The sequence below is a fragment of the Lactuca virosa genome, chromosome 6, assembly GCF_052849685.1.
Source record: "Lactuca virosa cultivar CGN04683 chromosome 6, Lactuca_virosa_CGN04683_v6, whole genome shotgun sequence".
Classification (NCBI taxonomy): Eukaryota; Viridiplantae; Streptophyta; class Magnoliopsida; order Asterales; family Asteraceae; genus Lactuca; species Lactuca virosa.
Genome location: NC_136431.1, coordinates 56,328,175 through 56,400,263, shown reverse-complemented (window position 1 = coordinate 56,400,263; position 72,089 = coordinate 56,328,175). Strand labels below are relative to the sequence as shown.

The 72,089-nt window shown below is 37.7% G+C and overlaps 4 protein-coding genes across 8 annotated transcripts; 1 reads left to right on the top strand and 3 right to left on the bottom strand.

Annotated features, from left to right (window-relative positions):
- Window positions 1-24,764: 24,764 nt before the first annotated feature.
- Window positions 24,765-27,927, bottom strand: LOC145120121 (RING/U-box superfamily protein). 5 transcript variants are annotated; one of them, XM_079055912.1, is made up of 7 exons: window positions 27,625-27,927; window positions 26,848-27,024; window positions 26,100-26,753; window positions 25,557-26,041; window positions 25,381-25,479; window positions 25,169-25,306; window positions 24,765-25,092 (listed from the first exon to the last, which is right to left on the bottom strand). In XM_079055912.1, the coding sequence occupies exons 2-7, from the start codon at window positions 26,939-26,941 to the stop codon at window positions 24,955-24,957; spliced, it is 1,608 nt and encodes a 535-aa protein (XP_078912038.1). In that variant the 5' UTR covers window positions 26,942-27,024; window positions 27,625-27,927; the 3' UTR covers window positions 24,765-24,954. The 5 variants fall into 5 exon arrangements, with proteins under 5 accessions (XP_078912038.1, XP_078912036.1, XP_078912041.1 ...); XM_079055910.1 differs by having other exon boundaries at window positions 26,848-26,969; XM_079055915.1 differs by having other exon boundaries at window positions 25,557-26,023; window positions 26,848-26,969.
- Window positions 27,928-41,933: 14,006 nt separating this feature from the next.
- Window positions 41,934-43,933, top strand: SYP71 (syntaxin of plants 71). The gene is made up of 9 exons (XM_079056871.1): window positions 41,934-42,211; window positions 42,325-42,450; window positions 42,718-42,889; window positions 42,972-43,057; window positions 43,135-43,203; window positions 43,298-43,342; window positions 43,405-43,467; window positions 43,559-43,635; window positions 43,729-43,933. Exons 1-9 carry the CDS (start codon window positions 42,056-42,058, stop codon window positions 43,739-43,741), a joined length of 807 nt encoding a protein of 268 aa, XP_078912997.1. The 5' UTR covers window positions 41,934-42,055; the 3' UTR covers window positions 43,742-43,933.
- Window positions 43,934-46,133: 2,200 nt separating this feature from the next.
- LOC145121550 (NAC transcription factor 32-like) lies at window positions 46,134-51,149 on the bottom strand. The gene is made up of 4 exons (XM_079057277.1): window positions 51,129-51,149; window positions 47,027-47,178; window positions 46,654-46,939; window positions 46,134-46,568 (listed from the first exon to the last, which is right to left on the bottom strand). The coding sequence occupies exons 1-4, from the start codon at window positions 51,147-51,149 to the stop codon at window positions 46,134-46,136; spliced, it is 894 nt and encodes a 297-aa protein (XP_078913403.1).
- Window positions 51,150-62,496: 11,347 nt separating this feature from the next.
- LOC145120134 (putative E3 ubiquitin-protein ligase LUL2) lies at window positions 62,497-64,505 on the bottom strand. Its single transcript, XM_079055927.1, has 2 exons — window positions 63,101-64,505; window positions 62,497-63,009 (listed from the first exon to the last, which is right to left on the bottom strand). Exons 1-2 carry the CDS (start codon window positions 64,091-64,093, stop codon window positions 62,893-62,895), a joined length of 1,110 nt encoding a protein of 369 aa, XP_078912053.1. The 5' UTR covers window positions 64,094-64,505; the 3' UTR covers window positions 62,497-62,892.
- Between the last annotated feature and the right edge of the window lie 7,584 nt (window positions 64,506-72,089).

Here is a 72,089-nt window from a genome sequence, read left to right as displayed (position 1 = left end):
ATAAGAGTTTTAGGCATGGGGTGGCCCTAATTTATGAGTTTTTGGGAACCTGGTGGTCGGACCAGGGGCGAGACCGGGGTCTCCTCAATGATTGGGAGTCATTATGTTCTGAGTAAGGTGTGGTCATCGCAATCCGAAAGAATGGGATAAGTGAGGTACGCATGGGTTGCGGGAAATGAGTTTTGAGTTGAGTGCTTCGTTGGGACGAGTGGTTCCAACTCTGGGTCGGACCAAACTCTGGAGTTTTAGTTTGGCTCTGGTGGTGCGTTGGATAGGCGAGATGAGATTCTGGATTCTGAGGTGGGTTCCATGTTGAGGAGTATTGTTTTTCATCTGATGTCTTAGACCTGTGTGGGTCAGTACTCGGGTAAGGGAGGTACCGCAAGTTGCATGGAACGATGAGTAACAGATGACAGAGGTCGGGGTTGAGTCGATATCCAGTTGGGAAGGTAGCATTCGCTTAGGGTTAAGCGAACTTCGTTACTTGTGTGTCACATTGGGCCGATGTGGTTATAGTAAGAAGGAAACCATGGAGACGGTTGGGATAATGCAACGGATGACCCTAGAGGTTCAACTGTTGGGTCGAGATCAGACCTGGTACTCAGTGTTAAAAAGGGATACGAGGGATGCAGCTGAGGCTTATGATTTTAGATGTCTGAGGACTTCTGATCGAGCATGATTCTTTTGTGTCAGAGAACAGGATGTTGAAATTTTATTGTTCGGATGGATTCTGATAGTAGTTCAGTGGATGAGCCCTGGTGGGATGTAAACCCTTTCATTCTTTGGGGCGTGATTCAGACTGTTTTGGTACGTTGGTATGAGTGATCGGTAGCCGATTGTCGGATTTTGTCTTGTGAGAATTAGAGGAGTTGTGAGTTATCAGGGTTTGATGTTCAAAGAGCGAATATCATGGTGATAGCGTGAGTGGGCGGTCTGGCGGTGGGCCAGGCCACTAGAGTTTCCCGATTCTGGGAAGGTCAGAAAGGGGTATTTTAGCGACAGAGGGGCCGGTTTTGTTCCAAATTTGGAGTTCCTGGTCGGATCCAGGTATTGATGGAGAAAGATATCGTTTTGGTGTGAGAACCTATCAGTGGTGCTTTTCGAGTGTTGGTTTCTATCTATGTGGTTGAGGAGCGATTTCGAGGGCGAAATCTATTTCAAGTGGGGAAGAATTGTAACATCCGGATTTCCAGGCATGACAATTTGAGTATTTCTTTTTGAGCTATGAGGAGGAACTCGACGAGTTGACGCCTAGACTCGTCGAGTAGGATCGCGATTTGCTGACTGGATTAATGAAGGGACTCGACGAGTCGATTGGTGGACTCGACGAGTCCGCGTTGTGGACAGAAACCCTAAATCCTCGGGCCTATGCCCTATTTAAGGGTCCTTATAGCCCTCATTTGCGACTAACAGTCCAGAGAGAGAAACCCTAGAGAGCTTGGGCGAGTTGTGTGTGAGAGCAAGCCATTTTAATCCTTTTTGGTGTTGTTTTGCAAAGAAGAAGGTGTTTCCAGCTAGAGGAGGTCAAGAGGATTGCTAATCCGTGGTTTTCAAGTTTGGATCTGCAGTATTAAGGTAGCAAATCGAACTCTCCTTCTGTTTTGGTTAAGATCTATGAATCTAGGGTTTTTTATACTCTTTTTATGGCTTGAATTGATGAGTTTATGGTCCCTTTATGTGTTAGACTTCAGATCTGGACCCATAGAGGTCCAGAGAGCATTATCCATCTTGCTTTATGAAGTGTTATGGAAGGAATGAACTTAGGTTGCCATTTTTGAGGCTATTTCTTCAAAAGGAACCATATATGTGTTGCATAAGTGTAAAGGTTTCACCTTTATGTGATTAGTGGGTATGGAAAGGTCAGATCTATAGGTTAGAGAAGCGGATCTGACCTCAGAAGGTCATTTGAGTGTTTCCATGGACCCTACTCGCCGAGTTCATTAGTGGACTCGACGAGTCGAGTCGGGGTTGCCCCGCGATTCGTGACAGGAATAACCCGTCGAGTGAAGGGATGACTCGACATGCCAAGTGAGGCTAGAAGGATTCAGAGGACCCGCATGGACTCACGGAGTCGCCCATGTGCACTCGACGAGTCGGGTCAAAGTTTGACCGTTGACTTCAGTTGACCTTAGGGTTTTGGTCAAGCCGATTCAGGAGAGTTCAGGGAGGGGTAGAATGGCCTTCTACCCAATCTTTAGAGATGAGACTATGAGAGGGTATTGATCAGGAATGTTATTCGGATGATAGGAGGAGGCTAGGTCGGGACGTCAAGCACGAGAGTTTATCCGACTTCGTACGAGGTGAGTCTTCTCACTATACTGTACCTAGGATGGTACCTATGTGTGACCGGAAGGTCTTATATGTTATGAGATGTATGTGTTGTATGTTGTTATATGATATGTATGGGTTATGTATGTTATGAATGAGAAGGACCGGAAGGTCATTATGATGTGGACCGGAAGGTCATGATGATATGGACCGGCAGGTCATTACGGGTAGGACCGGAAGGTCTACCAGGGTTGTGGGACGGAAGTCCTCTGAGACACATTGACCGAAAGGTCTTATAGCCTTGAGTGGCGTATGTGCGTATGTGGTATTTTGGGGAACTCACTAAGTATTTATGCTTACAGTTGTTGTGTTATGTGTTTCAGGTACTAGCGAGGATCGCGGGAAGGCGCTGACATGATCCGTACACACTCATGGAGTTTATGTCTTGAGATTCTGGGATATGTTTTTTTATGATAACATTGGATACATTATGTTTTGATATTACCTTATGAATAAAAGTATGTTTTAAAAACGAAAAAATTGTTTCGGAAATTTTACGTTGTTACATTAGGGCTAAGGGAGATGCCTTTATATGTTGCATGAGCTGGTAGACTTGCATGCTAGTGCTGAGTAGTCAGCAATAGATTGGCCTTATATGTGATGCTTGTAGCCTTAGGAATATTTGATGCCATGCTAGAATGAGAATGATTATTGGTATTGGTAACTGCTACGTGTATGCTTTTAAAATTGTACACGGTTAGGATCTTATAGCCTTAGAATAATAGATTTGGCCTTATTTCTTGTTCCTTGTTTGGTTGTGGTCCTAGGGTAGAGTCTATTATTCGACAGTTTATTAGATCCTGTTATGTGTATAATTTGCATGCATAAGGCAGCCGACAGTGAGGATGGATAGATGTGGACAGCGCGAGTCGCGACATGTGGGCGGAATGTTCTATGATAGTTCTTTGGATCGGAGTGCTACTGCACGAATTCTACTTGCTTTGTGCTTTGAGGAACTCTTGAGTGATGGGAGTCAGCTACTAAGTGGATATGATAATATCCAGGAGGTGGATGGCTGGCATCATGGGGAGTTCTTCAGCAGCTGATGGCATGGCAAGGTCGGGAACCTAGGAAAGCCTAGGATATGATTCATCAGGTTAGTAGTGAGGATTAGTGAGACTTGGGTGAAGTGACTTGGAGGATTCGGGAGGATTGCCGAGGAAAGTATGGATAGGTGTGGAAGGTAGTATTGGGCCCGTACTACTGAAAGCACAGGATCCATACTCGAATCGGTGAGAGTCTTGGAGAATCTGAGAAGCTTTGGGGAGAAGTTTGTGACCCGGTTTGGGGACAGAGGATGTTCCAGTTGTTGCCGCTTAGCCATTGGCAAGTGAGTTAGTGAGCGTGGCAGGGAGTCAGGCCCTGAAGGATATGATTTCCAAGAGGTTGCAGATGCGAGATCGAGTTGAAGCACCTTGAGAAGAGAGGTTCGCTAGGTGCGTATAGTAGAGGGTCCCGGGAAGAGACCCATGAATTCTGATCATCGGGTGAAAGGCCAGCAGGGTCGGAGTCAGTGCAGCACTTACGGGAAAGTGCACAAGGGAGTTTGTCGCTCCAAGGGTTTAGGCTGCTACAGAGTAGCGGGGTTGATCATGTCAGCAGAAGGTGATCAGGATTCCTCCAGATTGTTGACAGTGGACTATTAGAAAGTAAGAAGAATTGGGAACCTGAATCGCTTTAGAATTATGAGTGAGCGGGGATAAGTTAGATCTCGGGTCGGTTCTCTGATATTACTTGGGTTATCAAGGATTGTAATATGCCATTCTGGATGTCGAAAAGTCCTTGATGAACCTACAGAGGGATGTATTTTGCGAAGTGGGTTCCGCGTGTACTGTTATCATTCCGGATTTTGTCAGGATCTATGCAGGAGTAGTGTTCGGAGGATATCAAGTTAGAGTTAAAGCGATAGTTCTCCAGGGAAGTTAGAGTTCAGTAGTTCTGTCATTGTTCGGGTATGGTCGTCAGCTGTCTATGGAAGAACTTTGGAGTTCAAGGCACTACCATTGCTAGGAAAGGACTGGTAGCATGACGATAGTGGAGTCAGTTGCGGGTGTCAGATGTATAAGTGTTCGGACATTGGATGTTCAAGAGAAATGTACTTTCGCATGGGTTGTGTTCGGTCAGAGTTCAGTGGTGCTGCAAGATTTAAAGTAAGAACGAGGATTCGTTAGCTAGGGTGAAGATTAAGGCCTCCAGTTATTAGCATGGTAGATGGATTGAAGTGTCACACTGGACCAGATTTAAAGAGTACTCTTCAAGATTTCAGAGGATGGGCGATCGCAGGGTTTAACTGGTGATTGATCACCGCATTGGTAAGCACAGATTGTCATCAGCGGATTACTGGAAAGCAAGAAGGACTGGGGATCCTTCAATTCTCACGAGCCGTGAAGACTTAGCCGAAGCTAAGTGGGGGAGAATCGACCAGGTACTCAAGAGCGGAAATAGGTGTGAGACTAGGATGAGTTTCGCATCCCCGTCAGGGAGGAAGATGGTCGAGTAGCCGTCTAGATTGAGGATTGGGTGAGTTGGGAGTTCAGAAAAACGTTCCAACGTTTGGGTCACACTTTTCCTTGGCATCAGATAGCATGTTTCGGAAACCAGGTTAGAGTTCCAGATAGGACTCAAGTCTAGTTGAGTGTTAGGTCGAGTGCGTGTTCGACCGGTATGGAAAGTGTTGTAAGACTGCGGGGGTAGCCGTAGCATTCACTAGCAGCAAATAGTGTTGGAAGTGTTGTAAGTCTACGGGTGCAGCCGTAGCATTCACAAGGTTAGTAGATAGTGTTAGAGTGATGTAAGTCTGTGGGTGTAGCCGCAGCCTTCACTTGGTTAGTAGATAGCATGAGTGCGTTGATAGGACGCGGAAGAAACAGTAGTACCTACCAGTTCGGGTGTAGCAGTGAGGATATGGAAATCCACGGGTTGGATTTCGGAATTTCCCAGATGGATTAGACCTGATTGAGCCAGTGCTGAGGCTGTAGGAACGCCACTACGGTTATGAGGTCAGGGAAGCAATGGACTGCGTAAGGTCAATGGGATATTAGGCTACCATTGTTCGGGTAGCAATCACTTTTAGCCTTGGATTTAGTGACGTCAGGTTTCGACTAATGGACTCGATCGGTTGGATCGGGAGGTTGTTAGAGCCACAGTGGCATGATAATTAGTGGCAACTAGTTCCATAGGATGATTTCGCACAGAAGTCGCATGGAGCAACTGTGTGTGAGCCTTTTGGCTCCATAATCGGGTTGGAACCCGGTATTTCAGATGATTGTCGAACGAATTGAGACCAGGAAGGCCTCAGCCGATTTTGGAAAGCAGTCTAACAGCATGTTGTTTCAGACAATTTCAAAGACTGAGCAGTATTAGTAGTGGTGTTTTAGGTTACATATACGAACGGAATAGATGGTTGACTAGGAAGTGACGAGTCACTCACAGCGGGATTAGCTGAGCCTTGGCCAAGTATGAGGGATCTGCAAGGATGATTGGGTCTGTGACCCTGTTTTGTAGTGGGGACCTTGCGTTATCAGAAGTTGAGTAGTCAGTTGAAGGATAAGCGGGTCGGGTTCAACGATATTGATACAGTATGAACGGTTTGTCAGGGAGTCTGACCACCTCGAGACTGCAGATTTCAGATAAAGTAGACGTGATTTCGTTGCAAGAAATTCGTTCATATGTTGATTTTAGGGCTTTGCGAAGATTGGGCACGGCTACCCTGGGAAGACTAGGGTGTGCCCAGGATGGTGACCATGTTACTAGAATGGTTGAGCGTGTAAGTAATGGTAAGGAATGATTTCGAGGACGAAATCTAATTTAAGTAGGGGAGAGTTGTAACACCCCGTTTATTTAATAAATAAATAAATAAATAAATGATTTTATAATAGCCCTAAAATCAATAATTATGTAGCCAGGTGTTGGTTTTCGGGAGCCAAAGGTTACAATTTTAGAAGTCGGGGGTTAAAAGTGTCAGTTCCGGATTAGTTTTGTAAATATTTATGAAGGCAGGGGCTATATGGTAACTTCTGTGACTTAATTTGAAAAGATTTTGGAAAACTAAGGGCTGAAGGGTAAATTATGGACTTTATTTGAAAATAAATTGTAGAGGGGGGGCTATTTGGTAACTGTTGGATTGATTATGAAAAGAGTTACAAGAATAGGGGTGTATTGGGTAAATATGAGATCTGTTTTGAAAAGATTTGTATGGAGAGGGACCATTTGTGACATTATGGTAAATTAGCTTAGGGTGTCGGGTATTTAGTCGTTGCATAACCCTAACCCTAGAGGGTATCACCAGCCGCCACCCTCCTTATACCTTCCCTTTCCCAGCCGCCGCCTTCCCTTCTCCTATGTTTCGGAGTCGCCACCACCGTATCGAGGTCGCTAACCGCCGAGCCAAGTGCCGCCGTTGCCTTTTTCGTTGCGAATGAATATGAAGACCAGCGGAGGCGTTGTGCAGTCGGTCGTGGAGAGGGCCGAGTCACAGCCGCTATGTCGTTGTGGTTGCTGCTGCTGGATTACGCGCTCACCGTCGGTCACCGTTACCTTCCTTGCCGGGGAAACGAGCCATGGAGGAGCCGCTGCCCTCGGTTGAAGCCGATGCCACCATTCCTTCTTCTTCGTTCTTTTCTGTCGTTCACAGCCACACCCGGCTGTTGCCGGTGCCGTTCCAACCACCGCCGTTAATAGTTGCCGCTGCCGTGTTCGTCGACGACAACCACCGTCTGCCGCCCTCCGGAATTCCGCCATCAAGCTGCCGCCAACCACCGCTGTTAGGTGACGCATGGTGTGTGCAATACATGTGTGTCTTAGCTTTAGGCAATCGTTTGGTGTTAAGATGTGTTGTGGGTGTTTTGTCTAGCCGGAAAAGCCACCGCCACCACCGTGAGGTGGTGGCTGCCGCCATGTGCTACCGCCAGCCACCACTAGGTGGCTGTGTGTGTGTGTGTGTTTATATTAGTGTGTGTGTGTTATCGAGTTGTATATTGTAAATGGTGCCAAACAATAGTAGAAATCTCAAACCACCACCGTAGGGTGGTGGCTGCTGTTGGGGTACAAAGTTTTCCTTGAATGACTTTGTAATGTTTGACTTTTGTAAAACCCACTTGCATGTGGAGTATTAGCCTTTTGACTAATGAGTATTAGAGAGTGAGAGAGAGACATGTAAACACCTCTATATAAGGTGGGTTTAGTCCGCTTGTAGAGGTGTGCTTGAGAGATGTAAAAGTGAGTGTGTAAGTGTGTGTTATTTATGTAGTCTAGATCTAGATCCTTTTTGTGTAACACCATATACAATCAATACATCTCTTGAACACCCAAATCACCATGTTGATTGTGCAATCTTTAATTCCGCATGCCAAACCATGTTCTTATGTCACTACAATTGGTATCAGAGCGGGTCTTCAAGATCAAAGTGATTTTTCAAGAACGATTCTCGGTTTGGCAACTGTTGTCGCAATGGAAGCAATTTTGGTGAGTCTCTCTCTATGATCTCTCTTAATTTCATTGAATCGTGCATTGCGTTTTTGATTTTTGATCGTTTTGACTCATTGGATCAAATTTTTCTTGAAAAACCCATTTGTTGTGATCCAATAATTTTTTGTTGATCAAGGTCCTATCCAATCTCATATTTTGTTGTTCGATATGATTCTCAATTGAAATTGTTTGTTTAAATCAAGATTTTATCCAAAAATCATTTTGATTCACTTTTGGAATTTGATATTGATCATATTCGAAGTCAGCCAAATTTTTTTATTCAAACTGATCCTCATCGTGAGCCCAAATTCGAAGTCCATTACTGTTCGTGATTAATTCAGCCCAATCCATACAATTTGTTCTATTATTTCTCATTACTCAATTCAGCAGCCCAAGATCAAATCATTCGATTTTCATTCCACGCATATAAGGGTTGTACATCTGATATTCCAAGCAGATTCATCGTTTGCGTTATTGTTCTTGATCTTTTGTTTCATATCGTAAATTTTTCTTTCTTATCGATTGCATTATTCTTCTTCTCGATTGTTGGAAAACAAGTTTATATGATTCGTTTTATGATGATATCGGTTTTAGAATCAGAAATCGGTAAATGATTCATTGATTTTGATAAAATTGATCAAGAAATTTGAAATTGTTGTGAAGAACACTCAAGAACAATTGAAGAACAGATGAAAATTGTTTCATATTCAGTGTTTGATTTGTAAATTGAGTTGAGAAAATTGTGTTTGGTGTTTGTCGGCAATTGAAATCGAAAAGTTAAACTCAAAAAGTCAACATTCGTGTTCTTGGATGTTGAATGATCGATGCTTGGAGAATCAAAGGAGTGAAATCAATGTGGGTTTAATTTCGAATGTTTGGAGTCGATTGTTGCGTTTATTTGGTTTCCACAGTCGAAATTGATAGTTTTGGAACGAACTATGAAAGGTCTACCCAAAGGATTGAATTGGGTTCTTGAATGAAAAGCAAAGTTAATGTTGGAGTCGATCGATCGGAGTCTTTGGTGTGATGATCGATAATTTTGATTTAGGAAGGCTAATGATTTTGTTTTTGGAGTCGATTTGATGAACATGTGTCTGACGAAGGCTTGATTGAAGAAATCGTTGATGTACGAAGGGTTCCTGTATGGTTGTTGTTTGGATTGTGATAACGATTTTGAGTTATTGCTTGAAGAAACGAAGTCTGATTTTGGGGTTGATCGATTCGAAGGGTATTTGCTTTGGGTTTGGGAAGAACAAACGAAAATTTGGGTTTAATGACTAACGAAAGAAATTTTGATTATGAACAAATGATCGACTGGGTTGGAAATCTAAACTTAACTGAGTATGAATCAATTAACGAAAATGGGTGTTTGATTTCGTACGAACCCTTGATGTTGAGCTGTTGTTGAATGAACGAAGTGTGTTGTTCTTTCAAACGAAAAACTGTAAGAACGAAGTTATGATTCAGAGGTTGGATGATTAAGAGGTTACTGTTCATTAAGAGGCTTCGTTATGCTTCGATTTCGTGTGAAAATTTTCGTGTGTTTGGATGAAGTTTCGTACGAAGTGAAGCATGGATGATTTCGTACGAAGTGAACAATGGCTGGAAAAGTTTCGTTCATATGAACAACTGGATTCGTACGAATTGTGAAGATTTCGTACGGATTGGAAAGAAGAAAGAAATGTTTCGAAAATGGTCCTTGAAGATTTGCATGTTTGTCACATGACAATTTCGTACGAATGGCAAAATTTTCGTATGTTTGGACGCAAAGTTTCGTATGTTTGGAATAGAAAAGCAAAATTTTCGAATGTAGTCCCTCAAGTTTCGAATGGTTGACAAATGGAAAAATCCTTCGTATGAATGATCAAAGTTTCGTATGTTTTGATCAAAAAGTAAAAATTTTCGAATTCAGTCCTTGAACCTTCGAATATTTGGCAACCTCAACAATTAATTGAAGTTTCGAATGTTTGACACTTTTCACCCAAATTCGAAAATTTTCTGAAGCTTCGAATGTTTGGGACAACTCTTTGTATGTTTGGTGCACAAAGACAGAATTTTCAAAAATAGTCCCTGAGGCTTCGAATGTTTGGCAGTTCATACCCAAATTCGAAAAATGACTGTTTTTTCTGAAAATTGAAGAAAATACATTTCAGGCCCCTGCAGTTTGTGCAAATTGACGCTTTCTACCCAGCTTTGGAAAAGGGGGAGAGTTTTGCATATTTTGTTGTTTTAGGCGCACCGGGTCATTGCAGAATTTTGATATTGACAATTTCTACCCAATTTTGAGAAATTTTGTCAAAGGCCGTCCGTGAACGAAGCTAAAAATTGAATATTTTGGGTTTTCCGGATTAAAGCACAAAGTTTATGCCACATGTTAAGGGGGAGTTTTGACACGAAAAATTCCGAATAGAGCACGTTCTCTTTCCTTGAAGGTTTTATAATCAAGTTTCGATTATAAAAAGGGGGGGAAATTTATATGGAAATTCGAACTTGAATTTTTCATATTACGCGGATTTGAAGACCGAAGTGACCTTGATTTTTGAAGTATACGAAATGATGAAATTGGAAGTTCGGAAGTGATGTATTCGAAATGGGGTTGGTTTTATTGAAGATTTTTGGGGTGTGCTTTATGCTCAACTTTTGGTGATCAATTTGGAGTTTGAGAAGCTCGTGATCATTCGTTGATGCTCGGTTTGTATGGTCTCACATCCTAGAGCCCAAATTGAAAAATCATGGAAGAATTGAAGATTGAAGTTCGTTTCGACATGTGTCACCCTTGAGGCTCGGATCGCGTAGTTGCTCGATTTTAGAAGATTTGAAGTGGGTCATTCATTCCTAACTTTGAGGGGGGGAATGTTGGGGTACAAAGTTTTCCTTGAATGACTTTGTAATGTTTGACTTTTGTAAAACCCACTTGCATGTGGAGTATTAGCCTTTTGACTAATGAGTATTAGAGATTGAGAGAGAGACATGTAAACACCTCTATATAAGGTGGGTTTAGTCCGCTTGTAGAGGTGTGCTTGAGAGATGTAAAAGTGAGTGTGTAAGTGTGTGTTATTTATGTAGTCTAGATCTAGATCCTTTTTGTGTAACACCATATACAATCAATACATCTCTTGAACACCCAAATCACCATGTTCATTGTGCAATCTTTAATTTCGCATGCCAAACCATGTTCTTATGTCACTACAGCTGCCGCCACCGGCCGCCGTGTCGGGTGGCGGTGTGCTTTGCCTTGTCATGTTTGATTCGATTAGGATGCTTGAAACCCTAAATGGTCAAAGGACCTAGCTATTGGTCCTATTAGGCTAAGATGGGTTCGAAACCCTAATTAGGGTTTGGAAAACCCTAATGCCATGAAACCCTAATTTGGGACTTATCGGGACCGCATCGGAATTATTTAATGAACTTAAAATATTAATTAATAATCATTGCAAATTAACCTAAGGTCATGTGGGACTTAATGGATTAAGTCCTTAATGGGTTAAGTAGGAAAACTTAACCCTAATCATCATTTTATGTGAAAACCCTAATTTCACTTGGGCCTTGAGTTGGGCCTTTCCATTGGGCTTTGGTAATTGGATTATTAATGGGCCATCCAAGAATAATTATATGAACTAGAATATGTTGATCGGCTTAGGGCAAGGCCCATATGAGGGTTTGGGCCCAATTTGGAAAATTAGGTCATAGATGGGCCATAGTTTGGGCCTTAATGATTATATGATATTGGGCCATTAGAATGTCAAATGTTGGATTGAAATAAATGGTTGGGCCTTAGAGTGAGACCATGTAAAGGTTTGGGCCCAATTTAGAAAATTAGGCCATATGTTGGGCTTTGGTCCATGGTTTGACTTTTGGGCCTTTGGATTGGGCCTTGGACTGAATAAAGCTAAGTTAGGGTAAAGTAGTCTTTTACCCCAAGTATGGAGTTGTGGTTATGCATTGGGACCCAAATATTAATTGGGTATTGTTTGATGTTGGCAGTTCGGGAATCTGTCAACCAGCAGCTGGAGTTGCATCCACGGGACTTCAGCGTGCCAGGTGAGTCTTCTCACCATACCAATGGGTCGAAGGCACCAAGGCCGGCCCATTTTATGATATGTGGTACACTAGATGAAGTTGTATTATGTGGCATGTTAGCTGGTTATGTGCTAGGAAGTATGTTAGTGGTATATGTGGTATGCTTGTATGGAAGACCATGGGAGAGCCCATGGCACCTGGATGTAAGACCATGTGGAGAGCCCATGGCTTTCCTACTATGTTGTTGTGTTTATTGTAGATTCACTACTGGTATGTCTCGTATGCGTATATATATATATATATATATATATATATATATATATATATATATATATATATATATATATATATATATATATATAATATATATATATATATATATATATATATGGTATGCTAGTGATTACGTGGTATGCTAGTTGTATTTATGATATTTTCATGGAAGACCATGGGCGAGCCCATGGCACTCGGATGTAAGACCATGTGGAGAGCCCATGGCTTTCGTATCAAAGACCATGGGAGAGCCATGGCACTTAGGTGTAAGACCATGTGGGGAGCCCATGGCATCCTGGAGTAAGACCCTGGGGACGAGCCCACGGCATCCATATATGTTGATATGTATAGATATGTGATTGATATGGTTTATGTAGCTTTTATAGCTAATATGGATTATGTGATTATGTGGACTGTGTGGGGTATGCTCTGGGGAACGCACTAAGCTTCGTGCTTACAGTTTTGTTTATTGGTTTCAGGTATCATCGATTTGGAAAGAAGGGCTCGGATTGATCGCAATGCACACACCTATGTTTTCCGCATTGAATGATTTTGGGATGGACTCTGATAAATGTTTTTAATTAACGACGTTTTGGATGTTTGGAATAAATGATATCTATGTTCTGACTATATTAAAAATGAGATTTTTACCCTTGATTTTTAGGGTCGTTACATTTTCTGTTTTGATACAATACGAATAATTACATAAAGTATAATTATTTTTACACTATGTAAATACTATGGAGATGTGATATTTACACTTACAAGGGTTTTCATTACACTATACGTAAACTTGTTGAAACAATTATATGAGACACAGTCTTCACCGTACTTACCAGATTACACACTAAAGTCCTGAATTATAACCAGAATCTCGATAAGAGAGCATGGCACTTGTGTATAGATCTATATGGGACTGACAATCTCGCACCTAAACTGCTAGCTACAGCTAGACCGGCAGGTCTGGGGTGACAAATATCTAACATTCTGACGCCTGAAGAACGTCGTAGCAGGCCAACTTCGGTTTTAGCATGGTTGTAATAACTCACATGGGGAATCAACAATACATTTAGCTTACGGGGTAACATGCGTTCAAATGGTTTGAAATAAGAATAAAACTACATAATACTATTTTAAGTATAGAAATACTTATACATTTTTGGTTTTTAGGGTTTTTAAGACTACAGCTCATTTTTAAGAAAATATTGGATTTTCTGGGAACATACACTATCATTTTACAAGGAAAAAGTTATAGATTCTTCACATACAAAGTTCTTATGAACTCATCAACTTAATTGTTGACACTTTTCAAAACTACTTGTATTCTCAAGAAACCGTTAAACAAGTAACCACAAGGCTTTTGAGGATGGGACGTTACGGCGTCATATTATTCATTTTTGTCATCATAATGTAATTTGTTTGAAACATACAATACATTGTAACAATGTAACGATTTTAATTATATTTATGATGGTTGTGTTTGCTTTGATCACTATTGTACATTATGTTGTGATACTGTTCATGAAAGTCATCCACCCCCAGACGTTTCCGCCATCCTGGTTTGGGGGTGTGACAGGTAGCCATGTCTGGGTCATCAACCAGAGTAGATGACAACACTTGACTATTCTAGGCGGTTTTGTGAATTTCGTTTCTAGTGTGAACTTATAACCCACAGACGTAGATAAAATATTTATCAATAACTTTGAACATTGGTTGCCTTTATATGACTTACACTAGCCATGGACTCCCCCAGTTGTGTAGTCAACCAAATACTCAATGTAACATTCATAAAATTCTTGAAACTTTTAAACTTTTTAAATAAACCCAAAACCATCATTGTTTACAAATTGTTTCCAAAATATGTTTCAACATCAGATAAATCCCAAGATCATAAATAAAACATGAGGAGGTGCACGATCACGTCTTCGCCTTCCCGCGATCCTCTGAGGTACCTGAAACATAATCCACAAATTGAAGCCCAAAGCTTAGTGAGTTTCCCCCAAAATACCGATACATAACAAATAGCACAAAATATAATAACAGCATATTATGGGCCCAATCAACCATCGGGTTGGAATACCCCATGCCCCTGAACCATCGGGTTGGAATGCCAATATACTATGGGTCCAATCATCCTCAGGATGGAATACCCCAGTCCCCTGAACCATCGGGTTGGAATGCCAACATATTATGGGTCCAATCATCCTCGGGATGGAATACCCCAGGCCCTCAACCATCGGGTTGGAATGCCAACATATTATGGGTCCGGTCATCCTCGGTATGGAATACCCTAGGCCCTCAACCATCGGGTTGGAATGCCTTGGCCTGTTGTCTTAAGCACAAAGCAGTGAAGCCTCAGCCACCAACCAATCATGTGCACATAATACAGATAAACATACTATTAACCAGTCAGCAAACAGACAGACATATCTCACAGATCACTAAGCATAGTAACATCCCAAATACCAGGATACCGAATTAGCATATTACTACAATACTATAGCATGCATAGCAGGATATCAAACCCAAACGGCCGGCCTTGGTGCCTTCGACCCGAAAGTACAGTGAGGAAGACTCACCTCTCAAATGTCAAGCTGTACTGAAATCCTTGACTGCTGACTCACGGAAAATCCTGAGCTATCATAGCAAACAAACACCCAATTAACAATTAGAAGACTACTATTGACTAAGGATCCAAACTTAGGGTAAATGCCCATTTACCCTTTTCCCTAGTTAGGTCAAGGCCCAAGTCCACATCTTTGATCCAAAAGGCCCAAAATATTCCAAAGCCCATAATTGGCCCAATTTTCCAAATTGAGCCTAACTCCTTATTGGGCCTTATCCTAAAGTCCAACTTCTCCAATCAGCCCAATAACACTCATATCTAGAAGCCCAACGAGAGTCCAAGTATCTAAGCCCAAAAAGGCAGCCCACTCGAAAAGCCCAAAACCGCAAGCCCACAGACTGAGTACGCAGGGCGTACCCAGCTGTACGCTTGTCGTACACACAATGAGGCTTGTACGCTTGTCGTACACGCAATGAGGCTTGTACGTTGTGCGTACCGGCTGGTACGCCCAACGTACTCCCCTGCTAATCCCATTCTCCCATTAAGCTCTTAATACCTTAAGATAACACCCCAAAACGGAGATCTGACCTTATTAAGTTGAGAAAACACGTAAAGTTGCTAACTTTACATTTATGCAAGGCCACACAAGGCTCTTTAGCTCAAAAAGGGCTTAACACATGACTTAATGCTTGCATGAGACTCTTAACTTCATAAAGATAGCACCTTTTATGCATGAAGGGGCCATTGAAAGCCTAGATCTAAAAGGAAAGGTCTTTTGGGACGTCCTAGACAAAAATCCACTCAACCAAGGCTTAAAACATAACAAATTGACCCCAAAAGATATCTAAGCTACTATCATTCAAGATAAGAACTTGATACCTCAAAATCCTTGCAAAATAGGTAGAGGTTCTGGATCTCCAATATCTCACCAAGCTATGGACTTCACTTCCTTCTAGGGTTCTTCAAAGATGGACCAAAAACACACCAACTTTTACTTCAAAAGCTCAAGATGAAAGATGAAAGGCTAAAAGGGACGTTTAGGGTTTTCCAAGAGGGTGAGGGACATGAAATGAGGCTAACTCTAAAAGTTAAGGATGAATTTATAGGGTGAAACAACCCACATTAGGGTTTTTCTGAATCCACGTGTACGCCCAGCGTACCATGGTGTACGCCCAGCATACGCTTCTGAAGTCCCAATCCGCTCTCTAGCCAGTACACTAAGCGTACCATATGGGTACGCCCCGCATACTAGCTTTAAGGCCAAAATGCACAATTTAAAAGTTTAAGGGGAAAAAAGGAAACTTACAAAAAATCTCTATACACCAGGCTATATCCCGCTTCATGCAAGGCCACCAGTAATCAGGACGAAGATCTCTATACATCTTCGTCGCCCCGGGATGGATGGAAAATATGGATTTGTACGCCTCCTCCATCAGGATTTGGTACACGCCGCCTGAGTACGGAACCTACACTCTACGATGGAGTGTCAATAACCCGCGGCTATTATAATCGAAGGAGCAAATCTGACCCACAATGCGCTCACTCTTCCGGTGCTCCTCCTTCATAGCCTCCAACTGATCCTCCCGAATCCGCTCCAGAAGCGGAGTCACCACTGTCATTCTCAAACAGATATCCCTGATCGGAGCCACGACTGCCTTTCGACTAAGAGCAATGGCCACCACATTGGCCTTCCCTGGGTGGTAAAGGATCTCGCAATCATAGTCATTCACCACATCCAACCACCGACGCTGCCTCATGTTTAGGTTTGGCTGATCCATCAGGTACCTCAGACTCTTGTGATCTGTGTAAATAGTACACAGGGACCCCATAAAGGTGGTGTCGCCAAATCTTGAGGACGAAAACTACTGCCCCCAACTCTAAATCACGCGTCGGGTAATTTGCATCGAGGCGTACGCGATGACATGCCCCCTCTGCATCAAGATCGCGCCCAATCTTGAAATAGACGCGTCACAATAGAATATGAAGTCCTCGACACCCTCAAGCAGATTCAAAATCGGCGCCTCGCATAACTTCTGCCTCAAAATCTCAAATGTTGCCTGTTGCTCAGGCCCCCAGCGGAAAACAGCAGTCTTCTTCGTCAATCAGGTCAGGGGTACTGCTATCTTGGAGAAGTCCTGGATAAATCTCCGATAATATCCAGCTAGCCCAAGGAAGCTCCGAATCTCAGATGGAGACTTCGGGACCTCCCATCTCATCATGGCCTCCACTTTGGCCGGATCAACCAGAATATCGTCGTGGTTGACAAGGTGCCCCAGAAACTGCACCTCGCACAACCAGAACTCGCACTTGGAGAACTTCGCGTACAACCTCTCCCTCCTAAGGGTATCCAACACCTCTCACAGATGCTCCTCATGCTACTCCTGGGTCTTGGAATAGACCAGGATATCATCAATAAATACTATCACCGACCGATCCAACATCAGTCTGCACACGCGGTTCATGAGGTCCATGAATGCGGATGGGGCATTGGTGAGCCCAAAAGGAATCACCACGAACTCGTAATGGCCATATCAAGTCTGAAAGGTTGTCTTCTGCACATCATCCTCCCTGACCCTCATCTGGTGGTATCCCGAGCGCAGATCAATCTTGGAAAACCAAGACATCCCCCTGAAGCTGGTCAAACAAATCGTCGATCCTCGGGAGTGGATAACAGTTCTTCACCGTTAGCTTGTTCAACTCCCGGTAGTCAATACACATCCGGTGCAACCTATCCTTCTTCTCCACAAATAGGATCGGTGCACCTGGTGTTGCAAAACTCGGCCTACTCGGCCGAGTACTCGGAATCGGCCCTCCACCGAGGCGAGTTATGTGAACTCGGCAAAAAAACTCGGATTAAGTCAAACTCGGTCAAAATCTCTCTAACTCAGGCCTACTCGGTCAACAAAGTCAAACTCGGCCTACTCGGTCAAAGGGTCAAAATTGTCATAAAAAGAGAAAAAAATAAAGAATTTCAAGATTAATATGTATAATACACTTAATGATTTATTATTTAACACACATATGATTATTACTATATATATATATATATATATATATCTTAAATTTTCAGTAATTATTCATGAAGTGAGACAATTGTGTATATTTCAGTTTTTATGTATGACCTTGTTCCCGCGTAGAGGGATGGGAACCAAGTCGATAGCGTAACGCTTGCCGCACATCCTCAAAACACAATCCTGATGGACCCTCGATGCTCGAACGGACTGCTCGTCTGCAATCTCAACATCTAACGGGTAGTCTAGCACACTCGGAGATCTAGCAAACCTCTTGTTGAGCGCAAGAGATACGAAAGATCGGGTGGCCCCCAAGTCGAACAATACCAAAACAGGAATATCGTTCACATGGAACGATCCTAGAACAAAACACATAAAATATTTGTATCGAAATTGACATAAAATAAAAGTTAAAGGAAAGAAACATACCCATCACCACATCTGGTGCGGCCCGCGCCTCCTCGGCGGTCAACTAAAAAGCTCGGCTCCTCACCACTGGAGCATCCGTCTTGGCCTGACGGCCATATGTGATCCGCAGGGTCGCTGGTGCTGGCGCCACCACTTGTGCTCCTGATGCTAGACTCAGGCAATGGGCCTTCTAGTGGCCCCTCGGATTGCAATAAAAGCAAATCAGGTCTGATGTCTGAAGGGTGGGAGTAGGGGCAGTACAATCCCTGCTAAAGTGTCCCGTCTTGCCGCACTTATAGAATCCTGAGCCCCCTGACCTACAAGCTCCCTCATGTGGTTTTCCGCATTTCCCACAGCGGCTCCGACACTGCTGGCCCTTCAAACTCGGGTCGAATCCCTTGGGTTTCTTCGCTGAAACCCCAAGAGTTTGACCAAGTTCTGCCTTCCTCTTACCAATGTGCTCCATATCAATCTCTCATTCTCATGCCCTGGCGATCATATCGTCCAGAGTCAGGCACGCCGAATAGCTAACAAACTCTCTGATATCTGCTCTCAACATATCGTGATACCGGGTTTTCTTCAGCTCCTCATCTGCTGCATACTGGGGCACCAACAAACCCTCTCCTTGAACTTGGCGGTAATCTACGCCACAGTCTCTATCGTCTGTCTCATGTCCAAAAACTCCCTAGCCAGCTGTTGAATCTCCACTGCTGGCGCGAACTCTTCCCGGAACCTGGTCACAAAATTCGGCTAGGTCATGGCCTCAATGGTCGGACCTCCCAAAGCATAACCAATCTCCTCCCATCAGTCCCTGGCCCGCTCCCTCAAACAACCCGCATCAAATCTAACCTTCGACCCCTCAGGGCAGAAGATGGTCAGTTGAGTAGACTAGATGTCTGCTATCCACCGTCTAGCTGCAATGGGGTCTTTCACCCCGAAGAAGTCTGGTGCTCCACACCCCCTAAAATCCTTGAAGGAGAGTGTGCGAGGCCCGGACTAGCTAGGTGACATATCACTCCCAAAAGCCCTAAGGTGATCCTCCATCAGCTCGATAATACCCTCCTTGATCGACCCGAAAATCATCAGGGTCGCGTCAAGGATGCCTCTAGTAATCTCAGATGCGATGAACTCCCGCAGACCATCATCAAACGGCTCGGAACCCGTACCCGAACCAGACCCAGATCCAGAACCACCTGCTCCCTGACGTGTCGTCACCATTCTTAAACAAACCATACAATTATCAGGATCATGAATACAAATTGCGAGGTCTCACATTCTACAAGTTCTCCTGGCTTCCTTGTGACACTCCCCAAATCGAGTACGGATCCTCTTCTTTCAGTAGTACCTTCCACATTTATCCATACTTTCCTCGAGGATTGCTTTGAATCTTCCATGTCACTTCCTATCCAACATACAATTGAAACCAGATGAGACTCCTGCCACTAATCTCTTCCTAGACACCCTCTAGGACACAACTTCTCTCCACACACTGTCGTCAGCTGCCGAAGGGATTTCCCACAGACTTCCTCTAACTAGCGCGCAAATACAGTTACATATTACTAAAACCAGATAATTCTTCAAATGAGAGGTCTTACTTTACAACGGTTGGACTCAAACAAGAGTTGCGCAGTAGAGCCAAACCTAACCTTCTGAAATTATTTGGTTCGCATAACATGTAACTTGGCGCATTCGCCCACTAGTAAGCTGACGTTAGTTGGAATTCCTAGAAGCACGAAGCAAGCAACATTCGGGTTTCGGGTAACAAGAAGCAACCATACCCTAATCAAGCCATTCTATCATAAAGGAATCAGTACTAGCATGCAAGCCTACAAGCTCCTATAGCAGGCATCTAAGGCATCTCTCCTAGCATCTTATCATGCAAAATTTGAGCAGATCCCTAGTCCTAACTAGCATGCAGTTCACATATTCATAATCAATTCATAGCAGATAATAGGTATAGGTATCTTGGGGAAAACTTACTTGAGCCCGGCCGATTGCACGCATCACACATTTTGTCTTTTGTTAAAGTCTTTAATTTTTAGAAATATATTTTTCTTATGAAAATCTCTCAAACCCTTGGTTTGAGTTCAAACACACCCAAGAGTATGTTCGAATCCCTCAAACCAAGGCTCTGATACCAACTTATAACATCCCCAAAAATACGACTCGAAAATTTCATTTTTAAGTTTACCAAATCACAAACATAAAACATCATTGATTCCAAGATCACGAAAACATAAAATAGTTATAGTGTATAATCAAGACAATTCGTGGAAAAACATTATCAGAGCATAAGTCCCAAAATCCCTACTGCGGAAAATCATAGTGCGATGCGTCGCGATCAAGCCGGCCCCTTCCCCTTTGAGCTGGAAGTACCTGAAACACAAACTAAAACAGTAAGCACAAAGCTTAGTGATTTTCCCCAACCATACCACATATAACACAACCATACTGTTTTGGGTGCCCGACCTACCCTGTCGAGCATATATGGGTGCTCGACCTACCTTGCCAGGCATATATGGGTGCCTGACCTACCCTGCCAGGCATATCTGGGTGCCCGACCTACCCTTCGGTTTATTTCAACCGGTTACGGGGTCTATTTCGCCCCTACCACTACCACATAATAACATACATAAATCACATAATCATCGAGCAATACGTGAACCATGATAATTATCACACAGACAACCATCATACAATACAATAAATAAAGGGTCGGCCTTGGTGCCTTCGACCCGTAACATTCACAAAGGGAGACTCACCTCAACAGCGAATGTCAAATCATACTCCTTGGACGACTCGGAACTCCTCTCCCTATAGCACAACAAACCTCTTAATTTAGACATTGGATCTAAACTTGTCCCCAAGGCCCAAACCCTGATTCATGACATAAGGCAAAGGTTCCCTAATCCTTGCCCTATTGGGCCTCTTCCTTCCAAGGCCCAAATTTCAAATTAAAATGCCCAAGTCCATTCAACTAAGCTTTAAGGCCCAATAAGGCCCAATACCATAAATACTAGGCCTAGGCCCAGAGGCCTTAATCTGCAAGTGGGCTTGAGGCCCAACAAATCCAGGCCCAAAAACCACATTTGACCCACTGCATGCGTACGCGCGGTGTACTTGGCACGTACGCCCAGCGTACGCTGGCCTTGACCAGTTACGGGAAGTTGACCTAGTACACGCAGCATACCAGGGGTACGCCTAGCGTATTGGTCATCCACCTTAGAAACTTCATTGTGACTTAATCAGTTAAGTCATCACGTCCATAACATAGATCCAGGCCCTAAAAGACGTCCTAAGCCATAAAGTTATAAACTTTATGCTATTGCATGCATGAATGGGGATTAAGACATGATTTAAGTCCATAAACACACTTTGTGGCCATCTAACACTTGCATGGTTGAGGCCAAACCATCAAGGCGCGATTTTTATGGCTCTAAACACTTCCAAGAGCCTAAAAGGATAGCTCATATGGACTGGAACTTCTAAAACTCAAGAAACCCTAACTATTGAGCCAAAATGCAACATAAAACGCCCCAAAACTAGATCTAAGCATGCAATGGTCAAGGTTAAAGCTTTATACCTCAAATGAGTCAGAAATGATGCCAAACTTCTGGATCTACAAGTCCTCTTCACATTCTTACTCCTTCTTCAAACTCCTTCTTCTTCAAAATCAACAAATATCACCCAAAAAGGCTCAAGATTAGCTCAAGATGCATGCAAGAGGCTTAGGGTTCGAGTTTAGCACTTTAGGGACAGTGGAGGCTGAGGGAATGAAGGTTGGGACGAACTTAAGATGTTTATATAAGGTGCAAAACCTAAAATTTAGGGTTTGCATCTGGTCAGCTTATGCCCAGCATACGCATGGGTAATCCCAGCATACGCATGGGCTTCCCCCGCTTCGCGCCTTACCTTTGTACGTCGTGCGTACGCTATGTACGCCGGCCCTCCTCCCAAAAACATGATATTATTACTCAAATAAGCAACAAAAGGAAGTACCTGGCAACTTGGGCATTACATTATTTGCCAATGACAACAATACCATGCCAAGAGCCTCACGAACCAATAGCACCTAATCCTAATGTTTTATACGCTAAGAATATTTTGCGTAATTTTTTCTAGTAGAGATAGTCTTAGATTTCATCTTCTAAAAGTCAGAATCGTGGACGTCAAACTTGTCTATATTAACCTTGCCATCTTCAGCCATAACTCTTATACCAGTTTTTAGGTATTCGAACGACAATCACATAGTTAAAAGATTCGAAGAAAAAAAACTAAAAAATTAATGTGGTTCACACGATTAGGATAATCGTGCTACCTTCACGGGCTAACTAGAAGATTTATTATTGATATTGGTATGAAGTTTACAATTACATATGAGACTGAGGTCTCATATGTAGATCTGCAACCTTGTATAAAATACGTGAGACACTATCAAATATTTAATCATTCACCAAAACCATTTCCGATATTGGACATCTTTTACCCGCCTGAAACACTTAAACTCCAAAACTCAACATGATCCTCATGAGTCCCGTTTTAGCATACTGAAGTGCATCCCTATGTACCAGGTAACTACATGACATTCTACATCCAATGTACCACATATATGTAGGTGTTAACTTCTATCTCAAACCTCAAAGCCTAGCCATCTAAACAAGAGTATTATTTCTTAGTCCAATGATGAGGTTGAGTATAGAGATGTAGCCAACATTGTTGAAGAACCTTGTTGGTTTTACATTCTTCTCTACGAGTGATATGCCTCATCTACCAAAACCATAGTTGTGTATTGCGATGATTTTAGTGTTGATACATGGCTACCAATCATGTTTAGCATGAATGTACCAAACAGATCGCATATCACAGTAAACATCTATTTTCCCCTTAAGTTGTTTTGGGTCGGGATGAGTTATTCATGTTTTGTCCAATTATCATTATGCAATATCTTCATCTAGGGACTTCCATCATCTTTATCTCACGGGCTTAGGAAGAGTTTGAACTTTCATGCTATTACTCTCAATAACACTATTTATCGGGGGTGTTAGTGTATATAGATGTTATGTAATCGATCTCATGTTAGTCCCATTTTGTGTAGTATCACTTCTCTTATAATCATTTTATATCTATAAATGAGAAGATATTCCCCGAGAAAACACATTGTATCAAAGATTAACACTTATTTTAACCTATGATCCTCAAGAATGGTTTAATTACATATTTGATCCTTCTACATGCTTTACACAAAACTCTTATACACGCCCTCTTCTTGTTCCTAAGTTCAAATTAACGAGGAAAAGGAAAGAAAAATGAGTAGAAATGAAAAGAAAGTAAAAGAAAATGGTGTTCATGAGTTTCATTAAAGGAAGGATGTGGAATAATCATTTTCTCTCCTAACTTTCCTTCAGATTTGGAAGGATTAGGAGAGAAAAAACAAAACATTTAGGATGCGTTTAGTTGCGGAAAAATGGACCGTTTTCCGGAAAAAATTTCCAAGAAAAATGAGAATTTTGAAAACGCGTTTAGTTCGTCTATTTTTCTAAATTTTTCACGGAAAATGAAAATTTTCCGTTTTCTAAAATTACAAAGAAGTTTGAAATTTTTGGAAAACCGATAATCATTGTTTTCCACATTTTTCTAATTCCAAAATTTTTCTAATTCCAAAATTTTTCTAAAATATAAACACTCACTCCCACCCCATCCACCTCTACCTACCCTCACCCTTAATACCCCCAACCCACCACACCCCTACCTACCTACACTCACTCCCAAGCCCACCCCCCCCCCCACACACACACACACACCAACCCCCACAAACACACACACACCACCACCGTCACCATCATCGACACCACCACTGCCCCCCGCCGCTGCCCCCACCACAGCCACCGTCCCCACGCCCACCCTACCACCGCTACCGTTTTCTAAAAATGAAATCCGATAGAAAAATACACATCTAAACGCGTTTTCTAATTTTCTAAAACTGAAAATGAAAAATGAATAAGTTTTAACTAAACGCGTTTTCTAAATTTTCCAATGAAAACCGAAAACGAAAAACGAAAATTGGAAAGGGAAAACGAAAAACGGAAAATAAAAACTGTTTTTCCGTAACTAAACGCAACCTTAATTTTCCTATCACTTCTCTCTAACTCGGAACACAAAATAAAAATGTATTTTCCTTTCCTTTCTCTTTTTTTCTCTCCTTACTTTCATTTCCTTTCTTTTCGTAACTAAAACTCACCTTTCTTTTCGTTACTAAAACTCATTTTTTCTCTCCTTTCTTTTTGTAACTAAAACTCACCTTTCTTTTCGTTACTAAAACTCTGGAACCAATGTACTAATTCAAGACATATACTAAAAGTCAAATAAATATTATCTACACAAACCTTTATTTTCCAAAAATATCTCTTAATCTAAACCTCCCAAAGATTAATTCTTAATGGCAACTTATCTTTAGCTTTACTTTCTATCCAACTAACTTCACAATATACCATTCACATTGTGCTAAAAGGTTTTATTCTTTCATATTTTGTCAAACTACACCAACTTTAAATTTTATTAAGCATCATACCTAAATTTCCACCTTTTCCTTGGGACTTTGTAGTACTCCCACATCCCTTTGACTTCTGTGTCTCACCAAACACAATACAACATCTTCTCTCGTATCCTGTTATACATAACAATTAAGAATCCCATTCGAAATTCGATATAACTTGGATTACGATTTAAAATATAAATATATATGCATACAAATTAACCAGGGACACAAACAGCATCATGATTGTCATAAATGCAGAATGTAGACCACATTATTAAGATTTAAGAATCAGAATCCCGCCATTTTACAAATCTATTTACAATAAAATTCTTTTAATAATTTTATTTTCATTTCTGTTTCACAGGTTCCCCTTTGCAAATGGGACACACGTTCTTCATGGACAACCATTTCTTGATACACCCAACATGAAAATCATGCCCACAAGCTTTTAACATCCCAATATCATCCATATTCGCATACTCTTCCTGAAAATTTTAAACCAAAAAAAATATTATTTCATTATCTTTTTTAAAACTTTTTAGTGTTAAACCGAAATCTTACAAGGCAAATAACACAGGTGGCTTCATCTTGTATTTGATCTGAAGAACAGTAAATTGATTCTTGAATGCATTTTGAAATAAGATGATCAGGGAGACCAGTGGCTACACTTCCGATTCTTTCCCCAAGTGCAAGAAGCTCCTGTTTGGACCAAATTTGTAAAAAAAAATTAAAACTTGGGCCAAAAATGTAAAATTATATAAAAACTTACTAACCTCATAGCTCATGTCATCTATGTCAAGTCTCATATCCCGATGTTGATCAAATGGATTTCTTGATCCATAAAAACCCGATCGATCCACAATCACAAGACCCTGTAAATTGATCAAATGAAGGGCAAAATGGTAAAGTTGTCAACTTTGCATATAATGGCATAAATCATAATGAATACCTCGGGTTGTGGTCGATCATGGAAATTGACCCCGGAAAAAGACCGATATCTTTCATTTGACAATCTTGCCCTTCCACTCCTATCGTTATTACTACTATGCCACCCAATGGTGGAAGAAGAAGAAGAAGTAGAAGAAGAAAAGGAAGAAGAAGAAGAAGGTCTTAAATTTCTTGAAGAATAATTATTTGTTGCTAATTGTAACCCTTCATCTGTATTGTGACCTAATCGCAAGTTACTTGAAGTTGAAGACACCCTGAAAGTTGACCCAGGCCTTTGACTATAGTTGCTTCGAATTCCTCTTACAGATGATGTGCTCTGAAAATTTTCAAGAACATGATTGTTTCTTGTAACAACATTATTGTTTTGTTGTTGTTGTTGTTGTTGTTGTTGTCCAATGTCTAATGAAGAATTAGGGTTACTGTTTCCTTCAAGAAAAGGGTTCAATTCACAATTGAGAGAACTACTTTCTGCAATTTGTAGAATAACTTTTGTTATATTATAGGGTTAATCACATATTCACATATATTAGCAATAAAACCTTACCATGAATAGTTGGATTCCAATCCCGGGTCAACCCGTTTAGATCCATTGGAGCGGAAACATCCATGGGCCTACTGGTTGTAAAATAGTCACGTGACAAATTACTGGTGAAATGTGTTCTTGAAGAGTTTGTTTCCAAGTCAAACATCCCCCTACTCCTCACATTTCTAGAGCTTTCACCAATGGAAAGACTATTATTGACATTGCTTCTATGATCAGGGTTTGTTGTGTTATTATTATAATCCCAAGGGGCATGAAGAAAGTTTATACTTGGAGTTTCTTGCCATGGTTCAGTGAGCATGGTGACATCAGAAGAACTTCCATTGTTTGTATCTGGAACACCAGGGCTTTTGCGTTTATAATGACCTCTTGCATTGAATAAATCTTCATTGAAAGGATTGTTTGTCCCATTGTAATTTGATGAAGATGCTAGATTTCTATAATCTTCAGAAGGTATATAGGATGATGATGATGTATGCATAGAAAGATCAGAAGGGCCAACACCATTTTGTTGGAAATTTGGGAGTTGAAGATTGTTAGGTAATGAAGAATATGGTGTTGAGATTGGAGTGTGATTACAGTGAGTGTATTGTGCTCCATCAATTGACATGTTATCTGGATATATGAGAGAAGTGCTTTCACTAGTCACATTTCTTGCTGCAAATCAGAAATAAGAAGTGGAAAATTAATATTTATTGCATACATTAAGCATGGAGATTTCAGATCAAGCCTCAAGGAGCCAAAGGTTTACCAGTATGAATGTATGGATGCTCTGTTAAGTTCCAGCTTTGATCATTCTCAGTTTCAAGCATGTATGATGGGCTGAAAAGATGCCGATGCCCCATATCTTATGACTAATTGTCTAATTCTCAACTGTGAGCAACAATTTTTTCAGTGTAAGAAGCTGAGATGAAATGAATCATGAACACTATGAACACATAACACAGAGAGAGAGGAATTAGTACATATATAACAGCAATCGAATTCATCAACATCTATGGAAGAACACAGAGAATGAATTTTCTTCAATTTTACACTAAGAAAGACAAATCTAAACCTTCGGAACTTCAACGAACATCTACCTCACATCAATCTCTGAATAAATTAAGCTACAAACCAACATCTCATCTTCCAAGCATGGTTATAAGCTTATTATACTTACCTACAAGCTAAACGACCTATGTATTCTCTTTCAGATTATCAATCAATAACCTCTGTAAAAACAATTCCTAAATAACATCGTCTTCTCTCAGAACTCTCAATATCCTCAAATCATCCGCTTCACATACTTCACATCGTTAACATCGATAATGATCAAATTACACAACCGATCGTATAAAATCACCGTATAAAAAACCGTAAAATTCATAAACAAATCAAAACCAGAAGAATCCGAGTATTACACGATAACAATCGATGAAAAAATCATCAAAAAAATTTAGAATCAAAACCAGTCATCCTCTCATCGATCGATGACAAACTTGAAACGGAAAAAATTAAAAATAAAATTAAAAAAATAAAAACATACCTACTTTTTTCGACGGTGGATGAAACTTGAAAGGTATATTCCGATGAAAAGAGAAGCGGTTGGAGGTGAAATTGGAGATGGAGAGAAAGAGAGAGAGAGATGAAAAAATTCAAAAGGGTAGGGGATTCGGTGGATGGCCCATAGATGAAAGAAAGGATTTAAAGGAAGGAAGAGAGAGTGTGCGTATGAGTTGGGTTTCGCTTACGATTACACGGAAGCCATTGATTCATTCATATTTCATCCCATAACTCCTCCTACGTATTCGTATCTGACAATTTTTGTTCTAGATTTCCCTTTGCTAGAGGCAACTACAGATAAATGTACTACCAATTTTTTGACAGCTGTATTTATATTCCCAAATGGGATAATTTTTTTATTTTTATTTAATTATTAATTATTAGTTATAAAGACAAATTTTATATCTCGTGTAAGATTAAAGAGTAAAAAATCCACTACATATAGTGGTGCTTAATAACTTTTGTATTTTTGTATATCTTTAGGTATTTAGATTTGTTTAATTAAAGCTTTATGACTGATCCAATACTATATAGATATGTGTGATGGAATAAAGGAAATATGTTTAAAAAATATTGATCTACGAGGATTATTGTATCTTATTTGAGAAATAATTTTTCATAATCATTTAGCTTTTATAAAAAAAGTATTGCTTAAGAAAAATTCAAGAAATATCTTGTAGACCTACAAATCCTTTGTTTGGATCGGATACTTATATGTTAAGTAAATATACATATGAAAAATGGAAGTATTGGGGCATGATATTTTAAGCGGTGATAATCTAATGATAATAGATTTATCGCTTTTGATTGTCACGGTGTATGCTTCTCAACTTTTGGATGAGAAAAGAACATGGTGGTTCAAATTGTTGGCTATCTCATATTTGAGAAGTTTGTGGTTTTAGGTAATTTAACAAAGTCTCGTGTCAAAGAAAATGGTTGTTTTTTTTTTCAATCTTTGGTCAATGTATTCAATCGATCTATCTTCGATGTCGAGCTAGTGTGTAAAATCAGTTTATCTTGGATGTCGGGTTTGTGGATATCCCTCTTGGGGGATATTCTTTTGCTTTGAGTATAAATTTTAGGTCTAAAATGTCCAAGTTGAATCGGTTTTTTTATTTCAGATGGAATAGTCAGTAGATTCTCAAACGTTACGAGGGTTGTTTTGGAAAAAAAAATGTTTGGATCATTGCCTTATTCTTTTGAAAAATGTTAGTTCGAACTATGGTCATAGTCCCTTACGCTTGTCTCATTTGTGGTATATTACTGACGAATTTACGAAAGTAGTCACGTGTTCTTGGTTTTAACACGGGGTACTTTTGGAAAACCATATGGTGGATTTTAAAAAGAAATTTTAAGGTCTTAAAAGCAATTTAAATGTGTGGTAGGGAGAGTTTAAAAATGCCAAAGAATAGAGAAAATATGATCTTCAAAAAAATAGTTAGGTTTGAAGAGCCAGGTTGCTTAGGAATTGAAGGGAATGAAAACTATAAGTACTTTCAAGGAATCATCAACAATAAAAGAAAACAAGTTTCCATATTGAGAATCATGGTCGAAGGCGAGTGGATGACCGATCCTAGTCATATGAAATTTGAGTTTTAACCGTATTTCGAGGAAAAGTTTATGCATTTGAATTATGTTCGGTTTACTCATCTTTCGTCATCCTTAACCACATAACAACTTTCATTTGTTGTAACATCCCAAAAACCAACCATAAATTTTTCAAAAATCAGAGTATGATAATACTAAAAAGGGGTTCCATCCATAACATAATAACATAACAACATTACCATAAGCAGAAGTTAAATTCTTGTTTTGAAAACAAAGTCATAAAAGATAAACATAGAGTGGATGTCATGCCCCGAGAATGTCCAGATATCCCAATCAAGCCAGTTTATTGTCCTTCGAACCTGAAGGACCTGCAACTAAAAATGTAGAATATCAACTATAAGCCTACTACTTAGTGAGTAATCATAATATCATATGCATTTCACATTATATCACATAAACATCATCTAAATTCTACCTCATAACATCAAGTAGAATTCTAACACATATCAACAATTAATAATCACATATAATTGAACACATAACATATGCTAGCATACATAACCCCAGTCAACTAGAATCCCTCTGATAGGTCTGTCTCTAGTTGACCTAATATTGACCACTTCCCTCCGAGAGGTCTATCATGGTCTTGACCACTTCCCTTCGAAAGGTTTATCATGGCCTTTCATCCTTTCTGATTCAACTAGATTCCCTATGGGAGGTCTGTCTCTAGTTGGCATACTCATAACACATGGACCATATAATAAGTAAGATCATGAGAACTCACATGAATGATTGATAAGATAATCCACAGAACGGCTAACCGATACTGATATTGCCTCGAACCACTACACAATAATTAACCCTAATTTATTAATTAAGGTATAATACCTAACTTTCCTCTATAAACGAGTATTTCTATTTCTAAGCCTTATCTTAGGTCAAAAGACCATTTAGCCCTTAATAAATGATGTAACACAGACATTCACTAAAACTTGACCAAAATTCAAACTGGTCAAAATTCAACTGTCCACCGCACTTGGGTTTAGTCACGACAAAACAGTTGTGAGACTTCCTCGTCCACTGCGTCGTGGTCAGTATTTGACTGTGTCGCGGTTCGTCTTGCGTATTACTTCTTTCATTAAGCACTTAATCCTTACAGATCAAGGCTTAGATTTTTAGTTCTGGTTCTCTCTAGTGGTTTAATGGATAAAGTTTCAAACTTAATCCATTCTAATGCCTAAGCCCATCAAGATCTACAACTGTAGCATCCCAAAATTCAAGGCCAAAAATTTCGTTTTTAGTTTAACAATTCATAAACCAACAGTATAAAAACATCCATAATAATATCTCATGTCAAAACCCAAGTATCAATAATCAAAACAAGTTATGGTAAAATAATATCAAGGTGTAATCCCAAAGATCTCATGTGCGGAAATCGTAGAGTGATGCGCTACGATCGAGCCGACTCCTTTCCTTTGAAAACGAAGTACCTGAAACCAAAACTGAAAACCGTAAGCACGAAGCTTAGTGAGTTCCCCCATCATACCACATACCATACAAATCACGTACTGCCAGGCATATCTAGGTGCCCGGCCTACCCTGTCAGGCATATCTGGGTGCCCGACCTACCTTGTCAAGCGTATCTGGGTGCTCGACCTACCCTGCTGAGCATACCGGGGTGCTGAACCTACCCCACTGTCAGGCATACCGGGGTGCCTGACCTACCCCATGTCAGGCATATTTGGGTTCCCGACCAACCCTCCGGTGTATCTCAACCGGTTACGGGGACTATTTCACCCCTACCACTACCACATAACAACATAACATAACAAAAACATACTGCCAGGCATACCGGGGTGCCCGACCTACCCCTTTGGTCCTTTCGACCTGGTACGGGGACTATTCCCCCTACTACCACTATCACATAACATCATACCATACTAGCACATAAAACATAACAAATAGTGGCATACCAGACAATTATCACAAAGACAATTATCTAACAAACAACTCCTACTAGTGGGCCGGCATTGTGGCCTTAGACCCACTTCTACTGGAAGGTAACTCACCTCGAATGTTGAAGCTCGCTGCCCGAACTCCCTAGCTGCTGCCCTGACGGCTTCCCAAACTAACAATTACCAACACAAAATCCAATTAGCAACTAAGTTCTTAACCATGAACCATAATCCAAATCTTGGGGTAAAATGACCATTTTACCCCTGGCCCAACAAGACCATAACTAAGGCCTAAAACTATATAATCCATAAAAACCCATCAATGGCCCAATTTTCCAAATTGGCCTAAACCCTTACATGGGCCTTTTCCTAAAGCCCATTTACTTCTTTGAACCAATGATTTTTTCGATGGCCCAAAGGTTCAAGCCCATTGGGCCCAATCAAGGCCTAACTACATTGGGCCCGCTAAGGCCTAATTCATCATCCAAGGCCCATTAGGTCAAACCCAGCAAGGCAAGCCCAACCAGAAATCCATTACTCTAAAATCCTTAGTCCATTATCAGCCCAAACCAAAGGATAGGTCCAATACCAAGCTAGCCCACAATCAAAGAGTCCAAAACTTGGTCAGGGGCTACTCACGTCGTGAGGCCGTGGTTTCAGTCAAGGAACTTCCTCGAATACGTACTCACGTCGTGAGGCTTCATTCCTCACGTCGTGAGTCCAGATCTGACCAAAATTAAGCATTAAGCTCTTAATCCATTAAGCCTTAACATGGGACAGTTTATAGGGTCTTCCTTGACCCCAAGGACCATAAAAATCAAATCTTTTCAGTCACATATGTTCGATATATGACTTAAACACCAACTTGGTCAAAATGAAGGAAAAAGGACCAAGACTCAAACTTGGAGTCCAAAACCATGACCAAAGTCCAGATCTAGAACATATAAGACTTAATATTCCATCATAATCCATAAAGTTGCCAACTTTATGGACTCCATGCATGCTAACCAACATTACATGCCATAAAATGCATGGAAACTTAGATCTAGAAAGCAAGGAAAGGAAAGGCATGAGCTTGAGGACTTACAAAGGTCCAAAAGCTCCACAACTAGCTGATGATGAAGCCAAGAAGCTAACAAATGCACCACCAATGATCTTCTTCTACTTAATGAGCTTCAAAGCCTCTAAAATCTCTTGAATAACACCAAAATGACCAAGAACTTCAATGGGGGTTGAGATTAGGGTTTCCAGAGGTCTTGGGAGTGAAAGAGGCTAAGGAGAAGCAACCCTAATCATCTTATACCTTTAAATACCCGAAAATTAGGGTTTTGGAGCATCAGGCGCTCCTCACGTCGTGAGTCCTTAATTCTCACGTCGTGAGCCTTAAATGAACTTGGTCAACAAGTCAACGATCACTCACCCGAACTATTCCAACTTCAAACGGCCATAACTTCTTCCTTATTAACTCCGTTTTTGACGTTCTTTATATCCACGGAAAGGTGGCGAGAAGCTCTATACATCTATCAACTTATCCTCACCTCAAAACCTTCTGAACGAAAATCCAAATTTCATAAAGAGCTCGAATTGCCACTTTACTGATATGCCCCTTGGCTCCAATGCACAACCCAAACTCTCGGATTACCTCCAATACATTATTTGTACCCAAATGGGTCTAGATCTCTCTTTTCCAAAGGAACCTAAGCCTTATGATAACCTATCTTCGGGTCACAGTCCCGAATTAGGAAAGCGATTCGGAACAGGGCGTTACAACTCTCCTCCACTTAAATTAGATTTTGTCCTCGAAATCACTCCTTACTAATACCCATATCCAAAATTACTGATCCGAGGGACGCAACTGATGATCCTGCACATAAGACAACCTTCTCAAGTCAACCGAAACCGATCCGAACTTCCATCCCGAAGAAACGAACCTCAAGCTTCCGTAAACCACTTTTGCCTTCCCAAAGTCTGAATTCCATAATAAAGAGTAAAAAATCCATTATTGGTGCTTAATAACTTTTGTACTTATTTTACTGAATGTTAATTATATATATTTGTATATTAACAAAACACGTTTCTTAAAGTATATAACAATTCAAGTATAGTTTTGATTTTAGCAAAAGTTAGACACAATAAGTTTTTATATGATTATCTTAATATAATTGTAAAAAAAAAGATGTCAATAGATTCTTATTTTGACAGTAATTGTTTTTTATGGTTGTTTGATAGTTGTTGATTGAGTCTGATTGAATCGACGTCTGACTGAGTTTCATAGTCATGAATCTGACCAAGTAAAAGCATATCAAATGAGCCAAGACGGAGTCATAAGTTTTTAAGTATGGTATAAAATATAAACAATCTGAATCTACACGAATCAGACCCAGTTTCTTACCAGATCCAGCAAAAAAAAACATTAAAACATCTTGTTGTTACCACCTGATGATCTTGGTTTTGGTTGACTAATTTTTTATTTATTGATTTTTTTTATTATAATCTTAAGCATTAAATTTGTTTAATTAAATCTATATGACTGATTCAATACTACATAGATATGTGTGTTGGAATAAAGGAAATATGTTTAAAAACTATTAATCTACGAGGCTTATTATATCTTATTTGATAAACAATTTTTCATAATCATTTAGCTTTTATAAAAAATATTGCTAAGGGAAGATGAAAGAAATATATTTTAGAAATATAAATCATTTGTTTGGATGTATTTTATAATTTGTATATTATCTGTATTAGTTGGTATCTGTCCTTTCGGTAGAGGGAGGAATGACGTAAGCAATGACGTATAAAGCCATTATTATTGAAGATACGCGTCTTTTCGTTGTGGAAGGATGTATTTTATAATTTGTATATTATCTGTATTAGTTGGTATTTGTCGTTATCGGTAGAATAAGTGTCATGTGTCGATAGATGACATATAACCTATCGACACATGACACTTATTCTACCGATGAAAGAAATATATTTTAGAAATATAAATCCTTTGTTTGGATCATATACTTAAAATGGAAGTATTGTGACATGATATATTAAGCGATGATTAATCTAATAATGGTAATTTATCGCTTTTGATTGTCAAGTTGTATCATGTATGCTTCTCGACTTTTGGATAACAGAACGTTGTGGTTCAAATTATTGGCCTTGTGACGATCTTATATTTGGAGAAGTTGTGGTTGTAGGTATTTTAACTAAGTCTTGGAGGCGTGGGAAAGGGAATGATTGTTTTTTTTCCGGTCTTCGGTCAATGTGTTTAATCAGTTTATCTTGGATATCGAGTTGGTGGCGGTCTTTGGTCAATGTGTTCAATCAATTTATCTTGGATGTCGGCGTCATTGCGTGCGTCATTCCTCCCGCCTTCGAAAGGACAGATATTTCTGAATAAATTCAGGCCCGGTTTTAAGGAGGAGCAAAAGGTGCAGTCGCACAGGGCCCCGAAAAAAATAGGGCCCGAGTTTTAATTAAATTATATATTTAATAACTAAATATATATGAATTTATTCTATGTTTTTAGATAAAGTCTGCGTAGCACAATTGGCATAAGCACATCTTTTTTTTTTAAGTCAAGCGTGGTTCGGTTTTGATGCTTTAAATTCAATTTATAGTTTTGGTCCTTACTTTATGCTATATATTTTATAATCAACCCCTCTTTTCAATATGTTTAACAAATCAGTTTTTAAAAGTTACATAATTAACCCTTGAACTATTTATAAAATTCCATATGATCATTTTTAATTAATTTGTTTACTTTTATGTTTTCTGTAAGGACAATTCACCGTCTTAAGTTTGTTTACCTTATATATTAAAAAAATTTATTTAGGGCCTCATTTTTCTTCTTAGCACAAGGCCCTTAAAATCTCCAAGTCGGCCCTGTGAATAATGTTTGCTTACGTTAATCTTCCATGGGGGGGGGGGGGGCTATTCTTTTACTTTGAGTAGCAATGGGTTTAAAATGTCCACGTTGGATTGGTTTTTTATTTCGGATGAAATTATTGATAGATTTCCAAACATTATGAGGTTGCTTTGGATAAAAAGTTGTTAGTTCGGCAATTGTCATATTCCCTTATGCTTGTTTCATTTGTGGTACACTATTGACGGATTTACGAAAATCTGGAAGCTTGGAAACTCGGAAACTATTAAGACGAAACATTATAATTATATGTTAATATAATTATAAAAAGGGAACATAAACTTGAAAGCGTGGAAACTATTAAGGCACATTCGCTCGGTGTTAATGAGGTTTATTCATCATATTATGCTAATATTTAGCTAACACCCTGACCCATAATTGTTAATGTTAAATGAGCGGAAGATTTATGTATAAATCTATACAGGGTTAACACCCTACCTGCGGTTGCTAGCTACAACCTTGATGGTCGAGTCATATCAGGGATAATTGTCTAAACATTTTTTTTCTTCGACGTCCGATGAAGCGTCGATGGATAGGGGATAATACGCCATGTCGCATGCTCGATTATGAGGACTCATTTCAACACCACCTCCAGCACACCTTAAGGGAAATTACAAAAATAAGTTAATAATAATAAAACTTATATATATATATATATATATATATATATATATATATATATATATATATATATATATATATATAGTAAAACACTGTTATGAGATAAGAATTCAACATTAATTATAAGGTTGGATTAACACTTGGAAAAAGGATACCCCACTAATTTTATAAGTTGAAATAATACTTATAAAACACAAATCTTTGGTTAAAACGTCTACAAGTAATATAAGTTTAAATACTTATAAATCAAATACTTAATACTTTTGATATAAAACACTAAAAACCTATGAACTCACCACATTATGTTGACGTTTTCAAAACCGCATGTGTTCTTAGGAAATTGAAAGCCAGACGTGGCAATGATCGCAGAAACTTTTAGGGATTCAATGGAAGTATTATTGTTCGACTATTTCTAAGATATTAATTGTATTTTTATATTGTGTACTTGTATGGCGTTTAAAATGTAATCAAAATTATATAATAAATGAAGTAATTATGTTATATATTATGTGTATTGTTCAATGTAATCAAATTTTGTTATCCATGATAAAGACGTCGCACAACCTGACGTTTCCGCCGTCGGCCGGGGGTGTGACAAAGTTAATTATTGAGATTACATAATTATGCTAAATTTATATTAATTATCTAATAATTAATGGATAATTCTAGAAGATAACTATATATGATTAAATTATTAATTTAATTAGATAATCACTTGATTCAAATAAGGAATGTGTTTGAATCATGGATAAGATCACATACCTATAAATAAGGGTAAGGACCAAAGGAGACGATAAACCCAAAAACTTAAAGGAGTTGTCCCCTCCCTCTTTTCTATCCCTCCTGTTCGACGGCTAGGTTTCTTCAAGAAACTTGATGTTGGTCGATTTCAACCAGATACTCTTCAAGAGTTGTTATTACTTGCTGATGGATGGGATATTGTCAAAGGGATGTTGGTTTGGACCTTTTCTCCGTTAGTTGCCATTACAAGGTAACCATAAACCTTTATTGTAGGTTAAGTTACTTTCTTTTAATATATGAACATTGTCTATTGGCATGGATTATGGTGTTTGATCTTATTTTCTTCCATTGTCTGTTAAATTTATGTTATTATAAACAAGCACCATGATCCAACAATGGTATCAAAGACGTTTTTTCATGATTATTAACACTATAAATTGATTTGTATTGTTTGATGGTGTATGGTTTTATAACACATAAGGAAATTTTGTTGGTATAAAAATACACATAGTAATTACTTTTTTAGGGTTTTGCAAACCTATTTTCAGATATCACAAAAAAAGTCATGTTTGATTTCCGAACCACAAAAAAACATTATCTAGCCAAAATCGATTTTCTAAATTCAAGGTGTTTGAATTTGTTCATTTTCATTTATTTTGATTTTATAATGGCTTTGATATTAGATGTTTTCTATTGGTATAAAAACATACAATAAAAACTATATAGTGTTTATATGTTTACGTCCTTAAAATTCGTTTTATTGATATTGTAATATATAAAAAAGGTTTGTTTTATTTATTGTTTTGTCACAATCCTTATTAAAATATTGTTTGAATTAACTATATGAGTGTTTTACTCTTTGTATGGACCCGATGGTGCATTGCTTCAGTTGGACTTACTTTATGATGTATCAGGCTGTTCTTCACTTTCCTTGTTATATACTTTCCATGTAATGTAGCTATAATAAGTATTGGACCAGATCAAAAAAGTATTAGATTACAATTTGTAAACAAGTGAAGACCGGAGTCAACTATACAAGGACCTTGGAGATTGGAGTCTTGGAGGCTTCTTAATCGAGCATTAGGTGTGGTTGGCGAATCAAGTGGGGGGTATGTATCATTTTAGGTAAATTGTCCCTATAATGACATAGTTTTTTCGTATGATTTGTGACATCCCAAAAATACAAAGTAAAATTTTCATTTTTAAAACAACCAAACCATTCATTCATTCATTCTAAAAGATAATCAAAGTATAATTTATTCTCAAAACATCATAAATAAGTAAAACAAGATAGTACGGAAAACTCTGGGGGATGCAATGCGATCAAGCCGGGCCCTTTCCTTTGGAACCAAAAGTATCTGAAACATTTAAACATAAACCGTAAGCACAAAGCTTAGTAAGTTTCCCCAAAATAACACATACCAAACATAATATAACAGGTATATTTCAACCCCAAGTGAATGTTATGAGTCAAATCATAGTTTTACAATCACTTCCTGCTATAGGCCAAATCATGGTTTTTTCTTGCAATGCCAATGGCCAAATCCTAGTCTTACATACAAGTGCTAAGGGTCAGATCCTGGTCATTCATACTATTGACATGGCCATATTATGGTCTTTCATACAATTATCAGGGACCAGATCCTGGTCTTCCATGCAAGAGTCACAAAGACAACTAGTATCCTACATATTATAGTAAGAAGACTCACCTCTCAATCGAAGCTGAAATACAAAAGCTCTCATGACCAAAAAGCTGGTACTACACACCACCTAAGGAAACATTCAAGGTCAATCCTTAGACTACCCTCCAAAACTAGCAATTTGACCAAAAGTCAACCAGGTCAAAAGTCAACGGTCAACGCCCACCATGTTGTGGACAACTACTGGCCACATATTGGCTATTTTCTGACAAAATAGTTGTGTAACACCCTCTCCAATTCGTGGCGAGCAACATGCCATGAAGAGCAACATGCCACGTCGTGGTTTCTGGCTGACGACAACTTAATTGATTAAGATCTTAATACGTAAAGGTCTTTGCTTAAACTTTCCAGAAGGCATCTTTCCTTCACAAATGGTCATAAAAATCATTACTTTATGGAGATGAATGTCTCCCTCAAAACTAGGTAAAAGAAGGTAAGAAATAGAGTCCAAAATCCATACATGGCACTAAAATCTCACAAGAGATAAGATCTGAAACATATAAGGCATTTGGGACTCCCAATACCTATATAGTTACAAGCTTTAGGGTAACCAACCATTCAAACTTCACCAAAGGGACCAAAAGAGCTTAAATCCTAAGTCTACAAGAAACCAACCATCAAGATCCGAAATAGAAGACTTACAAAGGTCCAGAAGTTGTTCAAATGAAATCCCTAAGCTTGCTAAGAGGTTCCCTTCACCATAAAGTTCTTTTCCTTCCTTCAAAGATCACCAAGAACACAAAAATGAGCTCAAATGAGGAATAAAGGGATTGGGGTTTGATTTCTGGACTTGGAGGGTGATGGAGGCTGATGGTAGACAAAACCCTAGCCATTACATCCTTTAAATAGGGCCTTAAGCCCGAAAAATTGGGGTTTGAGCTTGGGACGTCGCCACTTCATGGCCAATCTATAACCACGTCGTGGCCACTAAAAATGATCGTGGCCTAAAAGTGGTTGCCACATCGCGGTGATCTTCCCCACCACGTCGTGGCCACCGAATTCCACAAGATTTAAGCACCAAAATTCATACCTGAAAACTGGATGTTCCATGGTGGCTCACTCGAAAAAATGCATAGGATTGAAGCAATGTTTACCATTACTTTTTATATTGTTGTGTTTAGATGTTTTGTATTTTGCATGAATGACCTGAAAACCTGATTTTAAAAATTAAAACAACAAATTGGTTAAAGGATTAACTAATTAACATGCAAATGGTATTTGGAAAAATAATTTTATAAAAGTGTTTTATAAATATTTTAAAATAAATGTTGTCAAAAATGACATTATGACTAAAGTTTTATGAAAGAGATTTTATAAATAATTTTGAAAGATATTTCAAAATAGACTTTATTAGATGTTAAAATGATATTCGACAAGAATCGAGTTTTATAAAGTGTTTTAAAAATATTTTAAATAGTTTTAAAACAACTTTGTCAAAAGAAAATGTAACTAAATAAAACACCTTCCATTTAAAATACACATGTATTATAGTGGTATTCTTACATGGAAAAATGCATTTGCCAAACGCTTAAGTTAGACACTAGAAGTGTGAAGTGAAGTTTGCGATACCCGAGAGTGTTAGGCCGGATGACACGTATGTTTAAATGGTCGATTTACTATCCCGATTAAAGTTTAGAAAACAAGAATGCAAAACAAAATAACCAAAATAACTATTTGATTAATCGGAAACTAACTCAAAACCAATGTTTTACAATATGTTTTCATAATCATAAACTCGATTATGGACATGTATATATAGCCTAACAAACCAACTTGTATTAGACTAGAAACTTATGACCAACTTGCCATAAACTAAACTTGTCATAAATTAGATTGCTTGGCCTCCAAGTCCTCATCGACTTAGGATTCCAACAATCACCCTTGAATCTCTAAGTCCTTCTAGAGAATTCTTCAACCCCAATCTGTATTTAAAATACGGGCTCGTCGTTGTCGTCACATTTTGAAAATCACATTTTTTTCGAACCATCTCGATTCTCGACTTTTCTGGACACCCAACCTCCACCTCGGTCACGACCACCTTTACCGTCTTCTGTCACCCGTAAAACGAACCGAATAAAAAAAGCTACCCGCTTTACGTCTTCATGTTCGTTTATTCCGCGCCTCCGGTTAGTCCCTCTCTACTGTAGAACAAGCCTGATCAAGAGAAATCGGGGCTGCTATTGACATGCTTCAACTCGCGCTAAAAAACAATCCACACCCCCTTAAACCGAACCCGGTTCCCGCTGCATCTGCCCGCAACAAAGGGCTACAGTTTTCTTGAAACCGACTCTCAAACCGGCACCGTCTTCACCTCGATCTGATACTAATTAAAGTTTAGAAAACAAGAATGCAAAACAAAATAACCAAAATAACTGTTTGATTAATCGGAAACTAACTCAAAACCAATGTTTTAAAATATGTTCTCATAATCATAAACTCGATTATGGACATGTATATATAGCCTAATAAACCAACTTGTATTAGACTAGGAAACTTATGACCAACTTGCCATAAACTAAACTTGCCATAAATTAGATTGCTTGGTCTCCAAGTCCTCATCGACTTAGGATTCCAACAATCCCGACTTGTAATATGCAACAAGACAAGATAATATAAAGGGATTAACACATGTCAACATGACTTCATTAAATTTCAATGAATCCCGAATAGATCTAAGAGTTCCATAGTGATTGGAATTAGTAAACATATTTAGCTACCTATATAGCTTCCTTTGTCTATTCTATGATGAAAAACTTTTCGGGACTAATTGTGTCTGATGGATCCAAAATATGAGAGATGTACTCAAACTTGCAAAAAATCTTTATACTAGGTATAAGTAATTAAAAAGTACCATACTTGGTTATTAAATTAGGCATACATAAATGGAAAGTTGCATACTTGCTTCAGGTAGTGTTTAAGATTAAACATTGTATATGTTAGTGTTTATGGGTAAACATTACCCTAAAATATAGTTGTCGAATGGCCATAATTACAAAAATAAATCTCTATCGTTTTTTAAGTCCTTCTATAAACATTCAACATCGATAAAGATTCACTAGGAAGACAATAGTAAAAAGAATCACACTGGTCCTTAATCACGTCCCTAAGTCCATCCTTGAATGAGTCGTAGTCATATTTTGTGATTTTTTTTCACTACTTCTGTATTCGTACCTCAGAGGATTCGATAAAAACACCCAATGGTAGAATATATCCATGCTAAAGTCGACTTTTTCCTCTTTTGTAATCTTCATTGATCACGTGTAATTTCTAAGGTTTATGAGTCTGTAGTGTCTTAATAAAAAAACAAACATGATATGAAAAAAATATGTATGATCGATAATGACAGTAAGCTTGATTAGATGTGTGTCCACTGGTATCCAACATTTTAAATGTTGCCATTACCTTTTTATTTATTTATTTAATAAGACATCTCAAAGTCCACGATAGGAAGCAAAATGTAACCTTTTTATTTATTTATTTAATAAGACATCTCAAAGTCCACGATAGGAAACAAAATGTAACGAAGGGTAAATGGATACAAAATTGTGACTTCAATGACCTATATAACACAATTAGAACTTTAGTGGCTAAATAAATACAATTTTAAAACTTCCGTGGTAAAAAAAAAAAAGTCAATACTCCTTTCCATTTTTTTTTACTTGCTATAAAATGTGCTACTTGAAAAAGGATGAAATTAAATTTGCAACTTGATCAATATAAACACTTATAGAGAACATGAGGGGTGGTTTTTGATCTTTTGTGAAGTTAAAAAATGAACCAAATAAAACTTGGTTCTGTGACAGGCTGGTCCAGTTCTTCGATAAAGAAGAAGATACCATCATTCTTCTCAAATTCAAACAGTTTTCCGTGGTTTCTGCAGAATCGAAGTCCTAAATTTTGAAATTGAAGTAAGGATTAAACGCAGGAAAGATGAGCGTAATTGAAATTTTAACTCGAGTTGATGCAATTTGCAAGAAGTACGACAAGTACGACGTGGAAAAGCAGAGAGATCTGAATGTATCTGGCGACGACGCCTTTGCTCGGCTCTACGCCGCAGTAGAATCTGACATCGAGACTGCTCTTCAGGTGATTTATGTTTAGATCTGTATCAATTCCTTTGATATCTAGGGTTTTAGGTTTTCCCTTTCAAACTGTTAATTCATTGATAATGAATAATGTTGGTTTGTTATTGTTTTCAGAAAGCTGAGACAGCTAGCAATGAGAAAAACAGGGCTTCGGTGGTGGCGATTAACGCCGAGATACGACGGACCAAGGCCAAGTTACTGGAAGAAATCCCTAAGCTGCAGCGATTGGCTATGAAAAAGGTTCAATCTCGATCTCGCTCCTTTTCTTTGATCACCTACAAATTATACGTTCTTGTACACTATGAATGAACGGAAAATAGTATAAATCGATTTGACTTCATTGCAAAAGACACATGATATTACCTGTCTACATCTTCTTTCTTCTCGGTAAAATACTGTTCTTTTCAAATGATGTGAACTGGTATTATTGTTACACAATTGTGAAATCCAGCAAACATCATAGAAACATACATTGCTGATTCACCCCAATTTGATTACAATTAACAGGTAAAAGGACTTGCTCCTGAAGAATTTGCAGCTCGCAATGATTTAGTTCTTGCACTTCCCGACAGGATTCAGGCAATCCCTGATGGTGGTGCTCCTCCACCCAAACCATCTGGAGGAGGCTGGACAGCTTCTGCTTCTGCTTCTCGTCCACAAATCAAGTTTGATTCATCAGGTCATCAATTACCTCCATTATCATTTTTATTCATGTAATTAACTTCTTGTTTGTATATTATGATAACTTTTTTTTTTCATAGATGGACGATTTGATGATGAATACTTCCAACAAACTGAAGAGTCAAGCCAATTCAGGAGCGAGTATGAAATGAGAAAAGTTAAACAGGTATGTAAATGTAATCTTGATTTTTTTTTTAATTATTATATTTGTTACTTTTTTTTTATTGTTGATATTTTATATAGGATCAAGGATTGGAATTGATATCAGAAGGTTTAGATACTTTGAAAAACATGGCACAAGATATGAATGAGGTTTGTTATCTTATATTCTTATACTTAATTCTTGAAATTATATGATTCCAAATACAGATTTTGATTTTTTTTTTTTTAATAAAAATGTATGCAGGAAGTAGACAGACAGGTTCCTTTGATGGATGAAATAGATGACAAGGTAAAAAAAAAATGGAGAAAATTAAGGTTGATGAAAGTATTTTAATTTATATATTTTTTCAGGTGGATAAGGCAACTTCAGATCTTAGGAATACAAATGTTAGACTTAAGCACACTGTTAATCAGGTGATTAACAACAAATTAAAATTTAACAATTTGTTTTTCATGATTAAAAATTTAACATTTTTTATATTTTTAATTTTTTTTGTGTTGACAGCTGAGATCTAGTAGGAATTTCTGTATTGATATTATATTGCTGTGTGTAATTCTGGGAATTGCAGCCTACTTATACAAGTAAGTTCTTTTTTCCTTAATCTTATATAAAGTTGTAACTTTATACAAATAAGTTATTTAAAAAAAAAAACTTTTTAATTTTTAATTTTGCAGTGTATTGAAGTAAAAGTTTGTGCACATAATGGAATCCCATCTGGTTTGCTCTACTTGTGGTGTGCTCTTGAGTCATGTATGTTTTTGCATCTAATATTTGAACCTCTTTATTATTTTCATTTTATGCTTTTATGTGTTCAATCATGTGAAGCATTTCTATGTTTCTATAAATATATGAATATATTTGTTTTGCATTTTATTATTATCTCGTTAGCATCTTGAGAAGCTTTGAATGTATTGGTATAGTGGGTTTAATGGGTAATGATGTCTGTCCGGATAAAATGCTGCATGCCATAAGGTCTGTTTCTTTTCTTTTCTAAACTGGATAAATCGATAAACTGTCTGAACGACTGCTCTACCCCAAAGAAACACATGTCATTTGTATCAATCCCCAAACACCACACTTTCTCATTTTGACAATTTTGCCCTTCTTCTTGTTGATGTATCTCATTGGTATAGGGTTTGTATCCTTAAATTGATGACAAGGTAAAAATTAGGGTTTGTATAATTTTGCCCTAACATTGAAAGATCTTTGAACAAGCTCTTATTTGAAATCTCAAAATTAGGGTTTGTATCCTTGATTCCTTGCACCATCCACATGAGGGAAAGATCAATACTCTTTCAAATGCGATTTGCATTTATCTTGCACATCATTGCAATGTTAATAATCTTTTAAATGTGGTACCATTAACAAATCAACAATCACTTTGCAATTTTGAACAAATAATCTTGAACTCATTGATTCTTTTGGATTGTTTGAGTTGCAATTAACCGTATCAAGCAATCTATTCTCATACATGATTTAGTCTTGACCACTGACCTTTATACAACACAAAACCTATCTTCATCACAACCATATTCTCCCTTAATGACCTTATGATTGGCCTCATTCTATTCATGTTTCTATCTCATGGATTAAAGAAGTACCATTCATCTTATCCAAACAAAGCTTCATCTACAACCAAGCAAAACAAAATCATGTTAACGAGAGATTGAGACTGTTAAAATTGAAAACTGATACTTACATGGAAACTCTAATGGATCGAACTTGTAAAACCCTATTTGGGAAAGATGGAAGCTTGGAAGGTGGTCGGAGTAACTTTCTTCTGTAAATAGTGTCATATAATTGCTTTGTTGATCGGATGAAATCTAAAATTAAGAAGAAGTTATAGGGTGGGTTTGGTATGATGATGGAATGGAAAAACCAAGAAATAGAATGGATAAGGTAATGTAATGATTGAAGAAAATGAAATAGATCATTACAATACATTGTCACTGTTTGGTTGGTTCGAAGGAATGTAATGAGTCATTCAAATATATTATTTGTTATCAATAAATAGAAAACTAAATATAGTAAATTTGATAAATAAAATAAATGTTACTTTAATTAAATAAAAATATATTGTTAAATAAGTTGCATATAAACATAATTCCTTTTACATGTGAAATGTTTTGCAAATAATAAAATTATCCATGATCTAAAATTTTTACAAAATAAAAGGAACTAGATAACATTGAAATCTTTTAAAATATAATTATAATAGAAGTATTTTTATTTATTTTAAAATTTAAAAAATCATTTAATTAAAGTTTTAAATTTTTCAAAAGATAATAAAAAACGCTCATCCCCTATAAAATAAAAATCAATCTACAAAAAAGAATCACATTTAGTGAAGAAATTCTCCATTTCATTCCTTGGTGTTAATCAAATGAGTTTATTTATTTATTTATTTATTATTATTATTATTTTATTTTTTTCTGCCATAATGCACTATTTCCTTTCTCTTCGATTACCACATACTAAAGATTCGCTTTGTTTTCCTCTTGTTGATGCTACTCAGCATACTCATGAGCTGTAGATATAAGATATATACACGAATACCATATATGTGAAATGTTGTTATATTAATTCTTTATCATTAATTGAACTTAAAGAACTTATACTTTCTCTAACTTGGAATATTCAAACATAAACTCCAGATGTAATATTTTGTTGTTTGAAACAACTAAGTACAGCAATTGTACTTTCCAAAAAAAGACATGATGTTGGAAAATCTATCTTTTAAACTCAAATTAATTATAGTTTGAGATATCTCCAAAACACCACAAATAAAATCTATTTAGTTTTTTATAATATCAAAGTCAAATCAAATACCCCGTATCCTGTTTCCTTGTCCATCTCAAAAGAAAATTCATATTATCGAGTAAGATGCTCTATCGTCCCAAGATAGATATATGTACGTACTTCATAACTTGATCACACATTTATTTCATTTACATATGTTCTAACTTTTACTATAAACAGTGTTCTATGATCCAACTAGCAAGGGTTGCCTTCGGAGCAAACCACAGCTTTATATCAACACACCTATGTACATATATAGCCTCCATTTATACCAATCTATTTACATCATATAATCCCATATATCATATTCCTCTCCCCCATAGAAACTCATGTCATTTGTATCAATCCTCGAAGACCATACATCCCCATTTTGACCTTCCATTAATGTTCTAAGCTTCTTGTTGGACTCAATAACACCTTCTTCTTCTCTGTGATTTCTATCATAATTCACCGATGATGCTTCGAAGTTATCGCTTTTTTCTGATATAGAACACATGGTGTCAATGGAAGGGAAATCTAAGTGAGAACCAAACATGAAAGGCAACATTGGACAATCTTTGAATAGGCTTTCCTTCAAAATTTCAAGATTAGGGTTTTTGTCCGTAGAAAAAATCATCGACTTTTCAGGTTCCAAAACCCTTTGACCATAATCTTCACAAAAGTTTCTTGGTGTACAAGTCTTCATTCTCACTCTACAAAGCACCCAATCATCCAACTATAACCACAAACAACAACAAACAAAATGTACATATTGTTAGTAAGTTTATAAAATGAACATTTAGGTTTCATTGTAGGCTTACCCTCATTGATTCTTTTCGCTTGCTTGAGTTACAAGTAACCGTATCAAGTAGTCTATACTCATGCATGATCCAATCAGTCTTAATCCCTCTTGGAGGCCGACCTTTATAGAACACCAAACCTTTCTTAACCCCAACTATCCTCTTCCCTAATGACCCCATAATCGGTCTATCGGTTCCCGTTGCTTTCCAGTATCCTGACCCTGCCATCCTATTCGGCCTCACTCCATTCGGGTACTTCCTATCTCTTGGACTAAAGAAATACCATTCATCTTCTCCAAACAAAGCTCTATCTACAACCAAACAACATAAAATGAGCATGTTAGAGACGTACTGAGACTGAAACTGATATTGATACTGAAACTGAAACTGATACTGCCATGGAAGCTCCCATGGATCGAATTTGTAAAGCTCAATTTCGGCAAAGATGGAAGCGGGGAGAGGGGATGAAGTAACTTTCTTCTGTAAATAGTGAATGATGAGTTCTTCGTCGGTTGGGTGGAATCTGAAACCGGGAGGAAGTTGTATGTCTAAATTTGAGGGGTTCTTGATTTTCTCCATGGAAATCAAGATTTTGTTTTTCACTTTGTTTTCTTCTTGTTGGTGGAGGAGACTACTATGCATACTCTCATAAGCTGTAAATATATACACGACCAGTGTGTATATGCAATGCTTGTGTAGACAAACTTATATTAATTATTTATCGAAATTGATTTTCAACAAAGGTGTACAAAAATAACGTTTATGTCGCGAAGCGAAGATTACGTATTACATTCTTTGACTTAGAATATCGAGACATAGATTTTAGATGTTTGAAACACCTAAAGTACAACTCGTACATTCCAGCAAAGGACATAATGTCGGATATAATAAGAATCAAGAAATACTAATTTAATTTGGTTATAGAGTCTAAATTAATATTGTAGTTGAATGATTTATTTCCTTTTATGATTTTAATCCATTAAGTATGTTTGAGAGATGAAGATTTGACTACTTGAAATATCGCCTTTTGTAGGTGTCAAAAAAGTTGTACCATAACGAAAGCAAACAAATCAATTTGCACATTTGAAAACAATTCTAACATGACACCAGTAAGTAAATATAATACATGTATTTATTTTTTATAACAATATGGTATTTTCAATTTTTTTTCTCATTAAGGATTTTACATTCATTTTCTTTTATTTTTAAGATAATATTCTTTTAAAAGATCTAACCAATTATTATAGTGAAGTTTTTTGTTTGCATCCAAATATCGTTAGTATAATTGAGTAATTTTTTTCCAAATATAATAGTGTAATAGGCATAAATAAAAATATGATATTATATGAATAAATCAATGAAAATAAGTTATTAATGTTTTTAGGGTGTAATTGAGTTGGTCTCAGAGTAACATGTTTAGGATAAAACATAGTTTCGTTCCCATGGGAGAGCTCTTTGCTAATCATATAGTTTTTCAGTGTCGAATATATGATTTTTCTCTTACACAATGAGTTTGAGAATATTCAAGACGTGTTTAGCAAAACTAACTAGTAGTTGGAAAGTAGAAGCTGGAAGATGGTTATTGATAGTTGGAAGCAGTCGGAAGCTGGAAGCTGACAGTTATAATTTTTATTTGTGTAGAAGTGTTCGACAAAAGTAGCTTTTAGTTTTTAAAAGCGTAAAATTCATAAAAACCAAAAGCTAAAGTCCCGAAATACTATTTGAACTAGCTTTTGGATTATGAGTTTTTTCTTTAAAATAAAAGTTAAAAATTTCTTTAAGTTTTATTTAAAAGCTAGAAGATAAAAGCTTCCAAAAAAATGGTGTCGAAAACACGATCATTTATTAGTTTTTGGGTTTAAGAAAAAAAAAAAAAAAAAACTTTCTTTTTAGAGGGTCAAAGAAATGAGGTCATATTAGTATATCCTAAAGCTTTATTCTTCTTCAACATTGAAAGCTAAATTTGCTATTATCGATAACAATAAAAATTTGATACCAAAATTTGTTTTTCTTTTTGGTGATAAATTGATTTTTTTCGACCATTGTTGCTGTCATATGTTGTGTATTTCATAATATGAAACGATGGATTTGAGGTGATGATTTGTTTGCTTTCTATACAAAAAATACTGATTTTATTTTATTAGTTTTCATTTTATGTTTATATGATATTGAAAGACCATAATTAGATAACCAACAATAATAAAATAAGCTATATGTGAGTGTTCACATGCGATTTTGCTATTCAAAATAACAATAATTGGTCGTGTTTGATAAATTCTTTTTCTTTCCTAGATGCAATGAACATATAGATATTCTTATAAAAAACGAAGGGCCATCCTCTGAAATGAGAGTATGTAAGTGTATTTTACCATTTGATAAATATTCATTACAACTAGTATAGAACTATTAAATTGATAGCTATTGTAGCTTCCATTCATAAGATAGAAGGATAAATGTATTATTTTAAGAAAAAAAGGCTGGAAATAGGGAGTCTACTGTTTGGTTTGGTAACATTCCTCTCAAGAACCGATCCGATAGATTGTATTATTTGGCAAACGATAAGAAGTGTTTGATAAAATATAAAGGTGCTAATAATAGTTGGAAATGGAATTGGTGCTGTGAAATCCATGGTGGAGTTGAAGACATGCAATTATAAGGGTTGGAAGGTCTTTTTGAGAATTTCAACCGGTTCGCAGAGAGAAATTTGGATGTTATGAGTGATTTTGCAGTAATTTCAGCAAGTATAATGATGAGTATTTATGGGAGAGTACAAATGGTGCTACAAGGTGGAATCGTTTGTACCTAAAAAAATAAATATTCTAGTGTGAAGAGTTTTGTTAAATCGACTTTCAACTAGACCTAACTCAATAACTTGCTTGACTGAGTGGATGTTTCTTCGATTTTGTGTCAAGGGCGCTCAAATCATGAATAAAATTTAGAGCATTTTTTTGTGGGATGTGAAGTGGAAACAAAAACTTGAAATGCAATTTCAAGGTGGGTTGATTCGTTACATATTGGTTTTCTTTCCTGGAATTCGGTCTTGAGATATTTGCTTGGGTTGTTCGGATATTGGTTTTCTCTCCTGGAATTCGGCCTTGAAGATATTTGCTTGGGTTGATTCGTTACAAATGCCAAACATGGAAAAAAGCAAAGTTGGAAGCTATATATAGTGATAAGTACCTCTTGTGGTGGATTTGGAATTCCATAGTTTTTGGAAGTAACAAGCAAAAAAAGGAGGCAATTTTTGGTTGTTTGATTATTCTTATTATTGGTTTGCTCGACTCTCTTGGATTCAAAATTGATAAGAAATGGTTATTGACCCCTAAATAATGAACATAGTCAACTTATGATCTCTATATTCAAACACTAAATCAATTATTAGAATTTAAGTTGCATTTCAAATCTTACATTCAAATATTATTCAAAATACAAAACCAACATAAATCAAAGAGAATATTTTGTTAAATAATTATTGTAACTTGTAATCTGATCTTTAGAGTTGATTTTGGTAACTCTTATGGAATGTTTTGCAAAACTACTCGGTAGTGGAAACCTAGAAGCTTAAAGATGTATCTTTTGGTATGTTCGAAAATAAAAATTGAAGAGCTTTTATTTTTGGAATGGCATAAGTATATTAAAAAACGAACAAAGAGCTAGTAAAACCAAATTACAAAATCATACAAGCAATTGGAAAATTTCACACCAATGCAATCCAAGACAAATTAAATTCTTGCCTCCTATTTCTAATCAAAAAATATGAAAGAGACAAAATATCATTAAAAATGTCACACTTCCAAAAGCGCATTGTTATGAAATTTCCGTAGAATCCAAAAAGTGGTAATGATGAGCGCGTCAAAACAATTCCTTTGAACCACATTTAATTTAGGAAAATGTACCCAATTAATCCAAGCATCCACAACAAAGAAATAGGGCATTGGATGCCCCAATGACGCCCAATAAGAGTCCAAAAACCTAAAACATCTGGACAAGAAATGAATAAAGGTTCGTTTGATAGTTGCTAATTAGGTTAGAGCTGACTGGATTAGAAGCTGACTGAGTTAAAAGTTCTGACTGAGTTATCTTCTAATTGAAGCTTGTTGTTTGATTTTGAATCTAACTGGCCGTGCAAAATGACTATATTGCCCTCAAACAATATTTTTTTATAATAATTTATTTATTAGTAAAAGATCAAATATATTAAAATAAATTACAAATATCATGTTATTAGATGATGTGTTATTAAGAAATATAACAATTAAACAATTCAATCAATTTGATTCGTAAAAATATCAAACTGAGATCATTAATTCACATCGCAATCCAATTAAACCAAACCTAATTTCCATATAGATAGTCTAAAGTCTAAAAGGTTTATAATCATTAAAGTGTTAAACTAAATAAAAGCTTCGTTAAAGACTTGAAGGCACACATATGACACCAAAATCATCTCTTTGTTTCAGCAGACCCAACACCCACATATCTACCTTTATCCTTATCGTTTCTCTCTCCCCAATCATCGATTCTACTCGCAATCGTCATCGATGTTGTGCTTCTAGTTACTTAACGATCTGTATCTCTCGTTTTCGAATCAAAATTCGTTTTCGTTCATCGACAATTCACTCCATCAAATCCTGATTCATAGAGAAAAACAAAACTTGGGTCTTTAGTTTTAGTTTCTGTACATTGAAAAATCGATTTTAAAGAATTGATGAATCGATTTCAAGCATATGAAGAAATAAATTTCAAATAATCAATTTTACAGAGAGACAAGAATTGCTAACCTGTCGATTAGGTCAAAATGGGAAAAATCTAACCACTTCTGGAGGAGGAGCGATGTGGGAGATTGAAAGAGTGTCGCTGGTAGAGGGTAAAGCATGTCTTTTTCTTCATTCCGCCACAATTAGCCATGTTTTTCCTTTGGATTGAATCAACACAAAAACGAGGACCGAATCAGCATTTTGGACCGAGTCCAAGACAACAGTAAAAAAACAAACGCACGAACTGGAGATTTCTGACCGAGTCCAAGCATTGAACCCAGTTAGACAGTGCATCAAACAGCCCCTAAGTGGTCAACGAAATGGCTAAAGAGAAAAGAGGATAAATCATTGAATCCAAATTAGAGAGTGATTTAGAACCGAAAAACCGGACCGGAATCGGAACCGTTAGAACCAGAATATATAGAACCGGTTCCGATTTCGAGTTTAAAGAATGGATTTATCTAGGTTCCAAGTAATATGGGGTTGGGTCCATCTGGTCTGGGTAAACTGGGTTTAAGAACCAGAACCGGTGTTAGGAACCGGAACCACTTTTAGGGGTCAGAACCGGTTTCTGTGAAAAGTTTAAAACATGCATATCTCATTCGTTTCAAGTCGGATTGACATGCTGTTTTTTCCAACGTGTAGTTTAGAGTTTGTACATGATTTTAGACTATAAATTTGTCATTTTTAGTTTTATATTCATTGACTTACACTCCCCCAAAATCAAGATATCAAAGTTGGAGGTTTTTAGTTTTTCATCTTTTTTGTATTCTGTGAAAATGTTAAAACATGCATATCTAATTCGTTTGAAGTCGGATTGATATACGTTTTTTTTTCAACTTGTAGTTTAGAGTTTGTACATGAGTTTAGATTATAATTTTGTCATTTTTGGTTTAATATTCAATGAATTAAATTCTCTCGAAGTCGGGATATCAAAGCTGAAAATTTTCAACTTTTCAGCTATTTGTTTTTGTACTTTGTATTATGTGAAAATGTTAAAACATGCATATATCATTCATTTAAAGTTAGATTGACATACGGTTTTTTCCAGAGTGTATTTTAGAGTTTGTACATGATTTAGACTATATTTTTGTCAACTTTTGGTTCATATTCAATGACTTACAGTCCCCCAAAGTCGAGATATCAAAGCTGGAAGTTTTTAGTTTTTCAGCTTTTTTGTATTTTGTGAAAATTTTAAAACATGCATATCTAATTCGTTTGAAGTCGGATTGACATGCGTTTTTTTCGAACTTGTATTTTAGATTTGTAGATGAGTTTAGACTATAATTTTGCCATTTTTGGTTTAGTATTCAATGAACTACAGTCCCCCAAAGTCTGGATATGAAAGCTAAATAATTTCAACTTTTCAGCTATTTGTTTTTGTGCTTTGTATTTTGTGAAAATGTTAAAACATGCACATCTCATTTGTTTAAATTCGGATTGACATATGTTTTTTTTTCAGAGTGTAGTTTAGAGTTTTTACATGATTTTAGACTATAATTTTGTCAATTTTGGGTTCATATTCAACAACTTACACTCCCCCGAAGTCGAGATATCAATATGAAATTTTTTTAGAGTTCAGCCCACTAAGTAGCAAGTAATTACCAAAATATTTCGGTGTTTTCGGGTTTTTCGGTTCTAAACCCCCTTTACCCGGTTCCACCCTTCCCACTTTGATGTTTTTGGGTTTTCAGGTTCTAGACCCACTTTACCTAGGTACCGTATCCGGAACCGGTTCCTATATACCAGTCCGGTTTTCGATCCTACAAAATCTCGTTAACCGGTTTCGGTTCCATCCGGGTCGGGTTTGGACCCACTTTCATCCCTATATTGCATTACGGATCACAATCTATAGTCAAGGATGGGTAGTTGTTGATTTGTCAATCAGCTTTAGAGTTCGATATGTGTATTTTCGCATGGAATTTGTTCAATAGTATGTGAGATCATTGAGATCAGTTGTCGATGCATTTTCGATTGTTGGTTATTTCGTTCATCGTTAACAACAAAGGTTGTTCGAAGGTTTTGAGTTGTATCGGTTGGAAGTGCAACTGATGCTTCAACCTTTTGTCAAGTTCTCTTGAGGGATATATTCAAGGTTGGAGGGCAACAGGTTTGGGTCATTGTCAATTATGGAACTTACGCAAGGAAATGTTGTACAACATCCAGTAGTGACCAAGAATGCAAATGTCGAAGATTCAAGGTTATCTCTTCTGAAGGATTGAATCATCAGTAGCAGTGCATGATTGAGTTAGTGTCTAAACTCAGGTCGATGGGGTCTAGCAGGATAGGGGTCCGACTTATGTTAGTTTTGTGTGGTATTTTTGTAGATTGTTTGAAATAGCATGGGGGAGCCCATGGCAACGACATGAGTGTTGTAAGACTACGATTTGGACTGTAGCATTCACTTGGCTAATATAGGGCGTTGTAGGGGTGTTTGTAAGATTGTGGGAGGACCACAAAATCCGTGTGGGTTGAGTCAGACCCGTCATTGTTGTTTAGTCACTCCTTGTTTAGGTGTGAGGGATATTAGAACCGTTTTGATGTATAGGATGGGTTGCCGGGCACAACCTCGGAGCCTTCGAGTTAAGAGTAAGGAGTCAGTTTCTCTCAAGGTTGGTTAAATGCAATGTGTAGGAGTACGTTTCATCATCGGATCAGATCCGGGAATTCTTTTGTTCAGTGTGGTTGAATGATGTCACATCGTATCGTGAACCAGTGATTATATGACTTTTATGGGTGGGGTCCGATAGTCATTTGATTGAGACTCTTAGGTCTCAGATCCTTAATCTTATTGACATGGTTGGGTGTTAGAACATTTTAGGGAGTCGAGAGGCTCAGTGACCAACTAGTTTGGATCATATGAATAGTAAAAGTTTATTTGTTAGAAGTATTAGTTGTGTATCGGAAGTCTCTTGCTAAATGCTTGCATTTGTGGACCCTGTTTTCTTGTGGGCTGTTTAGAAGGAGTTTGGTTACCAATGTTGGGTTTTGGTCCTGAAACTTCAGTCTTGAAGTTCGTGTAAATGTACTGAAGGATTTGTCTGGTGGCTGTACACCTGAGTTGATGTGGGAGTTTGGATGCCACACAAGATTCTTAAATTGACCATTATTACGTTCGTGAGAGTGGTGGGTTAGTGATGACTTTGCAGGAAGTCAAGTGCGTATTTTAGGCCTTTTGGGCAGGAATTATGTATTTGAGATTTCTTGAAATCCATGATCGGGATGTTCTGGGAATTCATTCTACATGGTTTGGTGGTGATCCTAGTCAGGGACTAGGGGTAGGTATGACAAGAGGATGATCATCAGTCTTAGGGTATGGTTTCTATAGTTTAGACTGATGGTACCCGATTTTGAGAAGTATATTGTTGGAGTTGGTTTGTAGTACCAGTCTTGAGAATTTCCCGGATTGAATAGTTTTCGCTATGAGATGGGTCTTACCGTTGGGAAGAAAGAGGTAGTTGTTGAAGTTGAGTGTTTTCAAGTGTTGGCTTGTTTGTTTTCATCAAGAGGGTTCCGAGTGGTCTCTCGAGTTTTCTTTATGGATGCTTTAATTTTATAAAGTGGTTGGAGGTAGCATATGGATTGTGTTGGTGCTATTTTTAGAGATCCTGACTGAGACGGATTTTGAGGACGAAATCCAGTTTAAGTGGGGAAGAGTCGTAACATTCAATTCCGAGATGTTTCTTATTTCGGGACCTTGAACCGTAATTCGATCATGCAAACGCCTTGAGCTTCAAGGGAATAGATTTTAGACCCTATCAGATTTTGATAATATTGGTTAAGTGATGAAGCCCTCTAATTGTGCTTTGAAGCAAAAGGGTAAAATGGTAAAAGTAATATTTCAGGCTTCTTGCATGGATTATGGTTTTATTTCGACATGTATTAAGTCAAAAGTAATTAAATAGGTTTGTGGGGATCGTCGATACCTTCGTGTGCATATAAAGATCGCCGAAAACGGAGTTGCAACAAAGAAGTTATGATTGTTTGAATCTCGAATGAATTTCGGTGGAAACTAGTCGCCACAGAGTGGAGAATTGTCTTCCACGGAGTGGAAGCTGGGCAGGACCAAGCTCATGAATTTTAGGATTTTCAACGCATTTAAAGGTAAGGATTCATGTTCTAGGTTATTTTCTTAGCCTCCATCACATCTAGAACCCATTGGGAGCAACCCTAGTCTCATCTTCAAGATTTGAGCTCCCCCTATCCTCTCTCCTCTTTTGGATGCTTTTGGTGGTATTTTGATGGAGCTTGAAGATCAAGAACATTCTTTTGGTTGCAAGGAATGTTGTTTCAGGTTTGGATCCATCAAAGTCACTCCATTTCCTGACTATTATGAGTATAAAGTTCATATCTTGCTCTTTAGTTCTTTAGATCTCTTCATTTGTGGTTTTTGGCACTTTTGGTCCTTTTATGGGTGATCTTGGAGTTGAGTGGACTCCAACATCTTTTGATTAGTTTGGAATGCTTCTTGAACCTCATGGACTAGGAAAGTCATGATATTTTGCCTTTCCTTTTAGCCATGCAAGTTATCTTGGCCCTTTAGGTCATTTTGGTGTATTAAAGTTTAGATCTTGAAAGTTTGAGACATTATTATGGATAAATTTGGAAACTTTATCCATCTAAGCATCATGTTGATCCAGATTTGAATGTTGGAGACTTGGACTTAATGATTTAAGTTGAAAAAGATGCATTCTTGGTTCCTTTGAGACTTAAAGACTAGATTTTGGTTGTTTGGACCATCCTAACGGATAAAGTTGGAAACTTTATCCATTATAATTCTATTAGGAACCAGATTTGATGATATGAGTTTTGGTCTTTATGGATTAAGCTCTTAATGAAGAAAAATCTTTTTGACCAAAACCACGATGTGGCCAAGGAAGGCCCACGACTTGGTGGCGCGCTGCAACGCGTCTATTTTTTGGACATGACCATGACGTAGCAAATGAATTGTCACGACGTGGGGGTCATCTGAGTTGACTTTGACCATTAACTTTTGACCAAACTTGGGTAGAATTGAGTATTTGACTAAGGACTGTTCTCAGTTTGGCTTTAGGAAGCTTGGGTTGGCTGTCTATTGTTAAGGTAGCTATTGAACTTCTATTGAGTAGTTCAAGTGAGTTTTCTCACTATACTATGTAGGATGCTAGTTGTCTTTATGATACTTTCTTGGAAGACCAGGGTTTGGCTCCTGAGATTTGTATGAAAGACCAGGGTTTGGTCCCTGAGATTTGCATGTAAGACCAAGGTTTGGCCCCTGACAATTATATGGAAGACCAGGATCTGGACCCTGTCACTTGTCCAAGTAAAGACCATGATTTGGCCCGTAGCAGGGAGTAAGACTATGATTCGGTCCATAACATCTTCTTGGGGTTGAAATAGACCCGTTATGTTATGTATGGTATGTGGTATTTTGGGGGAACTCACTATGCTTTGTGCTTACGGTTTATGTTTAAAATGTTTCAGGTTTTTCTTATACTAAAGGAAAGGTGTGACTTGATTGCATCACATCCATTGGAGATTTCCGCACTTAACAACTCTTATGTCGATACTTTGATAAATATTTTTTAATCAAATGGTTTTATTAGATCTCTGATGTTGTAATTGGAACAAAAGCTTTTATTTTTAAATGAAAATTTTGGTTTGAAATTTGGGACGTTACTAGGAAATCTCATGACAAAGAGTCATACGGTTTTTTAAAATTAACTTTGAAGACTACCATTATTTTCGATTGCCTCACACCTAACAATTTCATTTAGCATTAAAGGACAGTCAGGAATTTAACGACCTTCAATGAAAGTTGAATTCTCCATGCTGATCAAATTTCCAATGAACAGGCTAATATGACATTAAAACTTTAGATGTTTTGTGTAACATCATGATTTTTCACATCTTTTTTTATATTTAAAACACTTATTAACATAATACGTTTAGTGGATGTCTTATTTCAAAACATCACCAATGTTACGTTATTATAAAAAACAACCCTCGTTAAAGTGAAGGTTTGCAAAAACAAACAAATAATGAAAACTCAAACATGTCCAAGATGGTATTGTCTACTTAAGAACTATCAAGAACATGACTACCCAAAGCCCTATCCTCACCAAGACATTCATTCACGCTACCTTAACCAATGCAATGCGACAACAACAAGCTAATAACAAGTGTTAGCAAACGCTAAGTGAGTCAATCATAGGTACAATGTTAGTGAAACATGCATATCCCAAAACGGGTCAATCAAACATCACATAGCATGTAATCAAATTTCACATATTGCATAACATCAGATACATCATATAATCATCACAACAATATACTAATATCGTTCTTCATTTGTTCCTTCACTAATAATTACTCATCACTAAATCACCTTTATAATTATTCATCGTTGTTGTCACTAAAACATTATTAAATATTGATATTCATTAACTTCATTATTATAGGTGTTTATATTCACCGCTAACCCAAAAGGAAAAACACCCTATTCACTACTAACGTGACCGGCTCGACCCAATGCGCTAAGTGAGGCGTAAACCTTACTCGTAACATTGTCCCCGGTGTGTTGCATTTGTTAATACGACGTTGCATACACAAGTACACACATTGTCGTTCAAGAGTGGTAGTTATTGTTATATTTCTGACCTTAGATATTTCCCACTCGAACGTGATGTTTGTGTTGGCTCCACCGTATAGCCAACATCATTCCAATCTACCCACCGCAGGGACCATGTACCGAATGGTTGCCTAGAAAAACCACTTGACTTCAGTGTTGGCTTAAGTACTTATCCAATTGGTACTCTTTCAACCTATTAAGCCATCATCCAATCCAGATAGGGTACACACCTAAGTCAGGTTGCTACCCTCGCCCCTCTAAGTATGTTTCCATATTATTAATTTATTATTAATGTACATACAATAAGGCCATCCACATTTCATCATTTACACATCACTAAATAATCATGCATTACACATCATCATGTTGTCAAGGTATATCATATCATTGGCATGCATCGTCCTAGCATCATAGACAATAAAAATTCCAGAAAATCACAACATGCATACATCAGAACCCACAATTAACACATGTACCTCTTTCTAGCATGAACCTAATCACACAACTCACACCAAATCATTATAACAAGAGTATAACATGCAATACATCCTAGAATTTCTCCCACAAAAGAGGTTGACATTTCCAACACATAAATCATTCATAATTAGGGCACATAAATCCTATAACAACCTAGGTTCGATCCACACATTCTAGGATATGAAATTTCTCCAACAAGGTACTAGATTTGCATCATAAGACGACTCATCTCTAGTCTAATTTATGTGGAGTAATGAACAGAGGAAGAACACCCTCCAGGAAGGAATTAAGCACCCTAAAAAGTACACAAGAGTTCTATAAAAAACAGGCTGCAAAACAGAAAATGAACCGCTCTACCTAGAAAGTGCGCCGCAGGCAGGGTAGGGTCGCGCCAGGGTTTTGACATCAGGTCGCGATCAAGAAACATGAGCCCCCCCGTCACCGCGCCATAATTTTCGGTCAGCACGTTGTAGGAAGGTTGACAGTCATAGAGATGTTTTCTGATCATCCGCTCTCTAATGTCCAGTTCAGGTCTGATCAAAACCTCCTTTGAGATGATTATAACCCTCCAAGACCACGACTAAGTGTTCAAGGCTGCTGAAAAACTTTAAGGGTCAATCTAACACTCTACACCAAGGATTACTCTTGAGTGTTCAACATATGGTAGAAGATAACTTAAAGGAAAGCATCACATACCTCCTAGAAATTCCTGGTCTCCAATAGATGAGATAAGAGGGGAAAGAAACCCAAGAACACCACCCAATCCTCCACCAAAAATGGTTACAAATTTTCACAAACACCTTAAGAATGGAAACACTTAAGAACTCACACTCTCCTAGGGTTTGATGGTTGCAAATGATATGATAATCCTGGATTTTAGGGCTAGGCTTGGTTAAATACTTCATAACTTATCATTTAGGCCCCCAAAGTAATGAAATAACCCCTAGACCCATAAACATGATCAAGTATCATTTTGCTACACTTTGGCCCTCCAAAGATTTTTTTAACGAAGATAACAGTTAACTTAACAAAAGAACATAACATAAACAAACCTTGATGATTAAACGGGAAAATCAGATCGGTACAATCCTCCGCTCCTTACGAGGATTTCGTACCAAAATCAGGAACCAGAACAAACAGACTAGGATAATGATCCCTCATGTCATCCTCAAGCTCCTAATTCATATCGCCACCATGCTCATTCTTCGATAGGACCTTCACGACTTTCACCCTCTTCTTGCGCATCTGCTTAGTCTCACGCTCCAAAATAGCTTTTGGTTCCTCCACCAAGCGTTTCATCTCATTGACCTGCAATTTGTCCAATGGTAGCATGCTAGGCTCCTTTTCTAAGTACTTCCATAGATAGCAAACATGAAACACATCATGAATCCCCTCCAGCTCTAGTGGTAATTCCAGTTTGTATGCTTGATCTCTGACTCACTCCAACACTAAAAGTGGACCAATGAAACGTGGTCCAACTTTCCTCGCTTGCCAAAATGGATAATGCTCTTCCAAGGTGAGACTTTCAACATTACTTTCTCACCCACCTAGAAAGTCTTTGGTCGATTCTTCTTATCTGAATACTTCTTTTGCCTTTTACGGGCCACTTGTACACGATCTCAAGCTATCTTCACCTTATCCCCTGTGATCTACACAATCTTTGAACTTGCGAACTGATTTTATCCCGGCTCCAACCAGCAAGTGGGAGTATGGAACCTCTTCCCAGAAAACATCTCGTACAATTCCATATCAATAATGGCATGATAGGTGTTATTGTAGGCAAACTCCACCAAAGGTAAGTAAGTATCCCAACAACCCCCATACTCAATAACACATGCATGCAACATAACCTCGGGAGTATGAATAGTCCTCTTACTCTGCCCATCAGTTTGAGGATGATAGGATGTGCTCAGATGCACCCTCATGCCCGACTCCTCCTAAAGTTTCTGCCAAAACCTCAAAGCGAAACAACTACCACAATCTAGGATAATAGACAATGGTACCCCATGCCTCGTGACAACCTCTTTAATGTACAACTTTTCCAGGTTCTCCAACTTCTCATTCTCCTTGGTTGCCCAAAAGTGAGTAATTTTTGTCAATCGATCCACAATTACCCATATCATGTCATTACCTCGATAAGTCTTTGGATTTTGTAACAAAATCCATCGTGATCTTATCCCACTTCCACTCTGGAATCTATAGTTGCTTCAACTATCCATATGATTTCTGGTGATCGGCTTTGACTAAAGAGCAAGTCACGCACTCAGCCACATGCTTTGCTATTTCTCTCTTCATACCTGGCCACCAATAGTTGGATTTCAAGTTTCGATATATCTTTATAGTGCCTGAATGAATTGAATACTTTGATATGTGCGTGTCTCGCAACAATATGTCACGAACACCATCGACTCTAGGGACCCAAAGTTGCCCTCGAAAAGTCCTAAGTCCCCACTCATCTTCTACCAAAAGAGCCTTCTGCTTAACCATAAGTTCACTATTCACATGCTCTTCCTTCAAACCTTCCCCCCGATTAGCCTGAATCTACTAAAAAAAATACCTGGAACAACTACCAACCCCATACATTTCAGGTGATAGTTCCCTCCAGGCTCCTTATGACTCGGAGCATTGACTACCACATTTTCTTTCTAGGGTGGTAACTAATCTCGCAGTCATAATTGGCGAGCAACTCATCCCAATGCCACTATCTCATATTCAACTCCTTTTGCTTATGGGCGCGTTGCAAACTTTTATGATCAGTATATAACGTACACTTCATCCCGTACAAGTAGTGACAACATAACTTGAGTGCAAACACCACTGCTGCCAACTCCAAATAATGTACCGAGTAATTCATCTCAGCACTCTTCAACTGTTGGGAAACATAAGCAATCACCTTCCCTCTCTACATCAAAACACATCTCAACCCAAAGTATGATGCATCACTGTAAATTACGAAGTCCTTATTCCTCTTGGGTAGAGAAAGAATATGAGCCTCACATAGAAGATCCTCCAAGGTCTGCAATGCCTCCTCTTTCTTATCCGCCCAAATGAAAGGTTTTGGCTTGATCAGTGGACCAACAATCTTGGAGAAATTTTTGATGAATCTCCGGTAATAACCTGCCATGCTCAAGAAGCTCTGAATGTTAGTAGGAGTATTTGGATTGCTCCACTTCTTAATTGATTCAACCATTGTTGGGGTCCACTTTAATTCCCTCAGCTCCAACTATATGTCCAAGGATCTAGACCTCGCTTAGCCAGAATTCACACTTGAAGAATTTCACGTAAAGCTTCTCTCTTCGTAGTGTGTCCAACACTTATCGTAAATGCCTACGAAAGAATGTGAGAACACTATTTTGTGTTCATATGTTTAACTAAGCGAAAGAAAAATCTTGTTCATGCTCATTCATATATCAAATAAATGAACATAAATGAACTTCACACTGGACATTTCATAAATGTTTTGTTGAACGTTTAATATGTTTACAGGCTTATGCTAGTGCAATTTCCTTGACCATAGCATGCGACTTCATGTCTTCAAACATAATACGACAAATTTTCCATACAAAACTATTTATCCGGAAAAGCTATGCCTAGATATTGCTACCAAGCATGTATACACAACCAAAAAATCTAACAAAGTCCATAAACATGTTGTCAAAAAGTATAATATTGATACAAATTTTGTTAGACTTATAAGATACCAATTTTGCCTAGGGATAAGATCGGTCCATTATTGGTACCTAAACAATTAGTAGACTAATGGTAGGACCAAATATCAAACCGTATGAACAAGTTTGGTACTTGTTCGGTTTCGGGATTGTGACCGGGAGTCCGGGACTATGAAATTTGGTAATAGGACCACTTAGAACAAAATTAAGAACATAAAAATAAAAACACTAAATAAAAAAAATACTAATATAAACCATTTGTAAACCATTCCAAAACTACTGATAAACCAATGGACTAAGCAGGGACTCTAGAAACTGTTCATCACAGTAATGGTATCATCACAATGCAATATAATCAAAATCTTTTATACAAATTCTTTCAATGTATTCATTAATCATTGGTTGCAGAACATTCCATCAAAATAAAATCTCCACAAAATGAAGAAAGAATTGAAATGTATACACATATAGAATGTATGTGTATGTATTATGTAAGTAGATACATATACACAATGTAATCCAATTACCACATACACCCATAAATCAAGATCTCGACAAAAGCAGTCATAAAAACCATAAGAACAGGAAACAAGATTCATCACCAAACTTAACCATATAAAAGTTGCAGATGAATTTTATACAATCAACACACTTACATTACATTTTAAAAACTCCCCTCTTTGCTTCCTTTTTCTTCTCTTTCTTGTGTCTTATGGTATTAAATATCAATCATCAATGGTGTGAAACCTCAATCTTCAATTCCATTGTTGACCTTAATTTCCAAAAGTCTCTCAACTGGTTGCCTGCATATTGGGCATCGATTTGTTTGGAACCTCAAAACTTTCGCACACCCATTGCACATACACTGAAACACAACCAAAATGTGTATAAATTATAAAAGATTTTACTTAATAAGTTGTTTTTAGATATAAAAATTCGATTTTGATCAACAATACCATATGTCGACATGGAAGAACTGTGGTGTCACGAGGTTCTGATAAACAGATAACACATTCTTTACAAGGATCGTTCCCATCGTATTCACCACCATCAGCGGAATTCCCAATTCCATAGATCTCTTGTAACTCGTATCTGATTCCATTCACCCACAAGATCTGTTTCAATACTTTTACTTTGTATTCACCTTTATCGTTCTCAAATACGGCATCGGTTATTTGGGAATTATTAACACCGGAATCCGGATTTCTGTTTTCCGATGAAGAAGAAGAAGTCAGTGTCTTTGTCGCTTCTGCTTTCACTGCTAGAGGGTATACAGTCGTTTCGTTTCCTTTAGATAGCTCTGATTCCTCATACGTTGATAGGTCTATTCCTGTTCCTGTTTTTTGCCTAAATTTCTGACCTAAACCTTGTTGGAAGCTTACTGTTAATGGCGGAAGCGAGTCTTCTTTTGTTGTCGTCAAGTTACAGTCTTCGCCCTCTTTCGCGAAGAAGTAGAGGGTGATGTTGCATGGAACAGTGGCGTCGAAGGTGAAGGAGACAAGGAATTTGCCAGGGTTCTCTTCATCAGCTTCGATTTTTAAAGTTTCTTTCTTGAGGTTGACATCGTTTCTTATGGTGACAGCTTTTTGATGATCGACATAAGGTGTAGGAAGGTGCATCACAGGCGTACAGGGGTATCTCCCACCGACCCACGCCGTGGCGGCGGGGTCCATGGGCATACGTTGGTGTTGGTGGTGTGGTGGTGGCAAGGGCGACGCTGGAAGTGGTGGTGGTGGGTAGTATGGTCCGGTTGGATACTGGTAATAGGGTGGAGGTGGGTTAGGGTATTGGGAAGTGTAAGGTGTGGCCGCGGCGTATACGTATCGATTGGCGATTTCCGGTTGGGGTGGTTGTTGGTGGTGGTGGGTATGATGATTACCCCGCCTGCTGCTGCTTCCGCCGCCGTGCCTCCTCCGGCCGTTGGAACTGTTACTTCCAACGTTACCCATGGTGGAAATTAAATTGATAATCTTCCAATCACGACAAAATTGAGAACCAATGATCAAATTGTGAGCAAATTCGTGTTATTAAAATCTAAGATAACCCAATTTCTTAAAATGGGGATGAAATTGAAAATTGTGGAAATAAACTCTGTTTGGACTGTTCTTCAAATAATCAAGAAACACATCATAATAGCAAAATTAAGAGTTCGATATAAAGAAAAGGGAAAAATGACCAAATGGGTAAAGAATTATATGAGAAAGTATAAAAATTTAGGCACCGATTTTGTAGAAAACGAAAGGAAGATGGTGTGTGTTCAAGGTGTTTGTGTGTGAGAGAGCGTCTGTGTGTGGGGAACGAATAATATGATGATTGGTGGTTGCGTAAAGAAGACAACTCCACTCCGGAATAACAACTACACAATGATTTTATTAAAATTAGGTTTTCATCATTTTCTTGATATTTAAATCATTATTTTTATGAATGTTTATCATTTTTTATTTGTAAATTCAGTGACTTTGGGCATTCCATTAAACTTCTTTACATAAAATAAGATTCACCATTTCTTTTAGGAAACGTTTAAAAGCGTGAATACAGGGTATTGGTTCCAATTAGGACACGAAGTAGAACAAGGGCCATAACCCTTGGCAAGGGACATGAGACATAAATACGATGCTTAGGAGACATGAAGCCGAAAGAGAGTGTCATAAAACACCAAAATAGAATGTCCAACATTATTTGACACTCAAAAGAAAAGCAAAATCAAAATTATAACATATTTAGAATCCAAAACCAATATAAAAGATGATTGAATAACAAGAGTCAAGTTAAATAGTTCCAATTTCAAGTTTTAAAAACCCGGTGCAACTAATTGACATCCAATCAATTTTTTTTTTCTGCATAACGAGACGTGTTTTTGTCGTATCTACTTTAAATCTCACAATAGATTATATATTTTTTAGCTCAATACATATCGATTGAAGGCAAACGGGCAACAAGCTGCACCGCTAGCCCTTTCTGGATGACAAAACCAATTCTTTTAAAAACAACATTTGTGGATCTAGGAGATATGACATTAGAATGCATGACCCGTTGGACTCTATTGAGGAGCTCCACTGCCTCTGGTGCGAGAAAACCAAATGTATCGAATGCAAAATGAACAAACACATGTTGATTTTCTAGGGCTGTGCATGGGTCGGTTTGGGTCGGTTTTGGACCCCAACCCAACCCAACCCGTAAATGATCGGTTTCTGGTTTTCAGAACCCAATAGGATCGGTTTCTGGTCGGTTCGGTTTCTCGGTTTCTGATATCGGTTTGGGCGGTTTCTCGGTTTCTTGGGTTCAACCCATACACTTACGGTTTCTGGGTTTAAACCCATGGGTTTTGGGTTTGAACCCATTTTCCAGAAATGGAACAATTAGTTAAATAATTCAAAAAACACCTAATTGAAGTTAAATACTTCAAAAAACATGAGTTTTACAACCAAACTGTCTATTATAACCAAACACACAATCAAACTAAAACACAAAGTCCGAAATTGTCGATTAGACGATTACAACCAAACACACAATCAAACTAAAACATAAAGTCCGGAATAGTCAAATAGTCGATTACAACCAAAAGTCCAAAACACGCAAACACAAATCTTCAATCCACATCCATGTAAATCTCTTCCATATATAAAGTCGTCATATTTTTAAACTGGATATCAATTGGGGTGTCCCGTATCCAATCTTGTGCGCAAATTAAAGCTTCGGCAGTCACATGTGTAAGGGAGCTTCTACGGCATCTCGATCAAAATGTTGTCATACCCACGATACTCTATGACCACCACCCTTATTATCTGCAACTTCTTCATCTCCTTCATCAACATCAAGATCAACATCAACAGTTTGTGCATCTAGTTGAGACTTTTCCATCTACATAGAAAAAAAACAATCAACAATCCATATGTAAACCAAAAGATTTCAGGAAATAAGAAGCTTCAATTCAGCAAGATTTAAGCAATATTTATCAACATTTCACAGCAAGATTTATCAACATTTCACAACAAGATTTAAGCAATATTTCACAACAAGATTTAAGCAAGATTTAAGCAAGATTTCACAGCAAGATTTATCAACATTCAACAGCAATATTTAAGCAAATTGACACAAAAGAGGCACATTACACAAAACTAAGTGAGGAACGAAATCAGAGGTCACGAACCCAAATCAGGTTCACAGCAATATTTAAATGCTTGGAACGAGGTCACGAACCCAAATCAGAAAAAAAACGAAATCAGAGGCAAATTGACAAAAAAGAAATAGAAATCAGACACATTCTACATGAACACAACATTCACTCATTCAGAACATAAACACACAGAAATTAGAAAAAAAAAACGAAATCAGCGACACATTGACACATTCTACATGAACACAACATTCAGAAATCACAACATAAACACAGCAAGGGAAATCAGAAAATAAACACAACATTGAAATCAGAAATCAGTTGTAAACGAGGCACATTACACAAAACTAAGTGAGGAACGAACCGTATTTGACGATTCAGAGGCGTTGCAGGTCTTGTTGGTGGCGCCGGAGGTTTGGGGTTCCGTTACTGCGTTACAGGTCTTGTTGGTGGCGTCGGAGGCTCGGAGCCTCGGATGTGTGCGAGCGGCTGAGCGCCGGAGGACGGAGGACCTTCACTTCACTCTTCAGTCGTCTACTCATCTTCAGTGGGATGCGCCGATGGGGAATGCGAGACTGCGAGTAGTCGAGTACCAAGTAGGGCAAAACGAAAACGGGAGTAAATGACCTAGGCTTCTTTTATTTATTTTTATTGTTTTTAATATACATATATATATATATATATATATATATATATATATAAACATAAAATAATCAGTAAAAAGCATCGGGTTTGCGGGTTTACTGGGTCGGTTTCTCGATTTTTAAAGAGGGGTCGGTTTATCGGGTTGTTGGGTCGGTTTCTGGATGCAAAACCGAAACCGAACCCGAAAAGTCGGTTTTTACAAATTTAAAACCCACACCGTCGGTTTTGATTCGGTTTCGGTTTTTTCAGTTTCGGTTTCGTCGGTTTCCGGTTTCTTGGTTCGAGTTTGCTCACCCCTATGATTTTCTATACATGCATTATCGTGCTTTACCACTTTGCACGTAACGGCTTTCAAAGCGGCATGCCCAGCTGTGAAACCCCCGCTCCCCAAACCAACGAGAGGAGAGACCCCAGTAAGATCCACGCACGCATGCTTCCCTCCTATCCATCCAATCAATTTAACCAAACTATGATAAGATGTTAAGTTGTCATTTAAAAGATTTTAAATGAGAGAAAACAATTCTATTAAACTTTATAAAGTTTAATATATAGTATGAATTAAATTGTAGAGTTATATATCACTTTCAAGAAGTCAAGCTGGCATAGTGTTGATCATTTGGTATGAAATCCTTCAAAATGAAATTGATCCAAATTTGAATCCTAGAAACTTGAACTTTTGAAATGATATCTCATTTAAAAAAATTATTAGAGTTATATGAAAAGTAGAATGTTGGTTTTCACAATCCAATTAAAGTTTATTGAATTGAATACCTCTTTTGACAATCCATTAAATTTCATCAGTAAATGCCTTAAATATACTTCAAACAAAAGGTATGTAACATTTTCTTATACCTAACATTTAGTGTGCCACATATCTCTATCGAAATATTGTATGCCATGGACATTTATTGATTGCTTATTTGATATTTTAAATTTTAAATTTTAATTATTATTATTATTATTAGGGTAGAAGGAGTGGTGCCACAAAAGCTGCACTCCCTTCACTGTAACGTAAGCGCCATCTCACCATTTACTACAAAAATATTGTTTCATATCACACACAATGAGTGATGCCACACAATGATTTTTTTTTGTTTAATAAATAAATACTATCTTGTTAATTAAAAACATAATATTTCATTAAATAAAAATAAACACACTACATTACATTTAATTGAAAAAAAAGACATAACATCACATTAAAAAAAATCCTAAGACTTAAAAAAAAATAAAAATAAAAATAAAACTATAAATCTTGAACCTAATAAAAACACTACAAATCTTGATTATTTCGGTTGTTTGAGGAAACATTTTTATAAACTTTTGGAATTGAAGTTTGTAAAAGATGAGAGAATTGAGAGAGATTTGTTAAAAAATTGATGGTATATGTATGTATATATAGTGGTAAAGTGTAAGAAAAAAATAAAAAAAATAATAATTAATTTTGAAGTTCGTAAAAGAAGCGCTCACTTCCACTGCCGAACTGCACTCTTAGCCGTACCCTAACCGCACCCAAGGGGCGGTGTTCCAGTTGATGTATCAAGAAGACTACGGTCTCTACCGTAGCAACTCCCTTGAGCCTTCTTATTATTATTATTATTATTATTATTATTATTTTGCATTCTCTTCGGTCGTCAATTGGTGAGGGGCATATCATAATTGTCGCCTTCAAGTAGATACTATGAGTTCACCAAAATATCAATAGGTGAGGGCTATATCATTGTCAACTTAAAGTAGATATTATTTGTTCATTAGTCAAATCCCTGTCAATTTATGTAAAGATGATGAAGAACAAAATTGGATGGATTGGAGTTTGGAATTTTTCGATTTGTTTTTTTAGCTTGTTTGTTGAATTCTTCTGTCATTTCAAATGTGAATTCAAACTTCATCATTTGATTGGATATATCAATAAGACACTCAATTTCATACTAGATGTAACAGATTATTTAATGAAAAAAATTACTCGTTCATCAGTCATTTTACCCATTCTTTGATATTCATCACATGATTTACATTTCCAATTTTAAATAGGTTTATTACAAGAAATAATAGTTTATGAAATTATAAATGATATTTAAAAAAATATACTACAAAATATATTATGCATAATAAAACAAATTGTCATAATTTAAATTATCAAAAAATATTTATAGAAAGTTCATTCGGTCACTTTTTGGGCTAAATACATGTAGCAATAATGTATTTTTTTTTTCTTGTTTACCTTTTTATAGCATTGTTTTTTACATTTTTATTATATAACCCTACTTTTAAAATATTTACTTATCATACTATGGTCGTGACTTATCCAGTCGTCTTCTCCGGCGAGCCTCCGACAAAAATGAGTTTTTTGGTTGACTTTTCTTAGCAACAATGAATACAAAAACTAGAAGTTTTGAAACCAAGTTTGAACAGGAGGAAATCAACTCTTCTTGTGTTCATTCTTCATGCGAACTACAACAAGAGAAAAACGGGTCCTTGGGTCTCGGCTGGATTTCGAATGAAAGGAGTAACATCAAAACAAACTAAGGTGGTGGTCATGATGACTTACAACAGCAGCAAGCAGCAGGAGATGGTGATGGTGGTTTACCGGAGGCAAATGGGAGGTGACAGATGGGTTCTGATGATGGCAGGAGGAGGTGGCAGGTGGCTTGTTGCCTCGTCCCTTCTTCGTTTTTCTGGCAACAAATAGACCGGGGGGTGGAGGGGAGGGTCGAGAAAGCTAAGCAGCAACACCGGCGGTGGGTGGCACTTGGATGGCAATTGAGAAAACTATGTTGGAAAACTCATTTTTGCCGGAGGCTAGCCGGAGATAAGAAATTGTTGGAAACCTTCAATAGCCGGTTTCAATGGTTTCTGTGAACACCTACGACAAGTTCAATGGTAAATAAGGTACAAAAAAAGTGACCAAATGGGTACAAAATCAACAATTAGTTACCTTGATAAGTCATTTTCCCTTAACGCAATGGGTAATCGGCTACATCATGTTGAATATAGCATCTCGTTATTTGTATTACCGACATCATACATCTACAAAATTGTAACATTTGTTCCTGTGATATTCAGAAAACTTTGGATGGGTTCAAAAACTTTCCCACTTGCACAGAAGGTCCAAAATCAAGGGTTTTTCGTGATTTTTGCAATGCCCGTGTTTCTAGGCTAGACATTAATATTGATATTATAGTCTAGGTTAACCTTTGTAACCCATTTTGAAGAAATGAAAAGGAATTATGTGAATATTATGTGAATTATGTGTTTTATGCTTAATTATTACGGTTTAATTAATTAAGAATAAAAATGAGCGTCGAAAATAAATATTAGATAAAGCCGATATCTATTAAGAAACTTGTAGTGGGCGTGACAAGGATTACAGATATATAAAGAATGCCGAAATCCGAGTTATAACGAAGAAGTTATGACCTGTCGAAGTTTCGCGACAAAACCGGCACGGGGCCGAATGTCATAAAAAGTGAGTTTTCGATAAACTACTTTTTGGCCTTAGTGATCTAAACGAAACTTGTAGTTTTCGTTAAACCGATAGTAGGTATAAAAAGAACGCCCAAATCTGACTTCGTATGAGGAGGTTAAGATTTTTCGAAGTTTCAGCTTAGCAGTAGACAACTAAAAACTCGAATTTTAGATCGAGTGATTTTTAGCCGACACGACCTAAACTAGAATCGAAGGTCTCGTCATTTGTAGCACAACGGTAAAAAGACAGATGGAAACGGACGTCGGATGAAGAAGTTATGAATTTTTAACGGATTTCCTGTCCCGGTCTGTTTAAAATAATAATATAAAAATTAAAGTCAAAATTAGCCGACGAAGTCTAAACGAAAGTTGTAGAGCGTAATTTTACCCACGCGTGCATATAACGAACGTCAAAAACGGAGCTCGTATGCGAAAGTTATGGATTTTAGAAGTTTTGGCGCGAAAACCGAGAAATTTCGCATAGGTGGCTTCGGCCACGTCACCTTCGCTTAGAACATGCCACGTGTCCGAAATATGGCTGAGTCATCCGAAGTGGTCCACTAGGAGTCCGACGCGTGTCCCATTCCTCGTGTCCGGGTCTCGCAGGAGGAGCCACGTCCGAAGCCTCGGACTAGACCGCGGTCCAATCAGAGGCCGACACCGAGCCCCTCGCACGCGCAGCCCATGTGCGAGCCACCTGCGCACCCTCGCCCAGCAGCTGCCATGCACCCTCGCATGCTAACTCCTCCCTTCTAAGTCGACCTTCGGACCCCTATAAATAAGAGGGCATGCGAGCCTTCTCGGCTACATTTGGGAAATTGCCAACTTTTAGCCCCTTTCTTCATATTTTCTTCATTTTAACATCCCCCAAATTCCCGGTATCGATTATAACCCCCGAAATACGCCAGGAAGAGCTCGAGAAGCCCGGAAAATTTATCTTTTCGGTTTCGAAGCCCGACCCTCGCAGAGCCCGGTTTCTGAATAAAACTCCCGGTTTTATTAGAAACGAACGTTTTAGGAAACGAATTGCTGCCCGATTATCATCAAATCAAGTGAGTGTGTAGTTACTTTCACCTTACACATAGATATGAAGTATTTACCTTGAAATACGTGCTATGTGTAAATATATTAATTGTTTATTTGAGGTGACTGTTGAGTTGATGTTTTATACAAGTTTTAAACTGTATATGTATTTTTATCTACAAATATGTTGGGTAAAACATGGGTAGATAGTTGGTGTGGGATGAAATAAAGTGATGAGAGGCCTCGATGTGATTGTGATTCAGTCATCTAGCGGATTTTGGATGACGACCACAAACTTTTCTAGACAGTCCAGTGGAAACGCTAGCAGGCCTGCAACCTGTAGGTGTTAATGAACTTGGGCGTTCATTCGTTGTACTCCACCCCCCTCATGGTTGCCTTTAGGACATGTATGGCTGAGGAAACCCCTTAGCAGTAGTGTCCATCCCGATGATATTCTTTAGGCTAGGTCCCTTGTGATAAGTTTTTAGGGACGTAAAGTGAGGATAACGGGAATGGGTAATTAGGGTTATTGTTGATTGGTGAACTTAATAAGTTTATTATTATTGTGGGTTGAAAACCCTATATGCTCACCAGGCTCCCAAGCCTGACCCACTCAGCTTTTTATGTTACAGGTAGTGGACCCCGAGCATAGTCGGAGGATGATGTGAGATTTTTGGATTATAGGCCAGTAGTTG

What these genes read in the sequence shown, in the direction of transcription:
- LOC145120134 (XM_079055927.1), bottom strand. Translation starts at nt 64,093, where the DNA reads ATGGGTAACGTTGGAAGTAACAGTTCCAACGGCCGGAGGAGGCACGGC. An exon ending in TTCTTCCATGTCGACATATG is followed by an intron (nt 63,010 to 63,100) that starts GTATTGTTGATC and finishes GTTGTGTTTCAG; the next exon opens with TGTATGTGCAATGGGTGTGC.
- LOC145121550 (XM_079057277.1), bottom strand. Translation starts at nt 51,149, where the DNA reads ATGATTGGGGAGAGAGAAACG. An exon ending in TGATTGGGGAGAGAGAAACG is followed by an intron (nt 47,179 to 51,128) that starts ATAAGGATAAAG and finishes TCAAATTTAGAC; the next exon opens with ATACAACTTCCTCCCGGTTT. An exon ending in AGCGAAAAGAATCAATGAGG is followed by an intron (nt 46,569 to 46,653) that starts GTAAGCCTACAA and finishes TTGTGGTTATAG; the next exon opens with TTGGATGATTGGGTGCTTTG.
- LOC145120121 (XM_079055912.1), bottom strand. Translation starts at nt 26,941, where the DNA reads ATGGGGCATCGGCATCTTTTCAGCCCATCATACATGCTTGAAACTGAG. An exon ending in GCATCCATACATTCATACTG is followed by an intron (nt 26,754 to 26,847) that starts GTAAACCTTTGG and finishes TCTGATTTGCAG; the next exon opens with CAAGAAATGTGACTAGTGAA. An exon ending in TAGATGACATGAGCTATGAG is followed by an intron (nt 25,307 to 25,380) that starts GTTAGTAAGTTT and finishes TGGTCCAAACAG; the next exon opens with GAGCTTCTTGCACTTGGGGA.
- SYP71 (XM_079056871.1), top strand. Translation starts at nt 42,056, where the DNA reads ATGAGCGTAATTGAAATTTTAACTCGAGTTGATGCAATTTGCAAGAAG. An exon ending in AATCAAGTTTGATTCATCAG is followed by an intron (nt 42,890 to 42,971) that starts GTCATCAATTAC and finishes TTTTTTTCATAG; the next exon opens with ATGGACGATTTGATGATGAA. An exon ending in TTAAGCACACTGTTAATCAG is followed by an intron (nt 43,468 to 43,558) that starts GTGATTAACAAC and finishes TTGTGTTGACAG; the next exon opens with CTGAGATCTAGTAGGAATTT.